Source organism: Coffea eugenioides, chromosome 5 (assembly GCF_003713205.1).
Source record: "Coffea eugenioides isolate CCC68of chromosome 5, Ceug_1.0, whole genome shotgun sequence".
Lineage (NCBI taxonomy): Eukaryota > Viridiplantae > Streptophyta > Magnoliopsida > Gentianales > Rubiaceae > Coffea > Coffea eugenioides.
The window spans coordinates 48128897-48190953 of NC_040039.1; the positions used below are offsets into that span (position 1 = coordinate 48128897).

General features: G+C 35.6%; 12 protein-coding genes across 13 annotated transcripts in view; 4 read left to right on the forward strand and 8 right to left on the reverse strand.

Moving 5' to 3' along the window:
* Positions 1-4999: 4999 nt before the first annotated feature.
* On the reverse strand, positions 5000-9375 carry LOC113771912 (receptor kinase-like protein Xa21). The gene is made up of 4 exons (XM_027316461.1): positions 8466-9375; positions 7565-7636; positions 5468-7459; positions 5000-5346 (listed from the first exon to the last, which is right to left on the reverse strand). Exons 1-4 carry the CDS (start codon positions 9373-9375, stop codon positions 5000-5002), a joined length of 3321 nt encoding a protein of 1106 aa, XP_027172262.1.
* A 4959-nt stretch (positions 9376-14334) lies between these two features.
* On the reverse strand, positions 14335-15480 carry LOC113771913 (GDSL esterase/lipase At5g03980-like). The gene has a single exon (XM_027316462.1). It carries the CDS (start codon positions 15478-15480, stop codon positions 14335-14337), a length of 1146 nt encoding a protein of 381 aa, XP_027172263.1.
* A 4573-nt stretch (positions 15481-20053) lies between these two features.
* LOC113771914 lies at positions 20054-22275 on the forward strand. The gene is made up of 4 exons (XM_027316463.1): positions 20054-20075; positions 21138-21259; positions 21355-21464; positions 22149-22275. The coding sequence occupies exons 1-4, from the start codon at positions 20054-20056 to the stop codon at positions 22273-22275; spliced, it is 381 nt and encodes a 126-aa protein (XP_027172264.1).
* Positions 22276-24950: 2675 nt separating this feature from the next.
* Positions 24951-25492, reverse strand: LOC113772031 (PRA1 family protein H-like). The gene has a single exon (XM_027316571.1). It carries the CDS (start codon positions 25441-25443, stop codon positions 24976-24978), a length of 468 nt encoding a protein of 155 aa, XP_027172372.1. The 5' UTR covers positions 25444-25492; the 3' UTR covers positions 24951-24975.
* A 1601-nt stretch (positions 25493-27093) lies between these two features.
* Positions 27094-30496, forward strand: LOC113770373 (ribosomal protein L11 methyltransferase-like). 2 transcript variants are annotated; one of them, XM_027314806.1, is made up of 7 exons: positions 27094-27456; positions 27868-27954; positions 28338-28478; positions 28755-28820; positions 29174-29341; positions 29591-29920; positions 30140-30496. In XM_027314806.1, exons 1-7 carry the CDS (start codon positions 27145-27147, stop codon positions 30245-30247), a joined length of 1212 nt encoding a protein of 403 aa, XP_027170607.1. In that variant the 5' UTR covers positions 27094-27144; the 3' UTR covers positions 30248-30496. The 2 variants fall into 2 exon arrangements, with proteins under 2 accessions (XP_027170607.1, XP_027170608.1); XM_027314807.1 differs by having other exon boundaries at positions 28338-28467; positions 28753-28820.
* On the reverse strand, positions 30458-33109 carry LOC113770372 (serine-rich adhesin for platelets-like). The gene is made up of 3 exons (XM_027314805.1): positions 33050-33109; positions 30864-32594; positions 30458-30745 (listed from the first exon to the last, which is right to left on the reverse strand). The coding sequence occupies exons 1-3, from the start codon at positions 33107-33109 to the stop codon at positions 30680-30682; spliced, it is 1857 nt and encodes a 618-aa protein (XP_027170606.1). The 3' UTR covers positions 30458-30679.
* Positions 33110-36483: 3374 nt separating this feature from the next.
* LOC113772311 (protein yippee-like At5g53940) lies at positions 36484-39158 on the reverse strand. Its single transcript, XM_027316903.1, has 5 exons — positions 38896-39158; positions 38353-38396; positions 37056-37164; positions 36889-36944; positions 36484-36741 (listed from the first exon to the last, which is right to left on the reverse strand). Exons 1-5 carry the CDS (start codon positions 38989-38991, stop codon positions 36663-36665), a joined length of 384 nt encoding a protein of 127 aa, XP_027172704.1. The 5' UTR covers positions 38992-39158; the 3' UTR covers positions 36484-36662.
* Positions 39159-39914: 756 nt separating this feature from the next.
* On the forward strand, positions 39915-41716 carry LOC113770448 (putative pentatricopeptide repeat-containing protein At3g15200). The gene has a single exon (XM_027314901.1). It carries the CDS (start codon positions 39916-39918, stop codon positions 41509-41511), a length of 1596 nt encoding a protein of 531 aa, XP_027170702.1. The 5' UTR covers position 39915; the 3' UTR covers positions 41512-41716.
* Positions 41717-41999: 283 nt separating this feature from the next.
* On the reverse strand, positions 42000-44626 carry LOC113770449 (30S ribosomal protein S20, chloroplastic). Its single transcript, XM_027314902.1, has 3 exons — positions 44329-44626; positions 44039-44205; positions 42000-42515 (listed from the first exon to the last, which is right to left on the reverse strand). The coding sequence occupies exons 1-3, from the start codon at positions 44468-44470 to the stop codon at positions 42285-42287; spliced, it is 540 nt and encodes a 179-aa protein (XP_027170703.1). The 5' UTR covers positions 44471-44626; the 3' UTR covers positions 42000-42284.
* A 1040-nt stretch (positions 44627-45666) lies between these two features.
* On the reverse strand, positions 45667-52828 carry LOC113772470. Its single transcript, XM_027317071.1, has 17 exons — positions 52669-52828; positions 52527-52590; positions 51845-51953; positions 51441-51503; positions 51160-51257; positions 50219-50285; positions 50046-50117; positions 49816-49977; positions 49071-49144; positions 48898-48995; positions 48223-48330; positions 47740-47837; positions 47362-47499; positions 47038-47085; positions 46788-46902; positions 46309-46409; positions 45667-46056 (listed from the first exon to the last, which is right to left on the reverse strand). Exons 1-17 carry the CDS (start codon positions 52736-52738, stop codon positions 45970-45972), a joined length of 1572 nt encoding a protein of 523 aa, XP_027172872.1. The 5' UTR covers positions 52739-52828; the 3' UTR covers positions 45667-45969.
* Positions 52829-56736: 3908 nt separating this feature from the next.
* On the reverse strand, positions 56737-58656 carry LOC113771915 (protein CUP-SHAPED COTYLEDON 2-like). The gene is made up of 3 exons (XM_027316464.1): positions 58476-58656; positions 58097-58380; positions 56737-57348 (listed from the first exon to the last, which is right to left on the reverse strand). Exons 1-3 carry the CDS (start codon positions 58654-58656, stop codon positions 56737-56739), a joined length of 1077 nt encoding a protein of 358 aa, XP_027172265.1.
* A 3020-nt stretch (positions 58657-61676) lies between these two features.
* LOC113771916 (U-box domain-containing protein 33-like) overlaps positions 61677-62057 on the forward strand; it is a 12831-nt gene continuing 12450 nt past the window's right edge. Inside the window, exon 1 of the mRNA XM_027316465.1 lies at positions 61677-61731. Within this exon, the coding sequence (XP_027172266.1) occupies positions 61677-61731 (55 nt within the window). The remainder of the gene's footprint in view (positions 61732-62057) is intronic.

The window sequence follows — 62057 nt, forward strand, 5'->3', positions numbered from 1 at the left end:
CTCTCTTAGTTGTATGTCTCTCTCTCTCTCCAATTAAAATTATTTCAACCCTTCACTCCTGATCTATTATTTTCAGGGCTTTTGTTTGATTTATGTTTGCTACGATATTGACCAATGTTTTCCAATATATTCTCGGGATGTTTAAAAACAAATGAGTGAAGCATTTATAGGAAAAGGTTCAAAAACTTGAAATTGTTTCTTTCTTTTCCTATTGTCTTCTTTGGGAAGAAGAGGTATGGGATAGGAGAGGCGGAAGTTTTTATTTTTGCCAACCTATAATACATTCACAATTTAGACTATTAATAATGTAATAATAAATTTGAGGTTGTTTATATAAGGATAATTTGTACTTTTGTTATCTTGAATATAATGTTGATAATGTGGTGTAGAGACTTCTGCGGGTTCTGCTCTGTTGGATGCCGTGAGATACAAATGGCACTTGATAACCTGGCAGAAAAACAAGCAAAGCTGGCGCAAAAACAATTACCAAGCTGCAGCGATTAAGTGGATCAGTGAAACTAAAAGTTGATATGAAAAGTCAGTACAGAACAAATGATGTTGAATCTACTTTGAGATCTTAAGGATATCAGTTTCCTTGCTGAGTGTAGAAGTGCAAAATTGTTAAGTTTTTCTAATGATCTTAATTGAGCTAATGTACGATGTGTATCATTTAGTATAACTTTCTATGACCAGATTGATGTGAATGTTGGCAGTTTGTATATAATTGCTTTACTTTTGAATGTGCAAAGTAACTTGCCTTGAAAAGATTTAACTAGTATAGTCAGTCTTTTGGGGGGGAAAATAGGGGGTTCTCAATGGGAATGCTCATTAATGATAGTTATTATCAGTGTTTGATACACTACTATGACAACCAATCTATGATAATGGAAGACTTAATAGTGTGTATTCCCCATTCCTGATCAAATTGGACACTTTTGCTTCACTATCACCAAAAAAAAAAAAAAAAAAATCCAAAATAATATCTTTCCTTTTTCTTTTCTCTCTTGTCTCTCCATTCTCCCACCTCTCTTCTCTCTCACCTCTCATCAGTTGTCTCTCTCTTGTTCCTCCATCTTTCTTGCAAAACTTTCAAACCCAATCTCATAGTCCAAAGCTCCTCTTGTCAAATACTCCAGAAGACTAGTTTACTCCTTAAATTAAAAATTCAATAGCCAGGAACATGTTGAGCAAAAAATTGCTTTGAAAACTGAAACTTTCAATTTCTCTTCGTTTTTCTTTAACTGTTTATGGACTTCCAAGCACACGACTGCAGTGGTAAGCCTATAGTTTTCAGAATTATCTAAGCTTGTCAATAATTTGTTTCTTTTGGGTTTAGGGTTCTGTGTTTTTCTTTGGCTTTTTGTTGTTTTGATATAATTCTATTGTTCTTTATTTTGCCTTGGATTTTTTTATTGGAGGTTGGGTTTTCTAATATGTGTTGAAATTTAAATTGGGATTTTGGGTGTGTTGGGTTCTTCATAGATTATTTGCAGATGGGATGCTGAGACATTGAGAAAGAAGAAAATGTGGTGAAAGGAAAAAGAAAAGAAAAGAAATATTAGTGGGAAAAAAGAAGAAAAACCAAAATAAATTCTCATTGAAGAGACAAATCAAACAAGTGAAAAGGAATACCAAAAACCCGTTGTCATTGAGGAGGCTTTTGATAGTGATTATCATTATCATTCCCGAGTAAGAACCAAATAGGTGGTAAAAATATTAGAGCATCGACCCGTAATCATAAATTTGCTAGAAACTTTTTTTTTTTCTACGAAACCTATATTCAAATGCCATCTGTGCTTTATTTTGGTAATTTGGAATTATTTATTTTATTTCAGTAACATATTTGGCAATATCCAGAGTTTTAGATAGGGTTTTCGAGTGTAGATTAGTGAAATATAGTGTGATTGTATAATCACAGAAGTGGTTGATATCCTAATAATGTGTTTCCAAGGTTATATATTCTTAATCTCTAATTAACAAGATTACGAACCATTTTGCCATACAAGAAATTATCTAATATTCTAATACTATTTTTTATGATACATGAATGGGATCCCATTCTACATAAAATCCATCTTTGATGGATTTAATTTTATAGCAGCATAAGTTATAAGTTATTAATTTTCTTTTTCTAAGTTATAAGTTATTACACTATTTGTAAGTAGTTTAGTATAGAGTGCATTAGTTGGTATATAACAAATATAGTATATTATTAACAGATAAATATCATTTCTTAACTAGGATATTCAATTTGGTGTGATTGGCATGGGCAGGTGGGAGGAGAGAGAGGGAGGGTAAAAATGAAATACCAAAACAAATTTTTTGGTAAAAATTTTATATTTGTAAATAAAATTTTTGTAATTTTCAGGAGAAAAATGTAAAATGTATGAAAATAATGGCTCCTGAATTTCATATTCTAAAATTTGGGGAGTCAGGTACATAATAGGAAAATAATTTCTTAAGGTTAAATTAGTACTGAGATGATGATAAATTTCCACAATAAAGATAACCCAAATAACAAATAAATAGGCACTTCCATACTCTGGTTTGTGTTTTTTTCTTCTTTGTTTATTTTTTTAGTTATGTAAATTCTACATGAGGTAATCTTTTGCAATTAATTTGTCACTAGAATTAAATATATTGGCTAAGCCAAAATAAAGCGAAAATATTCATAACAATATATTACAACACAATATGCTTAAATAGAATTTTCTAAAAGAGATATTTTATCATTTTTTTTGTTAATAAACTAGTAAGCAATTGTATCCACACCACTAAATTGGAGAAATTTGACTACTTTATAAATTGGATCAAACTAAATGTACTTGGGAAAAAATTGAAATTGGCCACAAGATCAATTAAAACCAAATTCAGAAATTTATCTTAACAGACAATTCTAAAGGTTAATTAAGAGACCAAATTGGATCATCGATAATTCTAAGGGTACTGGAGTCATTTACCCTTCTTTTGAAGTAATTGATAAATTCCTTTCTGGTCCATTATTCTCTTTCATACTTTGGTTAATGCTGAGTGATTTTCAGGACTAGCAAACGGCACCCTTAAATAAGGATATACCATCCTAAAAGCTATTTATTTGCAAAACTGAAAATTACAATTACAAAAAGGAAAAAGAACTTGAAAATGTTCAGAGTTTCTGATGACTTTTAAGCTTATTTCTTTATTTTTTTGTCGCTCCAAGGAAATCCCTTAAATTTTCTCTATCTAGAAAGTGAAATAATTGATGTCAATTTTCAGTTTCTATTTTTGGCAGGACATTCATTTCAGCCATAAAATTAGCTGCATCAATTATCGAGTTATAGCCTCGTAAGTGATAATTTCATTCATTTCTTTGCATTATTTTTTGTGTTCTTCTTTAACGAATAATAATGCACCCTGCGAACTCCAAAACTCCAATTGGAAGTTGATAAGTAACACGAATGACGAAAATGTTGGAAAACAAGTAGCTAAAGTCTAATGATATAATTTTCACATTCCAAGGATTACTAATTACCATTTTCCATTTCTAAAGTCAGACGTAGCATCTTTCACAATTGTTAAGGCGCTTTTCTCCCATGTTTTTGCTACTTCTTTCCTAATATTAATGGACATTTTCCAAAACTCTTGTAAGAGTCATATGAACATGGATCTAGGTTATACCAGGACACACAAGTCCAATCCAATATAAGGGTACAAATTCAAGGATTTCCGCTCAAAGTACAGGGCACATTTGTGGATTAATTCTCCTTTTCTCAATTATAGCTTCAAATTTTTGAAGAGAATCATAAATTGCCTTCCATTTGCCAGAATTTTTTGTTCATTGAATCATAGTGTTCAGTTACAAAGATATGATGATGTTTTGACAAAACCTTAAAACTGATGCTGCTGTTTTCCTTTTTCTTGTGTTATTAGGCACGCGCGTTTAAGATTTACTACTGATTTTTTTGTTTGGCTTTATTGGACCTCATTAAACTAGTAATTTAGTCCACGCATAAAACTATGATAAGTAAGCATGTTTTAATTGGGTAAATTTTATATATACTAACGATGTATATATTATCACTGTTAGATTCATGACACATATACAAAAATTAGATTTCAAATTCAAATTTTATATAGTTGTCATTCATTCAAAACTGACAGTATATACACTATCAGTGTAGGAAAGATTAATCCGTTTTAATATATTTATGAGATAATGGAGTTGACATGGATGTTAGCTCACATCCTTCGAGGTAAGTTGCTTAATGTGCCCTCTATGTTTAAAAAATGCATTTTTTTAGATTTGTTGCTTCAAAAGCTTTTTGAAAATCCCATCATTAATAGGTGTACTTTGTGTTTCTTAGCTATATGAAGATAATGTTGGTCGTATATGAAAGTTTCTGAAATGCAATTGCAATTGTACACTTATGTACGCTCTTGATTCCCAACTTATTATGATATGATCTCTATGCCTAGCGGGGGATTAGTTAGGAACGTTTGGCCTACTTTACTTGATGAACAGTCACAATTAGATGTTCAGGTTGTGAATAAAAAGTTAAGAAAGACTAAAACTTATGAATGATATGCACGTTTGATAAATCTAAATATGCCTTCTTTTTTTTTTTTTTTTTTTATCAATCTAAATGAGACTTTGATGCATGATTTGATTTGTTGACCACATATTTTGAATTCTGACTATGGCTTGATACAACTTACAAGTCTAATATTTCATGAAATGCATTATCTATACTAACATGTCCAAACTGATAGAGGAGTAGATGAACTACTTATTGAACAAAATGTTGTTTATACCTCGTTGTCAGTAATTTAATAAGTCTGAAAATTTTCTTGAAAGACTCTGGTGTCAAGATAGGAAGAACATGCTGCATTTACGATGGCCAGCCCTTAAAGTTGGTACGATTTGATCCTAGTTGCAGCAAACCATATATGATTTTACTCCCAAAGCCATAAATATCACCAAAAAAATCAGTAGCGTACAATCTAAACTGAAGCTTAAATATTACACATATTGCACAAGCTGAATTTTGATCTTTTTCAGTGCCACAGGAGCATCTCGAATATTGCTTCTCTCAGCCGGAGACTTCTTCGTGCAATTTAGAGCCAATTTCATGATGGAAGAAATGCACTCCAGCTTCTCAAGATAGTGACGATCAGTTGTGCTTACCAAATTGGCATCTACAATACGAGCTAATGTATTAGCCATAGAATCCACAACCCAACTCCTGAGGCTCAAAGTCTCACCAAACATCTCATTGTTGGGGTTCATTCTTGTAAACACTTCCATCACCATGATTCCAAAACTATAAACATCGCATTTGGGGGATACTATTCCTTCGGATCCATACTCTACAAGAATGGCAAGTACTTTTCACCATATGTTATTTAAAGTAAATGAGCTTTTGAAATTCTGGAATTTCAAAAAATTGTGTTGTGGGGGGGGGGGGGGAAACCAGAACAGAAATCATACCTGGTGCAAGATAGCAAAATGTGGCTAGTGTTTTGGTGTATACAATGCTTTCCTCTGGAGCCAACAGCTTTGTAAGGCCGAAATCACTTACATGGGCAACCATATCTTCATCTAGCAGGACATTACTAGGCTTCAAATCACAGTGCACTACTGGTGTTGCACACTCGTAGTGGAGATACTGCAGTGCAGAAGCAACATCCACCAAGATGTCCAATCTCTTGATAATATCTAGAGATGAGTCACTGGAATACAACCACTTCTCAAGATTTCCATTAGGCATGAATTCAAGAACCAATGCTTTGAAGTCAGGATTAGAGCAGCTGCTAATGACTTTTGTGAGGTTTCGATGGCGAAGATTGCGCAATGCTTCACATTCTGCTCCAAAACTCATCAATGCTCCTTCTGATTGTAAATCAAACACCTTAACAGCCACAACCCTCCCATCATCAAGGGTACCTTTGTAAACAGATCCAAAACTTCCTTTTCCCAAAAAGTTCCTTTCATCGTAATTATCGGTTGCCTGTGAAAGTTTGTAGAAGGAAATTCTTTCTTGTGTAAACATATCTGCTTCTATGGGACTTTTACCTTTCCTTCGATATCTTAGGTAAACAAATCCCAGGGACATGGCACCTAAAACTGTTATCACCCCTGCTGTACTAAAAATGATTACGAACTTCTTTTTGTTTCCCGATGTTTTAGCTGAAAAACTTACACTTGGTGGGACGTGTAACCTTGGAGCCCCACAAAGTGCTTTATTTGAAATAAAGGATTCACTAGTGAAGTTTGCGAAAGGGCCATTCGGAGGAATTTCGCCACTTAAATTGTTAAAAGAGACATTGAAGCTTGTAAGATACTTAAGATTCTCAAGTGATTTTGGAATGGAACCAGAGAAAAAGTTATGTGATAGATCCACAGTTTCCAAACTTAAGATACTACCAATTGACTTCGGTATTGAACCTTCCAGTTGGTTGTGTGCCAAAGAAAGATGATCCAGGCTCTGCATATCTCCTATTGTGCTTGGTATGCCACCTGATAAGTTATTCAGTGATAAAATCAAGCCTGTTGCAGCCTTCAAGTTCTGCATTTCTAGAGGTAGAGAGCCAGTTAGTGAATTTGAGGAAAGATCGAGCAACAAGAGATCTGTAAGGTTCCACAAAGTTCTAGGAATACTAGACTTCAATCTGTTGGAATTTAGGTAAAGATATCTCAGAGAAGTAACATTTTCTAAGCAATCTGGGACTGCTCCTGAAATTTGATTTTGGCCCAGAATTATTGCACCCAACTTTGTGAAAGTACAGAAGTAATCCAGGCTGACTTGGTTTAGTTTGTTCATGTAAAGAACTATCGCTTGAAGATTTTGCAGACGTTGTATTGTAATGGGCAACGGTCCAGTCAACTGATTACCGTACAGGCTTAAGATAAACAAACTGCTCAAATTTCCAATTCCATCAGGAACTTTTCCCTGGAGATTGCACCTGTATGCATAAAGTCTTTCAAGGGAGCTAGAAAGGTTCCCAACTGACTCCGGAAGAATGCCATTCAGTGGATTGTCATTCACAGCTAATGTTCTCAGATTCTTGGAATTTGCCAAGGAAGAGATGAAGCTAGTCTCTGGATGCGAAAAGTCAGTGACTAACTTATTGCTTCCTAGATCCAGCACTTGGAGGAGTCTTAGGTTACCGAGGGAAATGGGAATATGGCCTGTGAAGAAGTTGTCAGACACGGTTACAACAAGAAGTTTAGAAGAATTTGTAATTGACTCGGGTAGGTCTCCAACAATGTGGTTAGAGTTGAGATAAAGTTGTTCTAAATTTGGAAGCCCATAAAACACTGTTGATGGAAGATTTCCTGAAAGCTGATTTCCTGCGAGTGACATCAATGTTACCCTGGAGAGGTTGAAGATCTCTACTGGTATGGAACCAGTCAAGTTATTCCACCCTAAGCTGAGTGTTTCCAGATTGTATAAATTGCCGATCTCTCGCGGTATTACGCCTGCCAATAATGTAATAAGCATATGCATGAATGACCCTTGTTCTTCGAATTAGACGGCAAGATCGTCTTAGTCAGTAATCTATGTGTAATTAGCTATTGTTGTACCTGTTAGGTGGTTATCAGCTAAGTCCAAGAATTTGAGCATGGTTGAATTTCCAAGCTCTTTTGGAATTTCACCTGCAAAATGTAAAAATTATAAACTTGAAGATCCACGTTACATCTTTGATGGTAGTTGGAAAGGGATATATCTTTATTGAGAGACCAAAAAAAAAATAAAATGGTGTCAATGGTCTGGTCAGGAGTTCAAAATTTTAGTTTTATATTAGGGCAAATTACACTTTACCCCTATGGTTTAGTGTTGTTTTGCATAACCCCTATAGTTTCAAAAGCTATAGATAACCTCCTCTTGGTTTAAATTAAAGTATCATAGTAACGGAATTTGCATTCCATAACGGAATCAACTAAAATATCAAAAATACCCCTATATAAAGTTGAAAATTATTGATTAATCATAGAGGGGTTATACATATATTTTGAAAATATAAGGGGGTTATATGGTTATAAAGCACTAAACCATAAAGGCTTATATGATAAAACATAAAACCATATGGGGTTAGAGTATCATACATATTATGTTTATATATTTTAGTCACTTCACCCATTTTAGTTTTTAAACAAAAGATAATTTCGACATTTTCCTAGATTTCATTAGGAAAATTAAATTATTTTTGTTATTTTGATACTTTACTCCAAACTATGAGGGCTATAGAGAAATTATGTGAAAATAAGCTACACCACAAGGGTAAAGTGTATTTTGTCCTTCTTATTATGGTAATAGATGCAACCAGTGAAAGCTATAACGACTATGCATGAACAAGACATGGAATCAACCATCTAACTCTCCTAGCAACTGAGGTGCAATTAACCATCTAAATTTTGAAGAAGTAGAAGGATGACAAGTCATCTAACTCTACTTGCTCCATAGACCCATAAATTAATATCTTACCTACTAATTTGTTCATGGAGAAGTATATCACCTCAAGTTTCTTCAGCTTCCCAATTTCTTTTGGTATGGTTCCACTAAACTTGTTGAACGAAAAGGATACAGCCTGAAGTTCTGAACACTGGACTAAGCTTGATGGTATTGGACCACTCAATTCATTCTTTGATAGGCGAATGACTCTTAGTCTCGGAAGATTGCCACACATATAAATTGGAAGACTTCCAGATAAGCGATTACCTCCCAACGAAATCATTTCCAGTGAAGAAATGTTGAAGATCTCTTCCGGAATGTTACCTTCAAGAGAGTTGTTTGAAAGGTATAAACTTCTCAGATCTGACATGTTAGAAATGGAAGGCGGGATTAGGCCAGTGAAACTGTTGTTTCTGAGGGACAAGTATTGAAGTTTGGGAAATGAACTACTCCACTCAGGAATTTCTCCGGTAAGATCGTTCAAACCCAAATCAAGTACTTTTAATCGGTGCAACCAAGCAAGTTCATTCGGCAATTCTCCATGGAAATTGTTCATGCTCATGTTAAGAGAAATGAGAAATGACAGGTTTCCCAACTGTGACGGTAAGATGCCGGTAAGCCCCATGTTCGAAATGTCTAAGGCAGTCACTCTACAATGATGAAAGCCACAGGTAACTCCAATCCAGTCACAAACAGAAGATGAAACAGACCAGTTTTTGGCCAAGATTTGTTGAGGGTCAACTGAAATGTGAGCTCTCAAGGCAAGAAGAGACGATTGATCAGTTGTGATGTTGTTTGATGCCATGGCTAAGCTATCTGATAGAAAGCATGACAAGAGAAGTCCAAGAAGGAAATTACAGTGAATTCTCCCCATGACTCTGTGCAATCTAAGAGCAGGGGAAGTGAAGGATACTGTCATAGTAGTAACTAGTACTAATGCCATGGCTTCAGCCCATTATTTTATTGAGATTCATTGAACTGTATTATTTGATTGAGATGACAGTTGGCAAATCATGTAATTAAATGCGTTGTAGCGTAGAATTCAAATAATTCAGCAAGAGGGAGTCTGATATTTTTAGGTTTGTGTTATTAGCAATTTTACTCAAAAGGTCAATAATACGACTAATCAAAAATTAACTATTCCATCAACTCTTGTGAGTCGCACTAAATATTTCTCCATCAACTCTGATATATTTTCCCATTTGAGTTTTTCTAATAAGCGTCGACTCAATGAACATTCGTTAACACACATTAATTACACCCACGCTATCATGTGAATATACATACTAATAATTATTGTTTTCCTTTACATTTATATACTTTTTCTAATTAAGTGTACATTTTCAAAAATTTAGCACCTGAACTATATTTTAATGAGTGTTAATTAGACAAATCCCTCTTCATTTTCCCCTCTTTTTGCACACTCCTACTTTCCAGCTAAGGGGTTCTGTTCTTGATTTTTTCATCCCCGTAGGTTTTGACAACATTTTCCCCCAAGATTTCTCATAGTATCACTCAACTCCCCTGAGATTTATAAAATCTCGTTTACCTCCCTTGGATCAATATTTCGTGTAACATTTTAACCCCTTTGGATGAAATACAATAAACATAAAACTTTTGTTCCAATACTACCCTTATGTTATCTTGCTTATGAAATTTATAACAACAATGAAAAGTAAAATAAGGTTAAATTTTTATAAGGCACAAATTTCTTGACGGAAACTATTTATTTTAGTTGTATTGAAACAAAAATAAAATTTACACCTTGAAAAATTAGCACATATGAAGAGAATATTTTAGTTTTCAATACAACTTAAACTACACCATGAATTAAACATATTTTCCCAAAATATATCTTGACTTCCTTAATTGTAACTTAACTATGCACGAAATTTTTTAAGGTATTAATTACTCACCAAAATCCTCCTAAGTGGTTGACCTTGATTAAATTTAATTTATCAACGTCCTTTGCTATTCCACAATAATCACAATACAAAGAAATATGGACCATTATTAGTTAGCAATTTACTTTTTAAATCTACATTTTTTGGTTTTAAAATTTTATTTTTTTTGGCTTTGTGGTTAAATAGTTATTAAGAGCAAGGGCAATGTTGTCAATTTGTGACATTTAATAGGAATATTTAGTCTTGTTAAGTTGGCAAAAGAGGTAAGTGAGATTTTAAAAACTTCAAGAGAGTTGAGTGATATTATGACAAACCTCAGTGGAGGTTTCTGAAATTATCCTTTATATATATTAGATGGCGGCTTATCTGTTGGAATAGTCATTTCCAAGCTTCAAAGACTTGTTTTCATTTTTGTGCTTTTGCTGTAAATATTGTCTTACAGTTCCCAGGACCACCTGAAAGTAACACATTTGAAAAAACAAAAATGCACGAGTCAATGTGCTGTGTCCACGATTCATTGTTAATGTGCTGTTATGCTAACAATTATCAAACTAGCTAAGTGCCGAGAGCAATAGAATCTAACTAATGTAGAATTGAAGTTATTAGGAAAACTCCCTCGACAATAACGTGGAGTAATACTTTAGTAGCCTATGAGAAGGATATTACAACTATTATATGCTAAACCATCATTTAAACTTGGGCCCTATTTGGCAAAGTGAGTTTTTGCCAAGTTTGTCTCCTACCAATTTTTTTAACAACTTTAACTACAATAATCTTAAAAAAACTTCTCAAAAATTTTAAACTACACATTTTAAAATACCCAAATATACAAAAAATTCCCTTCCTCCTTTCTTCTTCTAACTCAAACCACCACCACCTCCGCCGCTGGCCAAGACTAATCGACGACAACCTCTTCTAGTGCCGGCCACCTCTTTTTTTTTTTTCTCTTCTCCTGTGCCCTCTCCTCCTCCCCTCCCCTCCTTTCTCCCCATCTCCTCCCCTCTCCCCCGCCACCTCTCTCCCCCCTTTCCCTCTCCCGCCACCCTTCCCCTCCCCCTTTGCCTGATCTGGTCATGAGACCAGATTGCAGCCAGGGAGAGGGGGAGAGAAAAAGTGAAAAAAAAAATTTGCATATACTACTGCTTGTTCGGTGGCTGGGACAGAAAGGTGGCAGGGGAGGGAGAGGGGGAAGGGGAAGCGAAGGAGAGGAGGAGTGGGAGAGGGAGAAGGAGAAGAGGGGAAGAGAAAAAGCAAAATTTGCTTGTTTCGGCGGCTGGGAGGGAAAGGGGGAGGGGGAAGAGAAAAGAAGAAGAGAGGAAAGAAAAGAAAAAAGAAAGAAAGAAAAAGAAAAGAACTTTTACAGTAAAATTTTATGCAAACACTAAAAAAACTCATTTACCAAACGAGACCTTAATTTGAAAGTAACAAAAAGCGATCCTGTTGATTTGGGATGCCTAAACAAAAGTCTTTCCTCATTTGCACCTGGTTAGGTACTGGGGTTGCATATGGATCGGATATCTTATCCGCGAGCTTAAATGTTAATCCGATCCGCAAATTACGGATAAGGAATTTTCTTATCCGAATTCATATCTGCACCTTTAGATATCCAGAATTTTTGGATCAGATATGTGGATCAATCCGTATGCGAAATCTTTTCTTTATATTCTTTTAACAATATCAAAAAAATTCATACAAAGCATCAAAGTGATTGACAAATGAAATTTTCTATTTAAGAAATTAATGATTTCACAACAAATAGAATCTAAGTCAAAATTATAGGCTGTGAGCTGCAAATCAATTGTGTGTGCAAGAAAGCATAAAAACTAAGAATTTTGGGCAACATCCGAAGCCATCTCACATATTTCAATTAATAAATACTACAATCCAACTAATGTTTTAAAAGGCAAAGATGTAGGATGGGGCGTTTAGTCTCCGAGTTATGCCCCACGAATTTTTATCTTTTAAATATATAAAAATGTGATATATGTCATAAAAAAAATTCTTTGGATTAGAACCATTCTAGTTACTGCTATCTTAAGAAGCAAAAGAGTGTTCTTTCTGAAGTCACTTGTCATAGAAGCTCTAAACCAAACAACAATTATTAAACGAAGATGCCCTGTACCAACTGCTCTGCCCATACACCATTGGGATCGTACATGTGACTAATTAAAGCATGTCACTGGTATCAACTACCTTAACAGAACTGTTCTATTTAGTCTCCATATTTGAAAGTTCTTCCTATAAGTCTTCATCTTTCATTGTCAACCCAACTTAGTCAAAGACGTTTTTAAGTAGATCGAAGGTACCTGAAAAGATAATCGTAGTTTGCGCAAGGAAAATAGGGAAGTTATAGATTCCGAATTATTTTTTGGTCAGACGTCAATAATATACACATAGATCTATTCCTACTCCTACATTATGGAGAAGGGGACAAATCCAACTAGATCATAGATAGCGTCATTCGGGAGTTCACATCCACTTTTTTAATCCATTAATTTTAGTTTGGATTTTTTTTAGCGGGTGTCTAATGACACACGTTAACTTATTTAAATTTCATCCAACCTAATTTATATATACACATACTAACAATTATTATTTTTTCTTGTATTTATATAATTTTTTTAAGGAAAAAATCATCCAAAACGTCCTTTACATTTTGTAAAATGAATTTTTTTGTCCTTCACTTTTAAAATAGTAACTTTACATCCCTTACAAAATTAACTCGGTAAACTTTGGTCCCAATCTAAGTTTTCGACCACTTTTTATTATGAATCCATTACGTGACCCATACATGTTGTTTTTTCAGAGACAAAAGATTAGATCTCATTTGTAATTAAATAAATGATCCGATTTATATTTATTTTTGCCCCTCAAAAAGTGGAATATGACTCGAACCATATTCATCTTTCTTAAAAAATTAGGATTTGACCTAATTCATATTCAATTTTGCTATTAAAAGAGTGAGACTTGACTTTTTTGTACATAAAAATTATTGCACGTGAATCATATGGTGAATTCATGCTAAAAAGTCATAAAAAACTTAGGTTGAAACCAAATTTTGCGAATGTAATCCGAAAATCAATGTAATCTGAAAATTATAGGCTGCAAATCAATGTAATCTGCCGTCAAATGGTCAGGGGTGCATGTATACAAGAATGGTTGAAGTCAGTATCTTTTCCAAGAAGTGCAAATTCCTCAATCAATTTTTCTATTTGACAATTTGAATCGTCCTACGGCCGAAAGAAACAACTAAATGCTCTGTAAGACAGAAAACAGTATGAAAAATAACTTTCCTTGATATGCAAAAAGCTTGCCACCAAGAAATTCAATTTACTGTCATATATTCTATGTCATGTGAAATAGACACACTTAAGCATGATGGATCATTCGGGCAATGATTATTAGCCTGTTTTAAGAACAAATAACTACTCAATCAGACAAATTTCAGAGTTGTAGTTTTCCAATTCAAATAGCTTTGGATACACTTGTTTCTGTCGCAAAAATTCTTTGATTCATGTACTGCATCCTACTATTGTTCATGGAACTAGCACTTGCAATCAGAACTATACGTTGGCCATTCTCGAGTAATGTCGCCAAGTTCTTTCCACTATGTTGTGCTATGCATAAATATCTTCTTGCATATGGAAAATTTCTACACTCCATAAAAGTACTGCATATCTAACATAAATTTATGATTACATGAATATATAAACCGAATTGCTACTTTCTTTGTATTAGATAACAATCATATGTGATATTATTTGAAAAGCAATTGATGAAACGAACAAATTTACAGGAAACAATTGAAATTAGAGCTTTCTATGCATTAATCTTCTTAGATAATGTCTCTTATTTAAACAAGAATTTGTATCAGTCCATGTCATCAACAATTGATACCTAATAAATTATTAGGCCTAGAATTAACCTTTATTAAGACTAAGCAAGCACATGTACAATAGAAAATTGTCTCCAACTTTATCCATGTATCTATCTAGTATCTACCACACGCACTGCATCTTTGACAACATGTCACTGATCAGAAACTCAGACATATGGCGATAAGCTTTCTGTGTCATATGAATTCCATCCCAATGTATGTACTTTTCAGGCTCTCGACAAACTGGAACTCCAGGTGTTCCGCACATCCTCCGACCATCATAGTTGTAAATCCCTCCAATCCCACAACATGATTTTAATAAAGATCCTCGGTCGAATCCAAGAAACGGAGCACGAGCAAGAACTGATTCCAGAGCCCCGTAGTAATCAGCGTAGACAACAACCACGTTTGGATTATCCCTTTTCAACTTTTGCCTCAAAGAATGAAGAGCCCTTTGAAGATAGTTGTTGTGGTACCTTGCAAACTCATTTACCTCTCTCAGGCATCCCATCTGATCGTATGCTTCTGGATCAGGATTCGCAAAACTAGTCAAATAAATTGGGATGCAACCAATAGGGAAATTTCCTGGAACCACAACACGAACAGCCCCGAGTCTAACAACTTCTCTTACCCCATTGATTATCGCACTTACGACGTGACGAACATAAGTCCTGACCTCTTGTATTGATTTTCCATTGAAGAAAGCATGGTTATAATCATTACCCCCAATTTCTCCCATCATTATTAAGGATCTTTGAAGTCTAGCTGCACAATCTGATGGGGAACGGCAGACGGATTTGAGATGATCTTTAAACCATTGCATCTGAGCACTGAGAGGAGTATTGGAGATAGGAACTGGAATATTTCGGGCCTGGAAAAATGAGGTGTCGAGAGCTGTGCTCCCTGCTACAGCAAAGTCTACTCCCTGATTGAATACTCCAGTTCTTTTCAAGTAGGGATCCAGGAGAGGAAGATTAAGAGCTCTGGAGATGAAGTCGATCATGAGAAGGCCGTTTGAGCATCGACCAGTGGGTCTATGAAAGGAAGTCATTCCATATGGCAAGCGAGATGAGGGAGATACTGAAGCTAAGCCACCCTTGAGGATGATGTTTCCGGTATCTGAGATTGAATCGCCGAACTGGTAGATATGTTGGAAGGGACAAATGGTTTCTTGAGCCGTGAAAGCTGTAGGACTGACTATGAGGAAGCAAACTAGAATGAAGAGGCAACGCTTCAAAGTAGAATACATAGTTGCTTGTCTAGCCATTGAAGATATCAAAAAGTTTTGAGAAAAGAAAGTATGAAGAAATCAGCGAGGATAATAAGCTTATATAGAATGAGTTGAGAGGAGTTACATAGAGTTATAGGATTTCTCCCGACTCCTAAAGTGAAGAGGAGTTGTAGTTTTGAGGATACTGCACATATAAGGAATCAATATAAGCAACAAAATCCTAGTGGGGATAGGACTGTGGGAACGAGATTTGGCAGTTTCAATTTGTGTGCACAAATTCTACGAAAGGGATTTCTTCTTTTTTTTTTTCACTTTCCTTTTTTTTTATTTTTCTTTTCTCTCCTTACTTTTCAACCTATATCTGATGTTGTTTCCAACCAATTAAAGATTAGCCTAATTGCAGTTAGAAATGTATGATTTTATCAAGAACTATAAGTATGACATCACCGCTACACCAAAAAATCTGAAGCATACTATCTCATTAGAAGCTAAACTATACTAGTGGCAGTAGCAGAAGTTTGATCTTTTATAGTGCTACAAGAACATCTCGATTATTGCATCAATTCTCTAATCCTGCTCGTCATAATAATAAAACTCATACACTAGTTTTCTACAATAATTTTGATACCTTGTTTGGAGAAGTTGGGAGTGACGGATATGTTGGGGAAAAAATGAATGTATAAATGTGGTAAAGGAAGAAGAAAATTTTGATTTAGTAAGAGAAGAAAAAAAGTAAATTTTTCTTGAAGATTTTATTTTCTCTAGCTCTTTTGCATGGTGATGGAAAAATTGATTTAATTGATGTGGATTTTAATGGAATTGAAATATTTCTTGAAGAAAGAAACTCAAACGATGCTACAACTTGGATTCTTGGGATGGATAATATCTTTGATAGTTGTGGTAGTGGATTTTTGCAATCAGTTGATGCTATAATTTTTACAGGCCAAAAAAAAAAAAGTGACCTTTTGGGTTATTTGAAATAAATGGAAGATTTTGGTGGTGAAAATATTGGCAATAATGAAAATTATAATTTTGCTTTTTCGGGCACTTAGTGATTCTCATAAGAGTAATTGTGTTGACTTATAATAGTGGATGAGTTAATATAAATAAGTTCAATGATCGAGAAGAGTTAGCAACCAAATTCTATGCAAAGTATCAAGCGAAGACTAATTTTAAGTTTGGAGTTACATATGATCTATACCACAACAAAATTTTCAATGGCAACCGTTGCTTTAGAAGGTGTTAGACCTCAATAGGAAGTTTGGTTCAAGAGAATCACTATTGACAAAATAAACCAAGTTATGAAGATTCCTAATTAATTTTTAGTTGTTTTATCATATTCAAGTTTTTAGTAGTTTTCTTGCTTAGCAACTAGTAATATTTTATTAGGTAATTACTTGTGTGATTGTTTCTTATTTAACAAGTCTAGTAGATTATGAATAAGAGTTATAGATAGAGGACTATTTTTCATAAAAGAGAACTGTAGAACTTATTAGACGTCATTGTGGTAAGAATTTCTTCTTGGTTCGAGGTATTAACAATAATTTGAGTTGTTTATTCTTTTCTACTCCTCTACATATTTTGTGTGATTATTTAGTTCCAATCAATTCTATAACCTTACATGTTATATTAATTGAACTAGTTAATTTGAGTTCTTCTTCTACATGACAGTTTGTCTGGTGTGAACTATGCAAAAACCTTTTCTCGGTTTACCCACTGATCGAACCAGGATTTCGATTTCGAGAGGCAATGAATAAAATAGCCAATTCTCACCACCTATAATAAAGAGGATATCCATTAAACGATGAATACAGACTTAGAGCTCTTTATCTATACTCTATCTTCAAAAGTACCATGAATTTTGTTAAATTTAGAATGTAAGTAAAACTCTTAGTTATAAGTAATGGTTGAGATACTCTCATCCTTTATAATTTTATAAGTATCACGGTTTCTCGATATGTTTAGAGTGTAATTAAGCATATAATTCATCTTAATTTTCAATAGTGGCCTAATGCACTCTTTCTTCATAATTACATTTGCTGTATTTCGATAGCTGCAGGAGTTACATGAATAAAACATCCTTCTCCCAGAGCTCATTAAGTTTGGGTTATAGAGGCAATGACCCAATCTAAAACTCTCTACCTACCCATGCACACTTTCTCCAATTTTTTTTTCAATCTAAAATTTTTCATTAGTCACAATTGCAAGATCATCAAAAAAATTAACACAAAAAAGAAGGTTCTCTTGGAACAAAATTTGCCCTTGCTACTTGTTGCTTAATTTGTGTGAAAAGGTAGACTGAGACTAGCCAGCAAGTAATCAAAGACATATGAAATAATACAATGGTGAGGGAGAGGGCAGAATATCCTCTCATTTCACCTTAATTTTTGATATAGTATATATTTGAGTTTTGCGGTAGGCTTAATAGGATATAAATATCAAATATAAAATAAATATATAGAATTTAAGACACAAATTTCCAATGGAGTTATCAAGTAGTACCATGTGATGTTATTACAACCTGGAGAGAAAAAAGTTCATTCAACGGCAACAAAAAAAAGGGATTAGAAGTTGGATTAAGGTAATAATTACTTTCTGGCTACTCATTTACCATTATATTGATGTTCCTCTACTGGAGCTATCTTGCAGTCAACGTCCATCTCATTGGTATTGACGTGATAATTTTTCTTCATGATAGAATTTATATTTTTCTTAATCTTATAATATTCACCTTGAATACATAGGGTAGGAAGGGCTATAGGTGAGAATAAGAGCATTTTATCCTTTATCGAGGTTCTGCCCCTTTCCTCTTGAGGGCTAGAATTGTTGATTCAAACATTGAAATTGTTTACCAGTCAGGAAAAGTATGACTTGCCGTTTTTCTTTTTCTCATTTTCTAACCATTTTTATTAAAAGTATAGCAAAGTACTTGTTTAATAATGATTTCTTACTTAACAAGATTGAACATTAATGGTTTATAAATGGCTACTAATGGCACCTCGGTTCTTGGGTGCTTTAAAGAATTAAATAAAAAGCATATAATATAGGGATAATTTCAGAAACCTCCCCTGAGGTTTCTGACAATTTCACTAAGCACCCCTAAGGTTTGAAAAATTAGACTTACCTCCCTTGATTTGATAGTTTTAGTAACAAAATTCTAAAATAATATTGACTTTGACAATTTTTTAAATGAATACCCAACATGCCCTTGTGGAATGAATTTTAATTTATTTTCCTATATAATTATAAGATTATTTAGTATAATTATAAGGAAAATGTGCCAAAATTTTCATGTCCATATCTACCATTTGATAAATAACTATAATAATAATTTTATTACTATGATGTGATATTTTTTATGATATTTTATTATGATTTAGATTTATAAGATAAAAAGGAAAATGATGAAATAATTCATTTAGAGTTTATAAATTTTTGACGTAGTGAAATTATCATAATTTAGTAGTGCTTTTGGGCTATTTCTTTTTTATTGATTGTTAATTTTAAAACCAAAAAATAGAAAACAAAGATCAGCAAAAACATTGGATTACATATAAAATTAACTCGTCAAAAAAATCACTAGTTCGACATTTGGTTATAATATAAATCTAAAGGCAATTGTTATAGTTCTACAGTTTTATTGGCGAAAAACTTTAAAAAGGCATAAGAAGGAAAAAGAATGAAAAATAATTTTAAAACTCATTCTAAGTGTAAGTATACCAAATAAGAGAATTTCATTAAAATATTTAAGGGTAAAATTGTCATTTTAAATGACAAGGGAGGTATGTGTAATTTTTTAAATCTCAGGGGAGGTTTCTGAAATTATCCTTATAATATATGTGGAAAGTACTTGTTTAAACTACTTTAAAAAAAATGTACATGTTGGAACTCAATTTTCCTATTCTATTCATGTGTAAGGTTCACAAGCTCCAAAGAAATAACACAAAGTAAATGCCATTAAGTTTTTATGTGTTTATTTTACTACATGTAACCTAAATTACAAGAGAAACAGGAGGGCCTAAATTAGTAATAGGAGTGTTTCAAGAAAAATAATTTTAACTTGTAAAAAATGAAAAATATATATATAACTAATAAAGCCATTAATTTCAGAAGGTAAGGATTGAATATTAAGTTTGATGGGGTAAAACCTTAATAAAAAAAGTTCTTAGGGTAAATATTCATAATATATAAAACTTAGGAGCTGCCTGTTCTCGCCCCTTCATGTTGCAGTAATGCTTTGGCATATGTAAACGAACATTAAGTACAAAGTATACACTTCTCAACTAAGCAGAAAAACTGATAATACTAATGCTTTTTTGTTTTACATGAGATATTCTTTTTTTCCTTCTATTTATTTATTTATTTATATATTTTTCCAAAACTAGAGAACATCTTTAATTAGTGGTGATAAATTACGATAATTATTGCATTCAATCTATTTCCGCTCAATGAGACATGATCCCTAACTTTAGACATTAGAATAACTTACCAAATAATGTTTTTCAGGATTTTGGTTGAAAGATCCATTGCGCTATTCTTTTGCTCCTAAATTGCAACTTCGCCTTTGTGTATTAAAATTTTTTTGCATACAATATACCCCATTATGCTAATGTCTGTTAATGAGTTGGCATGTACAAAGTGAGTTGCAAGTATCATCAACTACCTAGTACTAATTGGCTAGACAAAAAACATATCTCATCCCTTACTGAGATAGAAATTCAATATTACACCTTTTTTTTTTTTTTAAGTAAAGCCATACCTCAAGTACGGAACTTTGAAATCATCAATTGTGTTTCAATAGTATCATAAATCTACTAATCATTCTTAACAATATCTATATCGATTATCCTTTTGTATTTAATTTTCTTTTCCATTTTTCGGTGCTCTAGAAGAATTAAAGTTTTACAAGTCATCTGCACTCACTTGTATGCGGTGGATTAAACACAACTGTGAACGTCATGCAGACAAACTTTGATTTCAAGCGTCGGTGGTGTTGTAATTTCACACGTCATACAAATTTAATTGCACAAGACGCTAGAATTATGGAAAACTATATTTTTCGCCATGATTTTCATCTAATTGGAGAAAATAAACAATTACAATATTCTATTACTTATCATACAACATTACTCATACTAATCTCAATGTCATCACTTCGCTTAGAAAAAAAAAAGGAATATAACTAGAAATAGCGCTATCTTATCTTGCAATTTTCCTTCAAAATTATATTACCACAAAAAAATTTCCCTCAAATCACTCCTACGCAAACAATGCCTTATTGAAATTGAAGCAAAGTATTGGTGATACAGTAACTTCTAACGAAACTATTATGTGGCATTGATTTAATTTAAGAAACTTGAATGTGATAGATTGCACCAAATTACTATCCGAATTAAAAAAGAAAAACGAAAAAAAGGAAAGGACTACTACTGCCTTAGTTGAAAAGTGATAAATAGTGTGTCTACGGCAGCCGTCAAATACTTGCCGTCTAGCACATTCACTCCTCAACCGCGAGTTTGCGCTCACTCATAAATCTTCTATAGTTTCTCCTCTCCTTTCTCTTCTGCTCTTATTCTACCTACTCAGTCATCTGTTGTACAACCCAAAAATCACTCCTCTCAAAATTTTCCTAATACTACGCCACCTTTGTTCCTATAAATTCTCATTTCATTTCATTCTTTTTTTCCCTGCAGCTATTCTTTCTGTAATGCCAATGAAGCGTAGCCGAGTTGACACCGAAGAGGAGTTGACACTGTCGGTTGCAATCAAGCAACAGCAACAGCAACAGAAACAGTCAACAGCGATTCAAGCTAGGGTAATGAGATTTTTTTTTCTCTTCTATAGTAGAATCAATTAGAGAGGTGTCATTTAGCTTTCTCTTGTTTCTTTTCTTTTTTGTTAAATTATTAGGTTCAGGAGATAGCCAAGGAGAGTAATCCACCGAAACTTGGTCATTTTTTGGACAACTGCCACTATTGCAAGAAGCATATGCCAGTGGGTGTTGAAGTCTACATGTATAGGTAATCTTAGCTACCATTACTAGTACTTTATTGTTAATCATTTTGTAAAATTTAATATGTTTCATGTTAATGTGTCAAGTCTGTTGTTTGATGTTCAACATATAATCTTTTTTTTTTTGCATTAATATGCGATTTCACTTTTGTAGAATAGTTTTGTTGGCTGATAATCTTAATTTCATTTTTTGTTAATTGCATTAATAGATTTATTATTCTTGTTCCAAAGCTGATTTCTAGTAAAATTTGATTTCTTCTTTCCCTGTTGTCTATTTCTGTCTCTTTCACTCTCTCTCTTTCCCACCTCTCCATCCAATTAAAATGATTTCAATCCCTCATCCCCAGATCTATTATTTTCAGGGCTTTTGTATGATTTATGTTCGCTATGATATTGACCAATCTTTTCCAATATCTTCTCGGGATGTTTAAAAAACAAATGAGTGAGGCATGAATAGGAAAAGGTTCAAAAACTTGAAATTGTTTATTTCTTTTCCTATTGTCTTCCTTGGGAAGAGGTAGGGGATCGGAGAGGCTGAAGTTTTTATTTCTGCCAACCTATGCTACATTCACAATTCAAACTGTTAATAATGTAATAATAAATTTGAGGCTGGTTATATAAGGATGATTTGTTTAATTTAATTTAACTTATACTTTTGTTATTTTGAATGTAATATTGGTAATGTGGTATAGAGACTTCTGCGGGTTCTGCTCTATAGGATGCCGTGAGATACAAATGTCACTTGATAAACTGGCAAAAAAGCAAGCAAAGCTGGCGCAAAAACAATCAGCAAGCATCATCGACAAAGTGGATCAGTGAAAGTATAAGTTGATATGAAAAGCCAGAATAAATGATGTTGAATATAGCAGTTTCCTTGCTGAGTATAGAAGTGCGAAATTGTTAGGTTTTCATAAGGGTTTTGTGCTAATGTTCGAGCTGTATCATTTAGTATAACTTTCTATGACCAGATTGGTGTGAATATTGGCAGTTTGTATATAGTTGCTTTACTTTTGAATGTGCAAAGTAACTTGCCCAAAAAAGATTTAACTAGCATAAAAATATTAGAGTGGTTCATTGACTCGTAATCATAAATTTGCCAGAAATTTTTTTTTTCTACAAAACCTGTATTCAAAAACCATCTAAGCTTTATTTTGGTAATTTGAAATTCGGTTATTTTATTTTAGCCAGACATTTGGTAATATCCAGAGTTTTAGATTGATTTTTTGAATGTAGGTTGGTGAAGTATAGTGTGATGTATAATCATAGAAGTGGTTGATATCATAAAAATGTTTTTCCAAGGTTACATAGTCTTAATCTCTAATTAACAGGATTATGAACTATATGCCATACAACAAATTATCTAACTTTCAAATATTTCTTATGGTACATGAATGGGATCCCATTCTACATAAAATCCATCTATGATGGATTTAATTTTATAATAGCATGAGTTATAAGTTATTATTTTTCTTTTTCCAAGTTATAAGTTATTGCACCATTCCTAAGCAGATAATTATAGAATGCATTACTCGGTATATAATAAATATAGTATATTATTAACACATAAAATTAAGTGATTTGTCCGATAATTAAGAATTCAAGAACTGAATTTCAATAACCATTTTCAAACAATTATACAAAATAAATACTGAAATATCAACTGGTTTTATAGATATCCTACTTCCGATATAAATTCGATCTTGAATTTTGAACGCCCATAAAAAATATATTCGTCAACCTTTAACATCGAGTGTTAAATTTTTGCTAAATACCTAGGTGGAGTTAAGAACTCAGCTCTTGTTGTCAAACTAAATTTCTATGGTATCTTAGACCATGTTCCTTGTTAATGCTTATCATTTTTCCATCCACTTCATCTATTTGTATTTGGTCGATAAGCTCCATATAATTTCGTGTTGAAACTTTGAAAAAAATTATGCTTCCTAATATTTCATTCTCAATAGCAAACATGCTTTTCCTCGTGAGGTTTTGAAATTAATAATTTTAAGCTACCAGGGAATAGCTACAACTGGTAATGGTGCGTGTTGTTTTAGATGGCGAATTGAAGTCGCTAATATCTCGAGACATTCTTTCATATTTGTGATTGAGCAAAATTGACACCCAAGCAAATTGGTTGTGAATGTAAAATGTATGAAAATATGGCTTCTGAATTTCATGTTCACAAATTTGGAGAGGCCAGTACATAATTGGATAATAATTTCTGTAGGTTAAATTGGTACAAAGAAGATGATAAATCTCCACAATAACAAGATGACGAAAAATAAAAATAGATAGGTATTGCCATATTCTATTTTGTTCTTGTTTATTTTATTTAGATATATAAATTCTGCATAATTTAATCTTTTGCAATAAACTTTGCCATTAGACTTAAATATATTGACTACCCCAAAGTAAAACGGAAATATTCATGACAATATATTACAACACTATATATATATATATATATATGTATGTATGAATTCATGTATTTATTTGTTTATATATGTGTTGTAGTGCAAGTGAGATGTCACGAATTCAAAATCTCTCACTTACACTCCCTCCCCACTATTACAATGCAATATGATTAAATACAACTTTGTAAAAGAGATATTTTATCATTTTTTGTTGGTTAAACTAGTCAGCAATTGAATATTTATCCACAAGGCTAAATTGGTGAAATTTGACAACTTTATAAATTGGATCAAACTAAATCGTATTTGGGAAAAATGAAACTGTCTTTATTGAATTTGACCATAGAGACCAGTTAAAACCAAATGCAGAAGTTTTAGTTTAGAGAACACTTTTAAAAGTTAAGAGACCAAATTAGATTATTGATAAATGCTAGGTAAGAAACTATTGGAGTCATTCATCCTTCTCTTAAAATAATAGATAAATTCCTTTGTGATCCAATATTCTATTTCATACTTTGGCCAATGCTGAGTGTCTCAGTAGTGGCATCCATACGTAGGGGATGTACCATGACATTTTTCAAAGGTTATTTAGTTGCAAAACTCAAATTGGAATTACAAAAAGTAAAAAACGAAAATCTTTAACTAAAAAAAAAAAGGTTCAGAATTTCAGATGACTTTTAAGCTTATTTCTTTATTTTTGTCACTTCAAGGAAATCCCTTAAATTTTCTCTGTATTGTTATCTGGGAAGTAATTCATGTCAATTTTCAGTTTCATTTTTTGGATAGACATTTCATTTCCAAATCAATTAGTCATATTGAGTTGTCTAAAGAATTCTTCCTAGTTTGATGAAGTTCACCTCATATCTTTCCACAACTAACGAGCTTTGATTTGTTCATTAGCTTCGAGTAAACAAAATATCAGTGACTAAACGGGAAAAGAATGAATTCCTCCGTTTCCAACAAACAGCAAAGACAAAATCATTATCCCCATGCAAAGAATAACTATAAGAAATAATCAAAACTAACAACTTAAATTGGAAATTTTTTTTTGAGTTTTGAGACAAAGAAAGAAAAAAGTAAGCTAATGAAGATAGCGGGTGAGTTCAGAAATTTACAGAGAGCAAGCGAAGAAGAGGATGAAGAGGGAGGCATAATTGCGAGCAAAGCGTTTAACATTCTCGTGGGCTCGAAGGCGGGCCTGGGCAGGCGAGGTGGGGAAGGAGTAGGAGTTGAAGGAGCCAATAAAAGCGTTGGTCCAAGAAGGGATGTCGCCGGAAAAGTCGTCGGAGGTGAGCTTAGAGAAGGGGTTGAGAGTGAGGAGAGAGAAAAGAGTTTTTAAGTGGGAAAAGAGGGAGATAAAGAGGCCATAGGGGATGATGGTGGTGGTGGTGGCGATGGTGATGGAGGAGGAGGAAGAGGGGGAGGATCGTACGGCGGCGGCGGCGGAAGTGGAGGTGGAAAGACGGTGGAGGTCGGAGGTGCGTTGGTCGAGGATTTCGAGGTAGCCTTTGTTTCGGAGCCAAGACTCAAAATCCGGGTCGGGTACGCTCAGAGCTAATGGGTTGGAGGAGAATACCATTTTCTTTATCTCTCTCTTTCCTCGAGGGAATTTGTATCTTGTGATTTGGTTGGTGGGAAACAAATCAGACAGGATTGACCCATTCTCTCGATGGTCACTCGTTCTTTTCTTTTTGGGATAATTTCAGGAACCTCCCTTGAGGTTTCTTACTATTTTACTTAGTTCTCTTGATGTTTTAAAAATTACATTTATCTCCCTTAATTTGACACTTTAGTAACCACACTTTAAAATAGAGCAAAAATTTTAATGAATACCCTAAAATGCCCTTATCTTATAAAGTTCAATCTGTTCTTCTAAAGGAAAAAAGTATCAAGATTTTCATGCTAATATTTGTTATTTAATAATCAACTATAACAATAAATCTTTTGCTATAATAGGGTATTTTTCATAGGACTTTATTGAAAATATAAATTCTTTTTAAGATAGAGAAGAAAGTGCTATTTTGTTTCTTTTAAAGTTTAAGGATTTCTTTTTTAATAAAAATTTATGGACTAGTTTAGTGGTGGAACTATCATAATTTGGTAATGATTTTGGGGTATTTGTTTTTAATCATTATTGACTTATCCTTGATTTTGATACCCAAAAAAAAGAGCTACAAAAAAATTGGAGGATATTAAAAGTTATAAAAAAATATTACTAGTTTAACGTTTAATTTGGATAGATATTAGGAATAATATTGATAGTTTTTTTATACTTCTAATGAAACATAAGAGAAATGAATAACAAGGAAAATGGTAAAAAATTATAAAATCCATCATTTGCATAAACATGGCAACAAGAGAGTTTTATTAAAAATATTAAGATTAGTATTGTCATTTTAAATGGACAAGGGAGGTAAGTATAATTTTTGAAGTCTTAAGGGAGCCAAGTGAAATTATTAAAAATCTCAGGGGAGATTTCTGAAATTATCCCTTTCTTTTTCCCCCACTTTTCTCAAAATATGTTTCTCAATTTTTGGTTTTAAATTCAGTTGGTATTTGTAAAATTGGTTTTCAAGAAATCTCAAATTTGTTTGCATTATTCTTTTCTTGAACAAATAATTTGCATTATTTCTGTTATAACATTAAAAAAAATGCTCCTATAACGTAGATTTTGATGGTGAAATTATATTGAAGTAGAATTACAATGACTATTTCTTTTCTTTTGTTGAAAGTTATTGCGAAGTAAAAGACGGAAAAGCAATAAATTCGTATTACTAAAATCTGTGAAAATACATGAGAAAACAAATTATCTATTGGACTTTTGCCCTTTTGCCTAAAGTTTTTTTTTTAGTCTACTTCCCTAAGGAAACTTCAGTTGACTTTTGTTTATGAGCACGGTTATTAAAGACTTATTATGAGAACCTTATCTAGTTTTACCAATCATTTTGTACAATAAATTCGAACCATAGCAAAATTTTGATAATGTAATACTACTAAATTGGGATCATTTTCTAACCTCACAAAGAAGAAGGAGAAGACAGAAAAAAGAAAAAAAAAAGAAAAAAAAAGAAAAGGGTTCACCCACCAAAGAGAAGAGCGTTTGTGAAAATTGTGGTAAGATATAAACTCTAAAAAAAATAAATAAATAAAGAAATCTGCCAAAAAGTTCTACTCTTTTATTTATTTGTTGTTTCCCGTACACTTCTTCAACTAAAAATGTCACGTAATTCCTAAGAATGTAAGGAAACTGCTAATTCCTAAGAAAACATAACAAAAAAAAATGTCACTGGTAATCAATTCTCTGCGCAGTCATTTCTTCAAGCACCTCCTCTGCACCTCCACAGCTGCCGCCGCCGCCTCCACCGCCACTGCCCTTATTTTCGGCCACCGAACCCGGGGTATCGTTGGGCAAAGCCGCTTCTCAGACTCAGTGTTCTTTTTCTCAGAAAGATACAAACTTTTAAGCCAGCTGGCTTCAAAGACTGCTACTTTTTCAACCTCACGCTCTTCTTCTTCTCTGGAGACTTTACCGACCGATTCTTATACTTCTCCTTACCTTTCTGTGACCATTTGCTGCCAGAAAAATGTTGCAGTGAGCTCTTTCCCCTTACCTATACGTGTGCATGTATATGTGCTGCGGCAAAAAATGAGACGTTTACTTTCAAAGGCTAATAAGTTCTAATTTTTAGCCCATACTTTTAGCTAAACTCAGTAACACTGTGTGTGTGTGTGTCTGTTTTTATTGCTGTATAGTTAGATATCAGATGCATGTTAGTAGAATTAACTGCTTTGGGTTTTATGGGTTTCTTTTTTCGTAATTAATTTGATTAATTTTGCAGGTTACAGCTATTTTTCATTACAGGAAAATGATTAATAATGCAACGCAAGCTTTTACGAGGCAGGATGATAAAAAACAAAAAAACTTGTAGTTATAATTGCCCTATTTGGATAAGTTTTGTTGAAAGAATTACTTCAATATACATGGCTTCTGTTCTTTGGTCAGGATATGCTTTCAGAAGCCCTTTTATGTTTTGGAGCCAACTCTACCAGCATTGATGAACATGATGATGATAGTGAAGTTGGTGATGAGGTAGAAAGCCAATTTCTTCATTCTCTCATGCTTTATTTGGTTTTGAAATGTAATATTTTACTTTTTGTATTGTGTTCTAGATTGTGTAGAAGAGCATCAGAAACACGAAAGTGGTTACTATGTAAATTGTTTCTATGCTCTTAAAGTAATTGAACAAATAGAGCTACAATATGCTAACCATGTTCTTTGAAAGGTTCCTTTTTTGGAGACCATGTCTCAACTGTTAGCCAGTTCTACTTGGAATTTACGATTACTTGGGTAGGTTTGATTGTATTATCTTACTCATTTTGTAAGAGTTAGCTCATTTGATATTTTTCTGATGCAGCTTGTTCACTAATATGCTCTAACTGTAGCTCAATGGTATCTCCTTAAAATTTCTGCAGATTTGCATCAGTTCCATATTCTCTGTAAGTCAGGATGTGAAGGAAAGCATATCACTTGCTGTTGACTCCATAGGCTTGAAAGAGATACCAAGTTATGATGTAGTGATGCATGACCACACTGATTGGATTAAAGAAAGTCAGGTTAATGCTTCTTTGCTTTATAAAGACAAGTGAAATGACAATAATGTCAAGATTAAACAGCATCTCGCAGTTTTACCTAGGATAGCTAAATTTCGGGAGAATGAGGAGTTGTTGATTCTGCATGTATACTGTATCTGATAGGCCTTTTTATCCTACTTTTACCCTACATTTTAGAGGGTTAATGTGGATTTTGGTGGTCTGTATACCAGTTTGTTTTACCCAGTTTATAGCTGAATTTCTAACACAATAATTTCTTGGATATTGTCTGTCTTGCAGGAATCATTTCATCCTGTACAAGTTATTGAAGGAATTTGGATCGTGCCTGAGTGGAGAAAGCCCCCAGTATGATTATTCTGTTCCCTTTTGAGGTTCCATTAACATTAACATCTTTCAGGGACTAGCATTTCGTCTTCGTGGAATTAGTGTTATTTACTGAGACCTTAAAATGGTTAATCATAGTTACAAGTTCCAATCATATTTCTTACTCAGCCGCTAATTTAATGTCCATTGAGCTATTCTTTCTGCATATGAGGATTCACTATATGATTTTTGTGGTGTTGACTTTGGTCTAAAAAGATGAATTTTCTGGTTGAAGCAAGACTCTCAAATTGTCTTATTCTCCCCCCAAGTCTGACTAAGAACTATTGATCTACACTTGCATACTCGCTCGAAATTTTGAATGCTTAAATTTGCAGGATCTTCAAGCAACTAATATAATTCTAAACCCTGGATTAGCATTTGGGACTGGGGATCATCCTACAACTAAGTTATGCCTAATGCTGCTCTATGATGTAATAAAAGGAGGAGAAGTTTTCTTGGATTATGGGACAGGGTCTGGTATCCTCGCTATTGCAGCAATTAAGGTACTCAAATCTTTCTGTTTAATGCTTACATAGGAGGATGGTGCTGAACCTAAGATGAATATCAAAGTTAGTACTTGAATTTGTTGTGTTCTGTTGCAACTGAGTTGGTAGTCCAGGTATCAAAGTTCATGACAGTATCATCTTGAGCAATTCATTGGATTCTTATTTGCAGTACTTCTTAAATCTGACCTTGCTTCTATGTTGACTTGATTCTGGGTTCTGATCTTTAAATTTTGATCATGAATGCAGTTTGGTGCAGCTTTTTCAGCTGGGCTGGATATAGACCCCCAAGCAATTACAGCCGCTCAACACAATGCTACTTTGAATAACATACAGCCTGAAAAACTGTTTTTAAGTCTGGTTCCTAGTACAGGCAGTTCTACTTTTACAAACGAAATTGTAAGTAAACCTACAGACAGGCAGCATTTAAATGATAAAGGAGTTGTCACCGAGACAGAGAAGTTTCATGTTGTTATTGCGAATATACTGCTGAATCCTCTGCTAGATTTGGCTGACCAAATTGTCTCCCATGCAAAGCCTGGAGCCACAGTGGGTCTATCGGGTATCATATCTGAGCAGGTACGTCTTAGGATGCAACTGATTGTAGATAATACCTTGCTAGATGATTAGCTTAACATGACTAAGAGAGGCTATTATCCTAAATGTTGTCCAGAAGATTATCAGACTAATAAATCTATTAATGGTTTTATCATCCTTGTCTACCATATCACCGTTCTTCGATGAAGAACCACATTTCAAAAGTTTCCCTGATTAAATTATTTAAAATTCTTGATGCAGGTTCCGCGCATCATCCACCGGTACTCACCATTCTTGGAAGATATTACAGTGTCAAAGATGGATGATTGGGCTTGCCTAGCTGGTTTTAAGAAAATAAATCTTGGTTAATGTCATGTTCAAAAATGCAGCCCATCCAGAATAATTAAGCACAGTGGACATGATGAGCAAGTGATTATATACATACATACATATATAAAATTTAGCTAATTCTTTTAAAGGAAAAAGGTGGCTATCATATTATCTGCGGAAGCAATTACCTTGTCAAACAATGGCCAACCAATCTGTTGACATCATTTTACCAAGACAGGTGTATTCCAATTCAAATGCAAAATTGTACTGAATTTTAGAACTTATTAATGAGCTGTCAGGTGTTGATAAACATCCAGTTATTCAAAGAGTATGATCAACTGATATGGCATCCATCGGCCTTCACTTTTATAACCAGTCAAGGTTCCTTTCAACTAGCAATCAATTACAGATTCTGGATACAACTACTACCAAAATCCCAGTTGTCCACACCAAGTCCTCTGCCCTCCAAAATCACCGCTTGAGTTGTCTCCTGGCAAGAGCGGGAGCTCTTTGAGGAATGTAGACCTTGTAGTTTACCTGGGAACATGTTTCCAAATGTCAAACTCCCTAGCAAGTAAAGCAGAACTCGACACAACATTTACAAATTGGAAATTTCAGTAAATACGTTATTAATGATACTTTAGAAAGCTCCTACCTGTACCATTTCCCCGCCTCTCATCACAGACATCGTCTTCTGCTGATACTGTCCGCCATCCTTAGCTTCATCTTTCTGATTGTTCAAACTTTGCCCTCCTGAAGTAGCAGATAAAGCTGGTTCTACAGTCGCAGAGCTACAAGCAGAACCTTTATTAATGCCCACGCTAGGAGACAATGGTTGAGTTATTTTAAGCTCAGTCTTCCTGTCGCTTTCAGTTTCCATCAGAAATTTTTCTGGAGATGCAACTGATGTCGTAGTTTTATTGGGTGTGTCCAAGCCTGAAGAACTTTCCCAAAATGACGAGTTTCCAGCCACGGATGTAGTTTGTACTGTAGCTGTAGTCTTCCCTTCACTCTTAATTTCTCTCAGAATTTTATCTGGAGATGCTCCTGATGCTGTGGCTTGATGCCGCATGTCCAAGCCTGAAGATCTTCCCCTAAATGGTGAGGTTCCAGATACAGATTTACCAACAACAGGATTTCCACTATTCAGGCCGTCCTCCTTGGGATTCCCAGAGAGTCCCGACCCATCAGCTGGATGATCATTATTCTGTTTCACAATTCCATAAACCTTTTCAGTGTGTCCGCTGTCAAGGACAACCCTTTCAACCGCTGCTGTGGAAGTGGATGATGCATTAACATTGCCATCATCCTTATTTTTCTGATCCAAAGTAGGCTTTGTATTACTTTTATGTCCTCCTCGGAACTTGTTCAAATTCTGCAAAGCTTTCTGCCTCAAAATTGCTTCCAGATCATCACCCCCTGAACCAGCACCCACAAGGGGAGTGTAATTCCCATTTTCCTTTGCAGAACTGCGTGTCGCAAACTCATTCATGTCATGCGCATCATTTACACTTCCTGAAAGTTCAGTCACCTCATGCTCAGAAACAAATATAGGACTTTCTGTCCGTTTCTCAACATCAAATGCAATAGGTGAACGAGGAGTTGATTCCTTTTTGCTTCCCCCACCACTACTGCTTCTGGAAGGATAATCGTCATTATCATAGACAATTTCTTCATTCTGTAGATCCTTCTTCCATTCGTTCCCTTCTCCCTCACTCCTCTGCTCAACAAATGTTATAACAGATCTCAAACGCCGGGAATTGTTCTCATTCAGAAACTTTTCCTCACTGTAACTAACACTACCACTTTGATCCTTAGACCTACTGTGTGAAGAATGACTTGGGGACCTACGGAAGCTAAGTTTGGTTCTACGTTTGTCCTTGCTTAAATCTCTCTTATTTTCTCTAGGCCTGCTCCAAACGCTCTCACGTTCGCTCTCCTCACTGTCACTATTACCACCTTTGCAAGTAGAGCAGCTGTGTGAATTGCTGCTTGTGGGACTAGCACTTGAATCCCTCCTACGTTTCTTTCTGCCGTATTTCTTTCTTGTCTTAGAATCACTATCCTTTCTTGACCTTTTTCTTTTTTTCATGGGAGCTAATTTCTTACGATTGTCTCTGCTGGAAGATCTCCTTCGAGCTCGCTTTCTGGTCTTCTTTAGTTTACCTCGTGAGCGCGATTTGTTTTTCCTTCTCCTGTAAGAATCCTTTGAACTGGACCGAGATATAGATGCGGAACTCATGGAGTCATCATCAGAATTTGAAGCATAAGAATCATTACCAGGTGAGGAAATGGAATCTGAACTCATGGAATCATCAGTACTGGAATCATGACGGCGACCAAGTTTCTTGGATTTAGTCCTCCCACTCTTCTTCATCTTGCGAGCCTAACCACATAAGATATACAGAAAGGCAAGAAACTGAGACATGTTTACGACGTTTAGAAGTATTTGTTGCAAGTAAACAAGAAGATTATAAAAAGTATTTGATTGCTTTTAATAATCAGAATACAGATACTAAAGTCAATTGACAGGAAATAACAGCCATTTCAAGTTCAATACAGAAACCAAATTAATGCCTTAAAGTTTCAATTGTTCATATCGCACTTTCAGAATGGCCACTTTAAATGCGCCCTAAGCTAAGCTAATGGCTTAAAGTTCCAATTTTTTCCATTAATTATTCTCAATATGTCTGAGCAGGCCTGTTTATTGAAACAACATTGAAGAACAACCAAGATAAACCCAACACAATACATGAAATAAATAGAGAATCCAGCACAAATATAGCAAAAAATTTATCAGAAACAAATAAAAGTCACATAGCAGATTCTCGATACTGCTACCTGAGAAGAAAGTTTGGAACTTTTCTTTTTGGCAGATTTGCTCTTAGAGGAAGAACCCATGTCTCCAATCAGGGGCTCGAATCCTTCTCCTCCTCCTTCTACCTGCAATTGATAAAAAGGAAAAGGAAAAAGAAAAAGAAAAATCCAACAACAAAGAAAAAGAAAAGAAATTAAGGGGTTAATGGGATTCGGCAAAATTGTAGTAGCATCCAAATTGGCCGACAAGAAGAGGGGGAAGGGAGGGGTGCAGCGTGGGAGACTGGGAGTTTGGACGTCGAAGGGGTTTTCTCTTGCTTTTCAGATTTTGAGAAATTTGCATCAGATTTCGCTCATCAACTATCAACAAGGAATTCTTCCAACTGCTTTACCATGACCCTTTTCTCCAGTTAAACAGCGATTTACTTTTTTAATCTAATGTAAAGTGTGTTGCCGGAAAAAAAAAAAACAAAAAATGAAGAAGAAAAAAGGCTGTGTTGGCAAGAATGTGGTGTAGCTTTAAGTGGTGGTTGAAGTTTACTTATCATCCGTAAGTTGATTACGATATTAAAATATAGGGAAATTTGCCAAATTGGTCTCTAACATTTCTCAAAAAAACTTTTTTAGTCCCTAACATTTAAAATCAGCCAGAATTGTCCCTAATATTTAAATTATGATCCATTTTTGTCATAATGCTCGTATTTGCTTATTTCTCCGACTAAAAATAGTATGCCTCTTTTCTTTTTTTTTTTTGTCAATACAGGGTGTATCTCAACTTTGTCAGACTAATCACCCTGCACCTGTAGTGCTCCGCCCCCCAAGAGCACCCAAGCGTTAAGAGAGGTTCGAACCCTGGATCTTGGGACCTGAATGGCTATTCCAAGACCAGGTAATTTAACCTCGAAGAGAGCACGCGCTCTCTTACGTGGGTATATTTTCAAGGGCAAAACCGAAAAATACACTTTATTTCTGGTTGAGTAAAGCCATCTTTCCTTCATATTTCCCTATTTGTGTCCTAATTGCCTCACTAAAAGAATGAAATTGAAGAGGAGTAACGCAGCTGCAACTAGGCAGCTGTGTAATGGAGGAAGAATAACAAGAAAATGTGAAGAAGAAGCTGACATTTTGATTCAAGTACTTGTTGGTCAAATATGTCACACTTGCCAAGCCAGTAGTAGAGACAATGTTTAAAACTTTATCCACTGCCACCGCAAAATAACCACCAGCATCGATAGCCGCTACCCCCCTCACCTCCTACCACCTCTAGCCCCGCCGCATCACTTCCCACACCTCTATCCTCATCTTCCTCCCTTCCCTCTCCCTTTCCACTCGCAATTCTCGTTCCGTCCCCACTAGCATGCAATTGACCCAGCCCTTGTTTTGTAATGATCCCACATCGGCTAAGGGAGGAAGTCCTGGGCTGCTTTAATAACCTGTTGTGATGTCCTCCACCTGGTCGAGGCCTTTTGGTAAGGCATTAGCCTGTTGTGTTATTCAGCACCGCTAGGAACAAAACCTACGGCCCCACGGGGCGGCTAACTGTGAGACAATATCGGGCAGGGATGTTAGATGTTTCCTCAACCAACTTTCCAACTTCATTTGGCCCCATCTTCTCAATCAACATGGCCACCCCCTTATCACTTCATAGGGCTCCATCTAACCACCAATACAACCACTGTCATAAAAAATCCAAGCTTTGGAGCCTTGGCTAGATTTGTCTCTGCCTCCTAGGGCTCTAATTGAGCCTGACTCACATTACTAGCTGCAACAACAGTGCCGCCCTCTTTCCCCTCTTTTGCCCCGAATTGAGAGTTATGTAATAAGTTTTTTTTTACCAATGTGTTTTATATGTCAGCTTTTTCTTCAAATTTTCAATGAGAAAATATGAAGGGAAAATGACTTTACTCAACAGGAAATTAAGTGTGTTTTCCGATTTTGACTTTGAAAATATACCCACATGAGAGAGGCGTGCTATTTTCAGTCGGAGAAATGAGCAAATACGAGCATTAAGACCAAAATGGATCATAATTTAAATATTAGGGACAAATTTGGCTGATTTTAAATGTTAGGGGCTAAAAATTTTTTTTGGCAAATGTTAGGGACCAATTTGACAAATTTCCCTAAAATATAAACACACTCATCTAATTTTTAGATTTTATTTTTTTATTTTTTTATTTTTTTTTGGTAGATGAAGGGGAGTGGAATTTAAGGATTGAAATCCATTAAAAGATGAATAATTTTTTCCAAGGATATTGACCTTCCATATTTTCTTGTTAAACAATCAATATAGATATATTATTTATTTTGTGTAGCAGACTGGTAGCTGGTAGAGGCACTTTCGTTTGGATAGCTAATTTCATGTAATAGGGATAACTAAGGATGGACTAGTTGTACTTGGTAAAATACTTCAAGTGTAATTGAAAGGTATGGATTCAAATCATCAAGGAGATAAAGCTTGAATAATTACAGGATAAGTAGAAAATCATTATTAGTCCTTATTAAAAAAAAGAAAGATTTCAAGTAATAGGAGTATTTGTTTAACATTTCTTTTAGGTGATTTAAAAAAAAAAATGAAGGAGGTCCATCAGTCCATGGACGAATCTTCATCAGGGGCAAAAAAAAAAAAGAGCCCAACAAAAACATTTAATTTGAACCACAAAGTACATACCTTTCAAAAGCATTAGCACTTCAAAGATTCTTGCATAAAAGAAAAAGATGCATTTGAAAAATGTTGATTATTATATTAAATAAGAAGGGAAAAGTTATCCGCATTCCATCTTTTGTTATTTACACTCCTATCATTATTTTATCATACAGTCTCATAAATGAAAACTATATGATCAGAATGATAGTAAAAGCATAATTAACAAAAATAGAAGTACAAATAATATTTTTCAATAAGAAAATATACTACAATTCCTAGTTTGAGAGGATTTTACATTTTTGCCGACTAGAAAAGTGAAAGAAAGAGCCGTCCTATCGTATACTCTGTAAATCTTATTCTATTGGCAGCAAATTTTTTTTTCCCCTTTCTTTTTTGCTTCGTCTTTCTCTTCGAATGGAGCAAATGTGATCCTTCAAGAACGATATCCATGGGTTAAAAAATAATATCCCAATAATGAGCAAAGGTCTCTCTGTCACCAATCAAACTGGAAGTCAGTAATGACCCCTGTATTTTGAATTCCATCCATTCAAGCAGTAGTATGATATCGTTCATTTTCCCCCAAAAAGAGACCATCTATATCAAAGAGCTCAAGTGAACATTGACAGAAAGAGAGATTACTAAATCACTCAAAATGCAGAAGACAAAGGATAAGTCAGTATCCATTGTTATTTGAAAGTGGATTTAAGTGCTCAAAGCATGCCAAACATCCAAGCAGCAGGCAAAAATCAAATTTTTACGTAATGACCTTCATGCATATGTGAATTAACAACTTCAAAGAAGTCTCAAGCACCAGTTAAAACATAAAAGACCTTGGTAATTGCTGGTAAAACTATTTTAGCATACATCTATATATCAAACTTTAGTTGAATAACTGCGACAACGTACATACACAGGACTTATCTATTAACTGGAAGCCAAGGTTCTCCAAATTCACTACATTATCTAACATGTACAATAAACGATAACAGTAATCTATGCGTCCTCAGCATCACTCATGCTTGGACGAGTATCAATATAGAATTCTGAGTCCAAACCATCCATGATCCCTCCTCTGTTTACCAACATGTAGATGTAACGGCACATGGGTCAGAACCGAAGGAAAGGGGGTTAAATTTTGAAAAGGGGGAGGGAGGGAGGGAGGAAGAGGGGAAAAGAAACAGGATAAATTTTAACCCAGCATGCAAGAAGACAGGTATACCTCTCAAGTACAAACTTTCCCTCCTTATACTTTTGACTTTTCTCATGGGCAGCCTCCTGTAGTGAAAAAGTAAAAAGTGAAACATTAGAGGTAACAAAAAAAGTCAAAAACAACGAGTGGAAGTGCCGTTGCAAACATGCAAAAACATATTTGAAACAGAAGCTTACATATTTCCACCCAACTATTTGTCCACAGCGGCAGCAATATATATCAGCTACCGTATGCATTCCAGAAAGCATCATTCTATCCTCACGAGGTCCAACAGATATATTTACACTACAATCGAACTAAAGCAATTAAAGGACAAGATAGAAGTAGAAAGAACAGATATTGCCAGCATAAAAAAAATTTCATGACTTGAATCCCTTTTCTTAATAATATTTGGCGGAGCAAGAGAGGTGGTGTGCAAAAATTATGTCGCACCTGAACCCAGATTTTGCTTCAAATTAAAAAAGAATCATAAAACTCCTAAAATACGACACATCATCCTATCTCCTTGCCACACTCAATTCCCTGTTTGGACAATTAACAGGGCAAGCTTGAGTTTGACCTTGTTGAGTTGTAGATAAATAGTCTTTACAAGGCAAGCTTCAGGTCCGATCAACTTGGAAAAAATAATTTGTATGCAGTCTTTCACCCAATTGCTGCAACTAAACAGAAACTATAGCTGTTCAAACGACCAAAGGTCCATTGTCATAAAATTAACAGAGTCGAGGATATGAAGATTCAGTCTTGATTCACTGTATAACCCATCTCCTTGACTTTTCATCTTGGGTTTTCCATCTCCTTTATGTTAGCATTTTAAGACATACAGTATAAAGAACTTGAACAGGTTTTCTTTTACATATGTAAGCGAATCCACGCAACTAAATTCAATTAGTGCACAATTGGTAACATGCCAAGTTCAAGATGATCAACCAGTAGACTTTTCCTTCCCATGCCATACAGTAATCCTTCAAAAAGAAAATGTTGCAACCGAAAGTAGAAAATTGGCAATGTAACATGTGTGCCGTTGGATTCACTTCCAAGCCATTTTGTGGGATTAAAAATGCAGATTCACAGTGTATGCAGTCAGAAAGGTTATGATTTAAAATGAATATAGCAGTCCACAGGGAAAGAGAACATTGGCCGGGCTTACGGTGAAAATTTTTTCTCCTAAATAGTCGGACATCTATCAAATTCGTTGAACTACAAAATTTGCTTTTGAGACTTCTGGATTCTGTGATTCAAGTAAAGAGTGGTGAGAAAGAAGTGCATCTGAAAGTTAAAAATTCAACATTCAAAAGAACCAAATCTTCATGCTGTCAAGTCACACCGGTCCATATAGAACAGTACATAACTTCCTAAAGATCTCTTAAATGATGATACACATGGAATCCAAATCAAATAAAGATGACAGCAAAAGCTGATCAACAATCTGTTTTCAGATTAGCAAGATTTTCAGAAGATCGGTGAAGAACTCACGCATTACTGAAGAGGTATGCTTTTCCTCTGCGACTGTGGAAACCCTGATCAAATTCCAAACCAAACATTAACATGTGAAAGCAGCAAGCACGCGTACCATACAATGATGTATTAAACAAACTTAGAAACTCAGAATTAAGCAGCCGCAAACAAGAGGAACATCAGGTACAATTTGAGCTCACTCTGAAGGTTAATACAGTACACATGCTAATGAAATGAAACTATAGAGCAATGTAATTCAAATCCCAAAACAACTCCCCAACAAACTTCACAAGTACCAATTTTTATAGATGGAACTATGATTGCTTACACAAAAACAAACACTGTAGGCCTTATCCACAAGATGCAAAAGATTGCAACAACAAACTCACAATCACCAAATCTACTCCATCATCTACCTTCAGAGCACTAAATTCTTAACGAATGCATATCGGGAGAAGGAAATCAGCAATCCCCAACAAAATCGTAATCGAGAAACATCGATAAAAGGACAAAGGGCGCTAGAAATTCTACACAAGTTGCAAAGAAAGAGGTAGGGAGTACCCTAGAAACAAGGTCACCAGCAAGGGCCAGGTGGGTTTTGCAAAATTTGCACTTGTATGTCCTGCCTTCTAGATCTACCACAAATATCCTCCCCATCTCACTTCTCTCGTTTTCTGTCACAGACACAAACAAGTCGTTAAGAAATGAAGAATGGCTCTATTTAATGATGGTAAAATCTGACCACCCAGAGAAAAATTTAGAATGAGACAATTCCACTGGAGGAAGTGTGGAAGGAAGGAAACGGATCATGATCCACAGTTCCACACCACCACCCCGCACAGATTGGGCTGAACACTTGCTGATCGGAATGAGTTTGATTGTTCTGCACCTTTTTGGGCTCCACAATATTTGATGGGCACATAAACCCGTCATGGGAATTTTTTTTTTGGGCCACGAGTTGTAAAATTATATTAAATGATATTTTATTTATGTTGCCAATATAATTTTTAATTAATTTTTTTTCAACTTTTTCTTTTGTCTTTTTTATATATATATATGTGTATCACGTTCCAAAAAAGTGTTATAATAATTATTTCAAATAATATGTTAAATTACCTTTTTTTTATCTAAATACACTCAACATTGTTTGCTTGAATTGCCATTTTTCATCAAAAAAAATATTTTACATTTTATCAAGAACACATTTTCTAATCATTTTTTTCTACAAAACCTCTTAAAAATGATAAATCTTTTACACGCTGACAGTATATACACTAACCGAGTCTAGAAGCATGTCACATATACAAAATTTGATATTTAAATTCAAATTTAAATTATGTGATATTCATTCAATGTCGTCAGTATATACACTGATAGTATAGAAAAAATTAATCAAAAAAAATAGCAATCTAAAAAGTACAATTGACAAAAAAAAAATTTTTTAAAAAAAGAAAGAAAGAAAAAGTGTTCCAATCCGCAAATTACTCTCTAATCCCAAGTTATCAATCATCACACCGTATCACCTATACAATTTTCGGGTGCGCGGCCGTGTGGGAAAACACACAGACTGGACTGGAGACGATGCATTCCAGATTCCAACCGTTGGGAGGAAAATTTTCCCGGCAAATCCAACTGCTTTTCAAATCTAAATGCTCCACTCAACCCACAGCTAATCTTCTCCAGAATCCATTTTCGCCCAAAATCATACCTTCTTATCTCAGCACTCAAAGCTATAATCAGCAAGCCCGCCCAGATTTAGATAATTCTGCTGCAGAGTACCAAGACTTGAAGATCCCAGATGCCAACTCCCACTTAGATGATGATGCTATCAAAATCCAAAACCTTCTCAAGCTTAAAGTTGACGAACCAGTTGAAGAGATTGAGCAATCTCTAAGTAAATCCGCTCTGTCTTTCTCAGAAGACTTGGTTCTAAACGTGCTTAAACGGCACCGTTCTGATTGGAGACCAGCCTATACGTTCTTCAAATTGGCTTCTAAAGAAAATGTTTCAAACGGGTATTCACCGGGAACTGGTGTTTACAACCAAATGCTCGATATTCTTGGTCGGATGCATCGTTTTGGTGAACTGTCCAATGTGCTCGACGAAATGTTCAAAAGGAAGATCATGATCAATGAGAGGACATATGGCATCGTGGTTAACAGGTACGCTGCAGCACATAAGGTTGAGGAAGCAATTCAGTTCTTTTATAAGAGGAAAGAGCTAGGTCTAGAGCTTGATTTGATCGCGTTTCAGACACTTCTGATGTCCCTGTGTCGGTACAAGCATGTGGAAGCAGCGGAGTTTTTGTTCCATAACAAGAAGAGTGAGTTCATGGATCATATAAAGACTTGGAATATTATTTTAAATGGATGGTGTGTTCTGGGTAATTTGCGCGAGGCGAAGAGGTTTTGGAATGATATTGTGACTTCAAACTGTAGACCAGATAAGTTTACATACGGGATTTTTATTAATTCCTTGAGCAAGGCCGGAAAGATAAGCACTGCAGTGAAATTGTTTCAGGCAATGTGGGATAAGGGCTGTGAACCAGATGTTGCTATTTGCAATACCATCATTGATGGGTTGTGCTTCAAAAAGAGGATTCCTGAGGCTCTTGAAATTTTTCGTGAGATGAATGAGAGAGACTGTTTACCTGATGTAGCTACTTATAATTCGCTTATTAAGCATTTGTGTAAGATTAAGAGGATGGATAAGGTTTATGAGCTCCTGGATGAAATGGTGATGAAGGGGGAGGATGTTTTGCCAAATGCTAGAACTTACGGTTACTTGTTGAATTCTGCAAAGAAGCCAGATGAAGTTTACTGCATTCTGGAGAGGATGGAAAGGAGAGGATGTAAGTTGGATGGAGACATCTACAATCTGCTACTGAGGTTGTTTATGGAATGGGGTATCCAGGAGAGCGCACAGAGTATTTGGAATGATATGGAGAGAGAAGGAATGGGGCCAGACAAGCGATCTTACACAATAATGATCCATGGCCTTTTTGAAAAGGGAATGATGAAGGAATCTATGCGTTACTTTGAAGAGATGACACTGAAGGGAGTGGTGCCTGAGCCAAGGACCAAATTGTTGGTTGATGCCATGAACATTAAATTGAACAGCGAAGATTCATCCAAGAATCTAGATAATAAGGGAAGGAAGAATCGGAAGACTATATGATGCGTACTGAAGTGCTTAAGGTGAAGGGTATTTTAAAATCAGATTTCTTCCACCGTCGATCCGATAATTAAATAATTTTGGCGTCTATTTTTCTGCATTCCTAACAGCGTTTGGAAGATCCTTTCGAAGCTTTATGACGTTAGCTACTTGGTTATCCGACCAGACAGTGAAATGGTATTCAATTAACATCTTTGGTCCACTGTTACTATCGGAATGTGCAATTATTTTCCAATGCACCCATCCAACTTGCTTGTTTCTTTGTTTCGAGGACTGCATACTGCAGAACCAGTTGATCTAAATGCAACTGGCTTTTAAGGCAGGAAATCCAACCCTGATCAAGAAGTCAACAATTAATTTTGATTCAGAGCTCGGAAAAACTATATGTTATAGATTGTGCATGGGTAGCGAACAAGCAGGGCTGGAATGCCAATGAAGGAGTAATTTGATTCCTCAAAAATTTACCCACCGCCTGGAACAACAAATACAGGTTGGTTGGAACAACTTGAGGAGGATAGCATACGCCACCAAATTTTCGAATTAGAAAATGCAAGCATTTGCTTGTATGATGTTGTTGTGTAACATGACTTTCTGATCGATTGAAGCATAATAATGACGAGGTTGAGAAGGCATGAGAAGTAGGCCTAAGTTACAAGGAAATATACAACTGCTAAAACAGAAACAGGATTGGTATCGTCCATGGGTAATGGGAAGAAAATCTCTGCAAAGGATGCTAATCTAGCTCTCCACTTGACACCAAATTTGAGATGATTATATCATGCTGTGGGAACTGGAGCAGGAGTGTACCATCCATGATGGACTTCAACTGCTTTTTTCCTTCTTGCAAGCCTGGATTTTCTCCTTGCCCCGGTATTTCTGTGAAGTGTTCCTACCTTGACTGCTTTATCAATGACTGAGTATGCCTCTGCAATCAGTGCTTCAATTGGTTGAACTTCGTCAGGTTGTGCATCAGGTTTCTTTCGGAGTACTTCTAATTCGTCCAAAACCTGAAGAAGAGTAGCAATCTTTATCAGTAGGAGTTTATTACTTTCAATCTAGATATGTCAGCCATTACGTACCGTACATCTTTCAGATTTATGTTGGCTAATCTTCCCCAAACATACTGGTCTTTCTCACACAAATCAGTAATTAACACTGATGGTATAATCAACAGCAGCAATGAATATGCATGCAATAACAAGTTCATAAAATCATCCCATATGGTCGCTCGACATCATGATTGTCCTTGAATGACAGCAATAGCAGGCATGAGCTCAAATTACCATCCATTCAGGCGTTGAACTTAGCAAGTGTACAATTAAATTAATGGAATGACGAAAAAAGAACCACAGAAAGAGCAAGAAGCATTTGCACATGAAATTCTTTAAGTAGCAGTTAATAGCTTCTGGGCAAACAATCCTATTCAGGTTTATGATAAAGTTTTTATTTATGTTCTTATGGAAAACTTTCTCCACAAGTTCAACTAGTTGAAATCTGTCTATCTCATATTTCTGTTAACCAAACTAAGCACCACATTGACAAAAATCTCTAGCCAATGCTTGGCCACAGAACAAGATAAAAAAGCCCTATGTACTTCTACATATACACAATGCTACAAATCTTCCAGATTACATAATCAAAACTTAGCTTTGAATAAGGGGTATCAATATGCGCACCGATGCATTCTGCCACCTTGCAATTCCTTGAGTTATTAATACACAGAAAACTCATAGCTGTGCATTTGCTTTCAGGAGTAAAAAATTTTAACCAAGTTGATGGACATATGTGAACAGAGACATCCAAATGCAGTGCAGTAGAAACATATATCTTCCAGCAATAATAGCATGAAATGTAGTCATTAAGACTGCTGATAATGCCCCAGAAGGATGTTAGTGTAGGTGCTTATTAGTTGTTTAATTGCATAAGGAGCATATCTTGTCAAAGAAAAATCTATATCACGGTTGTATTTTAAGAAAGAAGTAGTGATCGTCAGAGAAATTGTAAGAACTTGTCTCGATGTACAAAACTATTTCTGCTTAATTAAGATAGAGTAACCAAGACGCAACAATGTCCTAGGGCCCAATTATTTCTGTCCTGGTGCTTATGAGTAATGATACGCAGGCTCAACACTAACCATCCTGATAAAACACCATCTTTGTGTGAAAAAAATATCTAGATAAGCTCCAAAATTATTCTTTCTTTCAGCCGTGTAGTCTACCACTCTTCTTCTGTGGCCTGACTTTTTGACACCATTCTACAAGGCCAGACGATAATAAAAATGAACTCCAGAGCAATGTGGAACCGTCCAAGTCCCCAGAGATTATGCAGTATATTTCGGTGCCCCTTGTAAATCAATACTAATGGCTCAGCAGAATAAAGTCATTTGATCCTCAGTCTATATAGCCCCCCAATCAAATCCAAAAAAGAAAAACACTTCCATCTTCAAACCAATAACTTTAGACGCCAGTTTTATATGGTCAAAATGAGTAAGCTAATGAACAATAAAACAAAACGGTGGGGCTATGGTAACCTTTTTCATGCGAGTTCTAATTTCAGATTTGCGGGCTTTGTTATAAATTCGCCTTTTCTCAGCCTGACGAGCCCTTTTGGCAGCTGAATCAGCCTTCTTCATTGGCGCAGCTTCACACACAATGGAATGCCGAGGCACCCTTTGCACAGGACTCATAGTTACAGCCCCTGAAATTATAAACCCATCAAACTAAATCAACCCAAAATAAAGAAAGAAAAATTAGAAAAGATTGAAACTTTTAAGGATATTAGAATAGGGGTTCGTTGTCTTTATTGAAGATTTGAAGTAACCTTGGGAAAAGAGGCTGAGAGAAGTGTTGGCAGAGAAGCTGAGCGGCTTAAGAGCAGTGGTGGTTGGATTTGAGAGGGAAAGGGTTTTGAATATGTGCTGCAGTCCCCAACAAGAAGAGATGCAATGCGTGGCAGCAGCCATCTTAATCTCTCAGTTTCTGTGTAAAAGGTTGGAGATAAAAGAGGAGAGGAATGGCGAAGAAAAAGAAAACCAAAGTGGAGAAGTCGGACAGTTGGCTTCTTTTATCTGCTGACCGCTGCAGCCTGCTGCTGTTCTCTCTTTCTTATCCGTTCCTCAGCCTGTACTGAACTTGTAAATGGAAGTAGATTGAATTTTCCTTTCTCTTTTTCTTTTTCTTTTTTCTCTTTTGCTCTTTCTCACTTCATTTGAGTCCTTTTAACTTAGGAATTGTAATTAATCCCCACACCTTTTAATCTATGCATTTAGAGTTCGGTATCAGTAGCTCCCCCGATTCTTATAGATTTGCTTTGTTTCTCAGTCAATGGAGCTAATTATGCTCTATTGGTGCAAATCTAAAATGAGAAAAGAAGGGTGATTTTAATAATAATAGGATAACTAAACTAAATGGGGAGTAGGTATTAGTTCGAAAAATATTAGATACACCGCGTACAGTCACCAAATATATAATAAGTCATTGCTTATTTGGTATTCACTAAATAAAAAATGACTCACTATCATTGCTTGGTGATAGACGATTGATACTAATGCATCATGTGATATGATATACCTAATACGATTTCAATTGATTAATCAGTATATCATGTGATATAATACACCTACTTCCTTGTCGGGCGATAAATATATATTAGTACTGCTATGCTATCGCCAAATAATGATAGTGGGCTACCCTTTTAGATTAAATGAAGAGAAAAATGAAATTTGAAAATTATTCTATACCGGAGTCAGTTTTTAGATTTTCATATTTTGTTTGCTATTTTCTTTTGGTAATTAAACTTAATTGACGTAAAAAAATTAATTGGAGTAATTTTCGCCTAATGTTATTGACTGTTACAAGCCCTAACTCAAAAGAGAGCAGAAAATCCAAGTTTTTCATTTTTCTTCTGTAACCATACAAGTCTATAAATCTTCAGCAATTTCTAACGCGCATGGATGCCCGAGCTAAATGAGAACGGGCCTTGTTATGGCCCTGAGAATATTACAGAGGCATCCTAAGCATCGCGTTCCACCGAAGCTGCAATTGAGACGTCCATCCCACAATGTCATGCCAAGCTGGTCTGCGGTTTCAGCAACTTAAGAGAAAATGGAAGATTTCATAACAACTAGAATTCACCAATCAAATGGAGATGAAAAGGGCAAAAACAGAATCCTAAAGAGGACTTTAGCATTATACGCAAAATCTTCAACCAACACCGTCCTGATGCCATAATCTAAGAAGAAACTTGATCTTTCCAAGTATTTCACATATTCTCACACTTTGGCTCATAGTAACTGTTGTACAGAAAGTGTTTACAGCTGATATACATGCAGCACTCAATCCGATTTTATGCAACCAAAAGTTAGCATTGTCAGTCTCTCCAAGTAACTTTTTGCTGTGGTTATCAGTTTACAGGATAGTTTGAAAGTCTCTGCTGTTGGAGTCTTTCATAAGCAGTTCTCATCTAAAATCTCTCAGCTGTCATCACCACTGGTTGAGCTTCAGTGCGGGTTCTTACCATGTAAGGGCCCCTTCTGATGGCTTCCTGTAGCTGTAGACATAATCAAATTATAAAGTTGACCAATAAGTTTCTTCCGTCAGCGAGCAGGCAAACTGTGAATTAAAAACCCAACCACACTCGTTCCAATTTAAGAGAAAGCTACACTAAATCAATTGCTTCTAGCATTAGAGATCGGCTTTAAAGAGAAAAGAAAGGAAATTGACCATTTTAGTAGTTAAAGTGGCAATGTCTAGCTGCCAAAATCAAATGAAAAGAATAAGAATAGACAACACACATACGCACCTTGGCAGCTATGTCAGCCAAAGCAGGATCACTGATTAGTTTACTTGACGAAGTTAATGCCCTGTAGATTGCCTGGCAACACTTATGCCTAAGTTCCATACCTGAAAATTTGTCAATTTTGTGAAAATATGAAGCCACATGAGCCTCTTCTGATTTCCAATGTAATTCATAGTAGATAATATGGCAAATCATATTGTAGCTTCATATTTGCTGAAGATACATTTGCCTAAATAGTTACAGAAGATATTAGAACTAGAATAGCAAAAGATGGACCCAATGAAAGATGGAAGAAGAGCAACAGTTCATTTCACAGAAATCATTTATATGGGTCAAAGACTAAAAATTCATAATACCTACAGTTTTTGCTAAGACATGACAAATGACAATATGCTAATAAGAACAAAAATACCAGTAACAAACAGTTAAATTGATGAAACAAACAGTGGGTATCAAATATCAGGAGCACAGCAAGTGCAAACCTATCTTTTTGGTCTCTGTATATGTGTTAATCACTACATTAATGATCTCTTGTCTTGAGATTATCTCCAGCAAGCACCAAGGTCGAGCCACCAAAGCTATTATCAATCTGTAGCCCTGAAACAGAAGGAAAGATCAACCACCTCTTATAACAGGGACAAAATCTGACAGGGATTATGATCTGCTAAATGATTTTTGTCAAATTGCACTAGAGATTATAAAGCTTTGCATTATGTGCAAATATTTTCTCACCGCCAGACGTAAATCTGAATCCTGTTGGAGTATTGATTGGAGAAGGCCCTGCAAGATGCAATAATAAACAATTTCAAGCATTATACATGGAAGAGCATGCATATAAAACAAGCTCAAGCTCAGTGAAAAGCTCAGGTAAGACCATTAAATAAAAACAAAAATTTCAAGCTTACTAACTAGCTTCCATAACTCATATTCCTTATCTCTTTTTGTGTTCTTTCAAACCCCATGTCCAAATGAGAGTAATGGTTAAACTTATCAAACAGCAGCAACGAAAAACAGGAAAAAAATCTATAGAGAGAGGAAGGATCATGTTCAACTTACTGATGGTGTAAGTTTTGAAGTCCTAGATGCCATCTCATAGATTAAGCGTTGAAGGTTTTCTTCTGCACCACCAGTGAGAATCACATCATTTTCAGACCGAGGTTCTCCAGCAATGGTCGCCAGTGCATGCAAAGCAGCCTATTTTTTGTTATCAGGCAATAACCAAAAAATAAAAAATGAAATGATGCATTACACACAACAATTTAAGCAGACAGGCCTAGTCAATATATAAACTCAACATTTTGAGTTGTCTTTTCATCTAGAGAATCTACAAACTTAAAAACAGCTCAATAGAATTTACAAAACATGATAAATAGCTTTGATGTGTGTATCGAAGCATGATAAATACCAACGCTAGGCAGTGAAGCATACTCTTACCAGTTGTTTATTATGCTGTTGCCGGTCAAAGGCAGCATCAATAACATGTCTAGCAGCAGGAGGTGAACCTGTAAGGAGCAACACAGCTCCCTGGTTTGCTGCAGCATCCCATTTATGCAAAATAGATAAGAATGAATGGCACTCATGCATGTAAAACAGAACCTGCTTAAAGTGGTATGAGATACATTTGTCTATCAGTCAATGGGTACTGTGTGTTGAGGATGTGAAAAACAATAAAACAGATTTCATTGAGATTATAAAACTGACATAATTTTACTAGAAAAACCAGAGATTCCATTGCGATATAAGACCCAAAGTCAAGTTAAAAGTTTTAGGTAGGACAAAAGCAGCCCTTCAGTATCAAGGAAATCATTATCAATAGTGACCTCACTGGCTATATGTAGTTTCTGTTGGATCAAGGCAGAGGTGGTTTGAAAATACGAGGTAGATTTATAAACTCAATGCAATGAATGGCATACTTACATAGCCCAACTTGACCCAAAGCTTCAAGAGCACATTCACATTCATCCGCATCTTGGCTTTCAAGGAAATCAAACCTTCTATCAATAGCCAAGACAAGAGCTCTAAAACCTACATTCATGGAAGAGCCCATTAACCTTCTTCAAGAAGAAATTTTATCAATCATATAATCTAGTTCCAACAAATTAATTATGTTTGATAAAACTTGGCATTTCATAGCATGAAAATATCTTTTCTAACCAAACAAACAAACATTCAAACCCCCTAAGTTTGGTTCAGACATCATGTGAAGAAAAGCCGGGAACCATAAAAAGTGTGCAGTAAGATAAAACTAGCTCTAATGAATTAATTATCTTCATTAATAAAACTTGGTAATGCATAGCACAAAAACGTCTTTGCTAACCAAACAAACATTTCAAACCTCCTAAGTTTGATTAAGATACCAATGTGTGGAAGACCAATAAACCATAAAAGTGATGCTAAAGGGTTGAAGCTAGAACAGAACCAACTAGCACGAAAGAGATTCATGATATATTGGTGATATAGAAACAGCTCTGAACATCTGCATTTTTGTGTGTTTTGTGTATCTCAAAGTCATCAGACACTATGAAAGTAACACAAGAACCCTTGGTGCTCGAAAAAGAAAAGAGAAACAAAAAGAATAAGGATAAAATTTACTTGATTCATCAATGAACCTAACAGCATTCTCCTTTGAAAGCAGTCTTCCAGTTATCATCATTGCTCTTGATCTTAAAATTGATTCAGCAGATGCATTTCTGTAAACATAGGTGCTCAAATTAACAACAGGAAGGGTTCTTAATAAAATAAGCAAATACATTTATGCTACAAACCCGATTATCGAACTCATCAATTGAAGAAGCATGGTTCTTGACAAGAATTCTGTACTATGCTGAACTTCTGCTAACTTCAGTTTCCGAGCACATACAACGTCCAAAATAAAAAAACATGCAGACAAAGGATATAGGTGAGAGTCAATAGGCAAAGAGCATCAATCACATCTAATTCAATAGAAGAGTCAAAAATTACTTCTTATCGATTTCGATAACATTAAACCTGAGTAAAAAGCACCTTGAACAGGGAAAATCCAAAGACAATTTGTTCTGTTATTGATTAGAGGTTCACTGTAGGCATTGTATAAAAATGATTGCAAACAATAAGTGATCATCTCTGAATGGGTTGGACACTCAAAAGAATCATAATTCATAGAGTGAAGTCGTCAAACAAGTAACCATGATACAGGATTTGTCAACTCATATCTTATACACCAGAAAAAAAAACATGAGTTTACTTCGTTCTCTATTTTTGTAATGTATCTAGTATCACAACACCATAGCCAAGATATTCTCTAAAAAGCTTATATCCCGAAATCATGCTTTGACATATTTGAGCTATCATGTTCTAAGTTTCACAATAATTTGAGGCATCCTAGTTTCCAACATGCTAGACAGCAATTTTATGGAGCTATTCAACCTTTGATGTTTATAATACCATACAAACAGCCCATAGAAAATCTAAAAACAAACAAAGGATGCAGCGGAGTCAGTAGCATTATGGAAGATAAGCTTAGTCACAAACCTCGTATAGGAGTTCCAACACAGTCAATGTAACAAGAGTGTCATTTGTGTTACTAACTTCTCTCTCCAATAGACTAAGAAGTTTGGAGCTGTAGACTAGAGATGCAACTGAGCTGGAAATAGAGAAAAGCTTCACTATCAACGCCAGCACTCGAACTCTTCCCTGAACACCAAGTTATTAGCAATTTAAAAGTAACAATAAAGGGTCAAACAAAGGTTTGCCAATTATACCAGTGATGAACATTTCCCAGCCAAGTTTCCAAGCTGTGTTGGTTCACTAATATTTGCTGGAAAAATGATAGCCTACAAAGGTTGTAGAACAAATTATCAGTTCTAAAAATGTAGATTACATTTGCAGCAGCTACTTGAATTTGGGACCAGACAAGTTTGAGCCAAGCACATACCAGGCCGTTTGGAGAACCAGCCAAATTCTTAATGGCATCCATTGACACAGTTGCAACTTGTTCATCACTAAAGGGACAAGTATGTGTGAAACTCACATATGCATGTCAAGAACATATATGATTGTTGGTTTTTTTTTTTAGTGTTTTTGTTGGTTTTTGGGGGGGGGGAGAGGGAGACAGCAGGTCGGAGATTGGAGGACTCAAGCAGTACTAGTACTTAGTAGCTATTCCAGGTATCATAGAAGCCCTAGAAAATTCGTAGGACAATCCAAAAAGGATGATATTGAATAGTAATCAGCACAAGCAGGACACAAGAATGACTAACAAAACACGTTACGTCCCTCATGCTATATCATAAGCAGCATCCAAGGATCTTGCATGAGAAACACTCCCTTCTCGCACCTTTCCTAGAGTTAGACAAATCCACGTCCTCACCAAACTACCCATCACTTCTAGCTGCTTGTTCCAAATTATGTAACCTAACCTTCTCTTTCAGCCAAAAATTATGGTCGTTTCCAATTGACTAACAACAAAAGAGACAGCCAATGGTCCATCTTCTACTATACTATGTGATCCTGTAATGATGTCCATTTTAACTGTTCATCTAATTAATTTTCTTCTGCGGTAAAATGTCCATATGTGAGACCTCCTTTTGTCATTTTAGGACATCAACTACACTTTCTGACCCAACTATTTCTCAACCAGGCTGACATGTAAGTTAATCACTTAAGGGGGCCTAAAAGGTTATTCTTTAGCTTATAATACACCTGGCAAATAATTGTTTCCCCTTCTTCCACTTCTTAACCAATTAATTCAGCTGAGGTACCATCTCCTGACTGTACATTTGTTTTCAATCCAAAAGGAAAAAGAGATATAGAAATGAAAGTTTGTCAGACAGAATTAGCATATCTAAAAGTGAGCAATACAAAAATTCAGCTTACCCATCAATTACGCAATTTAACAAAAGTGGGTACACACCATATTGATGAATTAGATGTACAGCTGTACTGTCATCAATGTTCTCCAAAAGGCAAGACACCTGAATGCATTGCCAAGTTCATAAATGGCATTACATTTATAAAATGGCAAAACATAAAGAAAGCGGACAGAAGACAAGCAAAAATTAAAATGGCAATATATTAGTCAATAGTGAAATGTGTATAACTGATATCATAAACTTCAAAGTTTAGCCATAAGGTTGTGTATGATGATATGAACTTACTGTTTCACAAGCTAAATATCTGACTTTTTGAGAATCTGCCCCCAAACCAACTACAACAAATGGCTGGAAAAGAAGCAAGCAATGGTGAGAAAAAAAAAAAGACAAATGGTAATTTATTCTAAGATTAGGAATAAACATGCTGATGAACAGGTTAACCTCAATGAATGCAGCATATGCAATTTACCAATAGATGCACATTCAGATTCTCAACTCAGAAAAATTATCATAACCAATACAAATGAAACCAAAATACAGGAGTACAGCAAACTGTAAAGGTTGTCTAACAGAAACTACAAAAAGTTGCCATTCAACTTAACCAGTTTCCATCAATAACTATTGAATCCTGTTCCACGGTATGAAAGATGAAAGGACGGCTCATTTGCACAAAAGTATGGCTAACATACCATGAAATGTGGGATGAGGGATGCTCCGTACTTTGTTTTGAAAATTCTTTCCAAGCTATCAACCAATGCATTTTCGAGTCCTGGATAATCTGCTTTTGTTTGTAAAGCACTGCCAAAATATAAAGGTAACGTCAATTTACAAGACCATAAGCCTTTGTCCCACATGCACCTCGCTTTCCACAAGCACAGATATAGCTGATCCAGAGGCATATAAGCCTTTTTCTTCCTTTTTATTTCAACTGAAAAAGGAAAAGGCCGCTAGCAACATCTGCAGACAACTATGGTAGGAAGAGAAACCATGCTACTCAGATCCTTGAATTACAGCTCCACCAGATAGGAGCATTTTCGAGATTGATTTGTCAAATAATCAAATAAAGCCCGACGTTTTTCTGTCCATTGACCATTTAAACTGAGCAAAAGCATTCAAATTTGCATATATATAAATCAAGCTACTCAAGCTTGAGTAAACAAAGATTCGTTTGAGCCCAACTCGAATAATAATCAACCCGACCTTGAAATACCAACAACTAAAAGAAAAGTAAAACATCAATATGTTCGGCTCAATTAGGCTCGTTTATGCCCATGGAGGTAGTGTACACTTGAATAATAAAGTGTTCAAAACTATAAACAAACAAAAAAAAAAAGAAGTAGAAAAGTAAAGGGGTTTTGGGTGGTTGGTTACTTGATAATGGCGGGGAGAGGGAAGCGATTGAGAAATTCTTGTGCTGAAGCGTCGGACTGAGTTCCTGAAATTTAAGATACAAAAAGCATATGAAAATACGATTAATATCATTTGTTATTTAATATGCTAATGGAGTAGTTACCGGGATGATTAGCGAAGTCGGTGGCAGCCGCCAGTAACAGAGCCGGATCAACCGAGTACTCTTCCTCCATTGCTAATACTCCCTCCTGTATCACTTGAGAGTTGATAATTTACTTGGCCAAAATTCTGGAGTCAGTTCCAAGCTTTTCCTTTTCTTTTTCTTTCTTCTTTTCAGCAGTAAGACAGGGTGATGAGAATTGATAAAGGTTTGATGGACTAGTGCCCAAGAAAGATCCGATCCGACAGAAAGTAATTGGAGCTCCATTTTCTATTTTATTTGTTTTCTTCTCTCTTTTTTTTTTTGGGAAAAATTGATTCTCTTAATTAATTTTCATTCAAGTGAGTAATTTTTAAGAAGATTTTCGAGAGTAAAACCAAAAATATGATGTAATTTTAAGGAAATTAATAATGTTATAGAACCGGAAATAGAAATTAAAGTTTACTTCATTCCAAAATTGAAAGAAAAGCAAATTGAAACGATAATTCAATTCAATTCAATTATTATTTGAATAAATCCTTTTAATGTTGTAGAGAAAACTTATTTTTCTCTTTCTTGCTTCTCTCCTGCACATTTAGAAAAACTAGCCAAAATATGTTGCCTTCTTTTTTCCCTCCTTGATTATAATTTTTTTTTAAAAATCCTAACAATTTAACTAGGACCTTGTCCTTTTTAATACAAATAAAGGCGAAGAAACTCAAATTTCAATATCCAAGTCACTATTTTGTATCTTTTAACTAAAATAAAATAACTAAAGTATAGCCTTGGTTAGATTGTTGTTTTCTATAGAAAAATTTTTATATATTTTTTTAAGGATAAACACATTTTTCAATTAATTTTTTTATCACACAAACATTAAATTAATATAATATATTTTTTGTAAAAATTCCTAAAAATAACAATCCAAAAGGCCTAAAAATTCCTGATCCATGAAAGAAATCTCAAATATAATAAGCAAGTTAATTAGTAGTGCAACAATTTTGTGTTCTTTTCTTTTCTTTTTTTGTGTCAAGTAGCCTAAAAAAATGCAATGTGCTGCATGATACTTCCCAACCCAACACCTGTCCACAATGAGAATCATTCCGCGCCACGTCACATCCGCTTCGGACCATCTTTGAGTACACACCCAAACTAAATCCAAAATTGTCAGGGGCCAAATCATGGATGGACAACATAATTTGGGAAAAAAAAAAATTTTAGAACTAACTAGTTTACGGATGCTGTCGTTTCCTGCGGCGTTTGGGCCTGCTCTCATGATTTCAATTCTTACAATCAGAGTCCAAGACACACTTGAACAAATTTGGTACATGGCGTGCGATGCCTTTTCTGCGCTTATGACGAATGATACCCAAACTGCTGACTGGACCAAACTGCAGATCCACACCAAAAGTGGTGCGTTAGTGATTACCTTACCCTTTTAATAACAGAAAATGAGGCCCAATTTAACTAAGATTCAACCCAGCTTGCTGGACCACCCTCATCATTACAATGGCCCACTATAATGTGTCCACAGATATTGTTATTGCCACGTGACTTGTAAGACTTCGAACATGCCATAAAATTTTTGATTATAACTATAGTGAGAACATATACGCTTAGTACGACTAGTACGCTTAGTACGTTTGGACAAAAAATTCAGATTCACTTATCGTTTCTACCAAAAAAAAAATATACGCTTAGTATGATTGAATACATGTTAAATATGTAAAATTTAATATTTAAATTCAGATTAATCATAATGCAAATTTTTTGATATAAAAAAGATAAATATTAATTTTTTTTCTATGAAAAATACCGTGGTTAGATTTGATCCATATAGTTAGCATTGAGATATACAAAATTATCTTCCTCTTCTTAGGTATAGTTGTGTAGCTATCAATAATCTTTTTTTTTTTTAAAATGTATTGATATTGTGGGGGATTTTTACTTCAACCAACTGGGCGTGGTTTCATCAAAACTAGAAGAAGCCATTTAGGGTTAAAAAGAGTTAGGCCGAGGAGACTTTGATTTAGTGGTTAAAGTTGAGATCCCAATAATCAAAGGTCTTGGATTCTAATCCTCTATCCCTTTCCCTACTAGAATTTTTTGTTTTTAAGAATTGATTCTTAATCTGCTATAATTTTTTTATATATAAAAAAAAGAGTCGTATACTTAATCTGCCATCGTTTATAGTATTCATCATTGAACTACGTTTCTTAAATTAGATGATGTTGTAAAGATAGCTCATGATAGATAGTACGTATACTTGGTATTACATGAGTCATGAATTATATTCAACACTTAAATTTAATGAATTTAAATCTTAAGATGTATACGCGCTTTGATAACAAAAAATTGAACATCTGGACAATGAATTTTCTAGACAAAACTTGCTCCTAAAAATAAGTGATAAATTAGTCACGTATCACTTAATATGATATACACTCAAATCAAATGTATTATTATATTTAGTACTTAATAATTCAATAGTTTAATGGATTCATACTTCAGTTTTATCAAATCAAATGCAACCTTAGTCACACTCCTCCTCAATGCTGCTGCAATAAATTAAGATGATGATTTTGATGTATCAGACAAGGGTTTGATCTAAAAAGACTACGTGCTTCTTTGTTCATTTTCATCCCATTGCCACAAATAACTCAGCCAAGCTAACGGAGCAACTTCATCCATCGTCCAGAACTCCGCGTCAAACTTCCCAAAAGGGCTTCAGTCTTGGAAAGTGATCTGTTATAGAATAAGACTTAGCGGTCGGGCTTTTGCTGAAATTATTGCAACAAGATTCCAAAAGCAAGGACACATCCCATAGGCCTTAATCAGTTAGCCTCTCTTGAGTTGCTTTGGCTATGTATTCTTTGGCATTGCATGCTGATACAACAACTAATCATTAAAAGGCATGAGCTGCAAAATCTTAAAGATCAAAGCGGGGACATTTAAGAAAACGACTCCTCCTCAATCCACCAGCCCACCCCGCCTAGGAGTTACAACTTTGATGATGCAGAATAATGATCTCTCACCCCCCTGGGAACATCTTCACAACCCCCACACCACAAACTGCACGTGTGCATGCATCAAATTATCAGAACGTTTGCATTAAGCAGTTGGAAGAAACCTAAAGTTGCAAAGAGACAAGGATGGAAAGAAAGAAGAAAGGGGGGAGGAAAATCCAACTCCTGAATCCTGATCGACTTTTAACATCCGTACTTCCTTTATATATATATATAAAAGCTAACTAGCATAATATACCACTCACAGTGCAATAATGCATTTGCAATCAGTACCTGAGCGGAATCATTGAATTTCTAAAGAGTACGGATACAAAGCAAGACAGCAACCACATGATCCCATGGCGAAGCAATTAATAATATACTCCTCTCCTATCTATATATATATATATATATATATATATATTATATATATATTTTTATCAACAATGATAAATTTGTATAATCTACTCTATCCTAATCTAGAAAAGAGAAGGAGCGACTGTGATAATAAATTGATGAATATACAGACCCAACTAAATCCTTAAATTTTTTTCGCTGCAGAGATTTGAACCCTACGTACAGCGCCCAAGCGCCCAAGAGGGCCACTACTGAACCATTGGCCCAGTGATTATATATATATACGTATGTATAGCTGAATTTTTAATAACAGCAACATGCTACTCCATGCTACTGAGAAAGGAACGTCATATTACGGACTGATAAAGCTGCACCACGTACAACCTACTACATTCCAAACATTTAATACTAGAGAACAACATTCGAATAATTACTGGCATATTTATCACCTAGGAGGAAATAGAGTAGTAACATGCGAAAATGCTACTACTGAGTACTAATAAAGCAGCTTCATACCAGGACAACTAGGGCTGCATCAGGATTCAGGTACCACGACCTAATACGGGACATTAATTATTATAATCCTAAAGCAACAATACTACTATAATTACCGAGATAAGTTTCTCCTATGAGAGAGAACTAACATTACACTACAGAGATATTATTCTCTGATTAGATTAGCAAATACTACTAGACTAATCTCAAGCCTCAAAGGAAAGGTCTAGGTGATTCAGAAGCTCCACAAGCAATCAAGCTCAGTTGGCCCCACTTTCTGATTATCCGGCGCAGCCCAGTTGGTGACAGAGCCATAATGAATTCCATTCTCATCGCTGCCGTTAATGGGCTGAGGTGGTGGTGCAGCAGCCGCAGCCGTGGGGAAGAAGAAAGGGCAGTGTAGGTTCTCCTGCAAGGACCTCAAGTTAGGAAAAGCAGACAGGCCAGCATTAATCCTTGGGAAACGGGCTCCAGATGATGGTGATGGATCAAATAGAGAAGACAGCAATGTTGCTGCGGGAGCTGGCGGCGGCAATGGCGGTGGAGGCAGCTCAAATAGAGAATTATGGTTGAAAGATGCAGCAGCAGAATTGGAGAAACAGGGCACATGCTCTTTTGCGGAGTTGCAATCATACGAGCAGCTCTCATGGTCAGTGGTGGAAGCAGAGGTGGCACTGGTGGCGGTGTAAGTAGAAGAGTCGAGCAGCGGCGGAAGAGAAACTGAAGATGGAGAGCTAGCTTCAGGGTAAAGGTTGATTCCAGGGGCCAACCTCTTCTTGCCTCCGCCGGAGCCGGGGCCGGCTCCGGCACCGCATTTTTGAAACACCCTTGAAATCACCCACTCATCCTAGAATATTATCAGGAAAAGGTCAAAATGAGTGCGACAAATTTCATGGTCACCTTTTTGTGACAACTTCTGTAGCTCTAAGGTAACATCAAACCATGAAAATGAAGTAGATTCATGATTGCATGCAAATCAAAAGAGCGCATCTTTTCTGTGACAGTATCGAAAAAGTTGCGAAATGTGACAAATCCAAGAATTGACAATTACCCAGAAAGCAACATCACATAATTCCAACTCCAGAATCGACAGTAATTTTCTATTAATTATCTGTCTCTCTCTATCCATCTCATTATCTGATTTGTCCTTGCAGCAACTGCTTTTGCATGCGAGTTAGCATTAAAAGGGTTAATGATCTATCACTGTAGGCATTCAACGTTGAGCATTCCTCAAGAATCATAAAATTTAATGCGTGGACAAGAATGTACTTTGCTTTAGCAGATGACTTTTTGCTTTTAAATATAAATTCAAAATTGGATCAGTGTAACCTAGCATGGATAAACTTGAACTAGAAGAAGTACACGTAGAGAAATATGCGTAGAAATGGTCCATGTAGGACATAGAACAGTACATTTATCTGTAGTATCGATGTAAACAGTTAATCTATGCGAAGTTTATGACTTGGGAATAGAAACCTAGGTCTAGCCTTTACGGCTCTATGCATTTTTTTTGGGTTTCTTACTGAGCAAAATGAACACTGAATTAGCCTAATCATGCACTTGCAAAAAGGGGGGATCTTTGCAATTTTGCTTACCTTGGAACTTCTAGAGAGGTAATGGTAGGCAAATTTGCCTTCAAGCCGATATTCATGCATTACCCAGTTGCTCTTCTCTCCTTTTGGAGCCCTGCCACGGTAGAAAACCAGGGTTTTCTTCATGCCAACAAGGGAGCAAGTCTTGGAGCTGTATATTTCCCTGTCTTTTCCTGTAGCCTTCCAGTAACCAGCTTCTGTTGCCCTGTTAGTCCTCAATCCTGTCGGGTACTTCCTATCCCTCAAGCTGAAAAAGTACCATTCTTTCTCCCCCATCTTGGCTTTCTCTGCACAAAACATTGAAGTTTAGACAAGGCCAAATTCACAAGCTCATATCGGACAAATAATAGGGTAAGTTTGATCTTCGAAAAATTTAAAGTACCAGGAAGCTCCCAGGGCTCGCACTTGTTGAGATCAACTTCAGCAATGGCTTTTCCAGTGAAATTGCTGTCAAGAACCTTTTTCAGAAGGTAGTAAGTTATGAGCTCTTCATCCGTTGGATGAAATCTGAACCCCGGAGGCAAATGTGCATCACTGCTTTCATAGTAGTGGTAGTTTGCCATTGAGCCCAGCACTAGTAGCTAAAACACTAATGGACTACAAGAAGTGTGTACCTCTAGATGAAATTTCAGGGTTTTGATCAAGAAAACAAGGGGATGCAGAAGACTATAATTTCTCTTAGAAAAGGATACAGCACATTGTGAATTGGAGAGAATGCATGGTGCCGTATTGAGGTGCTCACTAGGGAACCGAATGGGAGTATTATAAGGGGGAGTTCATGGGGTTTGATGAATCCAGTGACAGGAGAAAAAGGTTAAAGAAATAATAAGGTATGATATGGCTGGAAAAATGCTGGGTGAGGACGGGGGTTGCTTCTGGGCTGTCCTGTTCTGCTTTTTTCTCTGATTACTCTGCAGTCTACTACTGCGACGCTCTCACTCACTCACCAAATACAAATACAAATAGCTAGAGAGAGATGGAAAGATAGTAGGAAATAGAGAGGGATGAGGGGGGAGAATAGGGGAGGGTGATGTATGTTATCTGAAGGAGTGGGCACCGGGCACTGCACTGCAATGGTTCTGTTTTGAGTATGCGTGCGTGCGTGAGGAAGTGTGCAGGTATTCCCTTGTCAGTGAAGAAAATGAAAGGGAGGGAACAGGAAGTAGTTTTAAAGAGAGAGGCTCTCTTTTGGGAGAAAAAAAATGAGAGAGATGGGCGAGGGAGAGAGAGATGATGGAGGGGAGAGAGATTTCACCATGGATCGATAAAGCTGTTCCATATCTCATCTGTCAGCACAGTACAAGATTAAATAAATCGGATGGAAAGAGACAAGGTAAATACGTGCACTTGCCCTTCCCTCTCTTCTTTGTTTTTCTTTTCTGTCCTAAGGTTTCTTTTTCTATCTCCTATCTCCTCATCAGTTACCCCAAGCGATTTACTCGTCATCACATGCTTTTGTTGTAGAAACTTTTGGCATGTTTGCTCATAATTTTTGCCGATTTTACTACTGTTTCTAAAGTTTCTACGACATTATCGTACACTTGTTGCCCAAAAATTTAAAGCTAAATTGCCAAAGCCAGAACAAAGATGCATGCAGCTTCTACATTTATAGGACCATAATTCGTCATGCACTGGCTTTGAATTTGTACAATACTGGGATGATGTGTTAGAAATTAGGCATGTTTCAAGGCCTATTTATGGAACACACATCCCCTAAATAAGTAAACAAAACGATATTCTTGATTTTAGCATCTTTTAGAGAATAATGGTCTTCATAAGAATTAATGTTTCATAAGATATTGTTTCATAAGATTAATGGTCTTCATATCTTATCAAACATGAGTACATGTTTGAATCTTATTAGTCTAATAGGCTCGACGTTCTGGAGCAGCACCTGAATCAGATAACAAGCTTTTATCATGCTGTAATCTATTATTCGTGTGAGTTACTATTTGATGAATAGTAGAGACTGTTCACTCTCGACTGAGACAACAGTTGAGGTATCTTAGGTAGCTTTCATCCCTGGTAGAACTTAAAGATATATTCATTCGAGTGATCAACTGACCAACAACATGATGGATTCCTCAAACTTAAACAATTACCTTCAAATCCTGAAACAAAATCTTTTAGCAACCAATACTTCTGTCTCATCAACTACCTGATTTATTTCTATTATTAACTGCAGCAGTTATGTTCAGTCCCAGTTGCACTCAGCACACACCACCGATGGATGGAGACAAGAAATTTGATTCTGCTAAACGGGGAGAAAACGGTAGGAATGGATAGCAGGAGAAAAGCTGATAATAGCAGTTAAAGTTAGGTGACGACATTTCAAGTTTCAACTCCTAAAAGATATGATCAGATGATCTTAAACGATTGCAATTTTTATGGTGCTGCTTGTGTTGTAACACTATGCATGCTGTAATAGAACTCACGTACTAACATGAAGATAAATGATTTTGCATGTTTTGAACGGGCAATTTGTAACAACCGTACGAAATTAGACCCTTCTTTTGAGTTCTACAACACGCAAAATTCTAATTAGGTCTTATAGGGTATCAAAACAAACGTGGCTTATATCTCAAAAAATTTTCTACTATGAGGTCCCGTTTTTGTTTTTTTCAGTTGAAATCCCATGATAGCAATCCCCGCAGTGCGTATCCGTCCTCTGACCTCCTGCTACATGCACCCTGCGCGCCCTCTGCAATTTGCTGCGCAAAGAAGAGAAAAAAGGAAAAGGGAACCAGAGTAGTTGGAATTGGGGAAGTGACATGGGGTGACTTAAATTAGATTCAACAGAGGAAATGATTTCAATATTTTTTATTTTTCAGGCCATGCATGTATCTCTTCATCAATCCCATCCATCGATCAAAAAAAATGCACACACCACACACACACACACAGAAACACGTCTCCTTCCATTCCATCCATCCATCCATCCATCACAATCAGCAGAAGGGAGATTGATGCTCTTCTAAGATTTTGACGCGTCATGCTCGGATTTTGAGATGCAAAGATATATCTACATAGGCCCCCTACTAACTCTAGCCAGGCTTTACATCAAATCATTATCTCTCATCAATCTGCATGCTGGTGAGCGGCATCCGGTATTAAGTAAGCCCCCCGACCCCGATGGACGGATGAAGTAAAGGAAAGAAAAAAAGAAAGAAAGAAAAGATTGCCCTCTTTTTCTTTATCTCTCTCTCTCTCTGATTAATTCCGTCCATCCTTTCAGCTTGTCAAAGCTCAAGCCATACAGGAGTTACCATAAAAGGCGAAAAAATCTCCCTTGATCTTCTACTATTTCGGGTTCCTCGCAAACTTCTTGGCATTTTCCAGCTTCTACTATTTCAGGGCCCTCGCACACTTCTTGGCATTTTCCAGCGATCCTAGAAGTTTTCTCATTTCCTTCTCCTACAACTAATTGCAATCCGGTTTAATTATTCGTCCGGCTCAGCCGCTCTCATTTCTCGCACTTCTTTTCGCAATATTTCAACGAGGGTTTTTGTTGGTTTAATTTCTTGTGTCGACACTCGACAGAGACACAACTGCCCATGAAAATAGTACCATGATGATAGTAATAATGGAGTGCCAAGGAGGTCATGGTAGGCTTCTGTTCATGGCGTACTTAAAAACAAGTACGTGGGATGTGAAAAGTACTACTACTACAAAGTTAATGATAAAATTGACAAGCAATAATTAATGTTCTCTTTTTCATGAAAATTCTAATAATGCCCTGCCAATTTTGTTGTTTCCCAGCTTTAAGGCTGCTGCTCAAAAGCCATCCCCATACGTACGTGCGTCTAGTGTTGCAGCCTGAAAAAAGAAAAAAGATGATCCAAACTTGGATGGTTGTTTAACATAATCGAAGGCTGCAATACTCGAGAAACCCTAGCACTACTACATTGGAACTTTGTTTATGTATCGTAGCAGCATTCAAAATTTGCATCAAATAAGCATCTCC

What these genes read in the sequence shown, in the direction of transcription:
- LOC113771914 (XM_027316463.1), top strand. Translation starts at nt 20,054, where the DNA reads ATGTCTGTTAATGAGTTGGCAT. An exon ending in GTCTGTTAATGAGTTGGCAT is followed by an intron (nt 20,076 to 21,137) that starts GTACAAAGTGAG and finishes TTTTCCCTGCAG; the next exon opens with CTATTCTTTCTGTAATGCCA. An exon ending in GTTGAAGTCTACATGTATAG is followed by an intron (nt 21,465 to 22,148) that starts GTAATCTTAGCT and finishes AATGTGGTATAG; the next exon opens with AGACTTCTGCGGGTTCTGCT.
- LOC113772031 (XM_027316571.1), bottom strand. Translation starts at nt 25,443, where the DNA reads ATGGTATTCTCCTCCAACCCATTAGCTCTGAGCGTACCCGACCCGGAT.
- LOC113772470 (XM_027317071.1), bottom strand. Translation starts at nt 52,738, where the DNA reads ATGGAGGAAGAGTACTCGGTTGATCCGGCTCTGTTACTGGCGGCTGCC. An exon ending in CTGGTTCTCCAAACGGCCTG is followed by an intron (nt 50,118 to 50,218) that starts GTATGTGCTTGG and finishes CAACCTTTGTAG; the next exon opens with GCTATCATTTTTCCAGCAAA. An exon ending in TACAGAGACCAAAAAGATAG is followed by an intron (nt 46,410 to 46,787) that starts GTTTGCACTTGC and finishes ACAAATTTTCAG; the next exon opens with GTATGGAACTTAGGCATAAG.
- LOC113772311 (XM_027316903.1), bottom strand. Translation starts at nt 38,991, where the DNA reads ATGGGGAGGATATTTGTGGTAGATCTAGAAGGCAGGACATACAAGTGC. An exon ending in GCATACCTCTTCAGTAATGC is followed by an intron (nt 37,165 to 38,352) that starts GTGAGTTCTTCA and finishes GTTCGATTGTAG; the next exon opens with TGTAAATATATCTGTTGGAC. An exon ending in AAATAGTTGGGTGGAAATAT is followed by an intron (nt 36,945 to 37,055) that starts GTAAGCTTCTGT and finishes TTTTCACTACAG; the next exon opens with GAGGCTGCCCATGAGAAAAG.
- LOC113771912 (XM_027316461.1), bottom strand. Translation starts at nt 9,375, where the DNA reads ATGGCATTAGTACTAGTTACTACTATGACAGTATCCTTCACTTCCCCT. An exon ending in AGCTGATAACCACCTAACAG is followed by an intron (nt 7,460 to 7,564) that starts GTACAACAATAG and finishes CATTATTGGCAG; the next exon opens with GCGTAATACCGCGAGAGATC. An exon ending in ATTTTGCTATCTTGCACCAG is followed by an intron (nt 5,347 to 5,467) that starts GTATGATTTCTG and finishes CCATTCTTGTAG; the next exon opens with AGTATGGATCCGAAGGAATA.
- LOC113770448 (XM_027314901.1), top strand. Translation starts at nt 39,916, where the DNA reads ATGCATTCCAGATTCCAACCGTTGGGAGGAAAATTTTCCCGGCAAATC.
- LOC113770449 (XM_027314902.1), bottom strand. Translation starts at nt 44,470, where the DNA reads ATGGCTGCTGCCACGCATTGCATCTCTTCTTGTTGGGGACTGCAGCAC. An exon ending in TCTCAGCCTCTTTTCCCAAG is followed by an intron (nt 44,206 to 44,328) that starts GTTACTTCAAAT and finishes TTATAATTTCAG; the next exon opens with GGGCTGTAACTATGAGTCCT. An exon ending in TTAGAACTCGCATGAAAAAG is followed by an intron (nt 42,516 to 44,038) that starts GTTACCATAGCC and finishes ACTCTTCTTCAG; the next exon opens with GTTTTGGACGAATTAGAAGT.
- LOC113770372 (XM_027314805.1), bottom strand. Translation starts at nt 33,109, where the DNA reads ATGGGTTCTTCCTCTAAGAGCAAATCTGCCAAAAAGAAAAGTTCCAAA. An exon ending in GTTCCAAACTTTCTTCTCAG is followed by an intron (nt 32,595 to 33,049) that starts GTAGCAGTATCG and finishes TTATGTGGTTAG; the next exon opens with GCTCGCAAGATGAAGAAGAG. An exon ending in GAGGCGGGGAAATGGTACAG is followed by an intron (nt 30,746 to 30,863) that starts GTAGGAGCTTTC and finishes ACATGTTCCCAG; the next exon opens with GTAAACTACAAGGTCTACAT.
- LOC113770373 (XM_027314806.1), top strand. Translation starts at nt 27,145, where the DNA reads ATGTCACTGGTAATCAATTCTCTGCGCAGTCATTTCTTCAAGCACCTC. An exon ending in ATAGTGAAGTTGGTGATGAG is followed by an intron (nt 27,955 to 28,337) that starts GTAGAAAGCCAA and finishes AAATTTCTGCAG; the next exon opens with ATTTGCATCAGTTCCATATT. An exon ending in ATTGGATTAAAGAAAGTCAG is followed by an intron (nt 28,479 to 28,754) that starts GTTAATGCTTCT and finishes TCTGTCTTGCAG; the next exon opens with GAATCATTTCATCCTGTACA.
- LOC113771915 (XM_027316464.1), bottom strand. Translation starts at nt 58,656, where the DNA reads ATGGCAAACTACCACTACTATGAAAGCAGTGATGCACATTTGCCTCCG. An exon ending in CGAGCCCTGGGAGCTTCCTG is followed by an intron (nt 58,381 to 58,475) that starts GTACTTTAAATT and finishes TGTTTTGTGCAG; the next exon opens with AGAAAGCCAAGATGGGGGAG. An exon ending in ACCTCTCTAGAAGTTCCAAG is followed by an intron (nt 57,349 to 58,096) that starts GTAAGCAAAATT and finishes ATAATATTCTAG; the next exon opens with GATGAGTGGGTGATTTCAAG.
- LOC113771913 (XM_027316462.1), bottom strand. Translation starts at nt 15,480, where the DNA reads ATGGCTAGACAAGCAACTATGTATTCTACTTTGAAGCGTTGCCTCTTC.